Source organism: Vulpes vulpes, chromosome 12 (genome assembly GCF_048418805.1).
Source record: "Vulpes vulpes isolate BD-2025 chromosome 12, VulVul3, whole genome shotgun sequence".
Taxonomy (NCBI): Eukaryota; Metazoa; Chordata; class Mammalia; order Carnivora; family Canidae; genus Vulpes; species Vulpes vulpes.
Genome location: NC_132791.1, coordinates 167,021,816 through 167,082,763, shown reverse-complemented (window position 1 = coordinate 167,082,763; position 60,948 = coordinate 167,021,816). Strand labels below are relative to the sequence as shown.

The window sequence follows — 60,948 nt, the reverse complement described above, 5'->3', positions numbered from 1 at the left end:
TTTAAAACCATGTATCTCTTGTCAAATTGAGAAGGCATGGACGCCTGGGTGGCTCAGCGGTTGAGTGCCTGCCTTCAGCCCAGGACGTGATCCTGGAGTCCCAGGATCAAGTCCCATGTCGGGCTCCCCGCATGGAGCCTACTTCTCCCTCTGCCTGTGTCTCTGCCTCTCTCTCTCTCATGAATAAATAAATCTTCAAAAAAAAGTTGAGAAGGCAGAAAAGTGACTCCCCTAGTGTGCAGACCCAAGAGTTGCAATTTATTTGAAAAGATGTGTGCTTCATATTCTATGAGACAAAGACATAGTAAAATGAAAGTTTTTTTTAATTTTTATTTTCAGTACATTAAATTTACTCATAAAAACATTCTAAAAATGTACAATTTTTCTTTTTTAACAAAGTATAATAAAACATAAAAACTTCAAAAACAATACTTAACATTTACAATTCAAAATCAAATTAGCAGAATATTAAATATTTACAAAACTATATCTTTTAAAAATATTTATAAAGTTACATGCAATTTTGTAGAATTGACATAAAAGAATGGCTCAAAAATGGGAGAATTTTCCTTCATTCCTAAAAAGAAAATCTGTCCAATATAAGCTGTGAAGATTCTTGAGTACACAAGGGTCTTCGGTTTCGGTACCAAAGCCTTCATCTTTGTGCATGTAAAAACTTAATGCATGTGAGGGGCTTGTTACAATACCTGGGACTGACTTGACAGAGATGCACTGAGCTCCCCTCCCCCCAGAACAGTGTAGTAAAATTGACCTTTGGCCTCAACCAGCAAGTATGTGGTTTCCAGAGTGTTGATTTTTTTTTTTTTTTCATTCAGAACCTAGGGACTTTGCAAATTGAGCCTCCTCAGAGCCCATGGCTTTAAACTGTTACCTGACTCATCCTTTGGGAGTCATCTGCGCTTTGGAAAGGACATCCGCCCCTTTGGGTTCCACAAGCCCATCCTCTGGGAAGGACACGGTTTCCCTTAACATCCTTAAGACTCCATGTATACGCCATTGGTAACCAGTTAACCAGTATGTAAAACTAGCAAGGCATCAAATAACCCACCACAGAAGCAGGAAGAGTACAAGATGCTAGGGAGTGAGGAGGGGTGCAACCTGATTCCTCCGGGCCAGCACGCTCCAGGGATACTGGAGTGAGCCCAGAGCAAACCTCCATCAGATCTGGATGGGTCCGATCAGTCGGTGCTCCAACTGGGAGGCGCGGCAGTTGCTGCTGAGGCTGGGCAGCATTGCTGCCGCTGCACCGCACCTACACAGTGAAGTGCAAACTAGCTACGGTGACTCCTAAATAGTGAATTAAAACACTGAACCTATTAACTACTATATTCACAAGCTGACTCCTGTAATCTTCTAGAGATTATTCTAGATGATGCTGGTTGCTTTTTTTTTTTTTAATACCCAATCGCATACGTGCTTTGAAGAAAATGTTATTTAAGTGCTAGCTCCCATTTCCTCAGTGCTCTTTAGCAATTACGAGTTTTAACATTTAAACACTTTCCAATTTTCAATATTACCATGACATAAAAATTAGAAAGTAGAAAACTGAGTGCTTGCTTTAAAAAAAAAAAAAGGATTAAATAGTTGTTTTATCCCAACGTTGTATTCTACTTCAATCTGTACATTCCACTTCCCCCATTCTTGGAGACAAAAAAAGATGGGGAAACTCTGATAATATAACAGACCACACAGAGCAAAGTGGCTGTGCCACAACCTACCTGGCTGCTACAGCATTTGGAAACTGAGCCCATGATTTCTGGAAAATGACTACATAGTTGAAAGGGTCAGTCAGATCCATGTTTCTGAGAAGATGAGGACATCTGAGGAAATGCAAAATGCTCTTCAGGCTTACTGACTTTGGTTGCTTTTGGAGAGAAATTCACCAGAGATTACACTGCCAGCAAATATTCCCAAGTCCAAGTAGTCACTCAGGAAGAGATCTCACCGATCGGCAGCTGGATGCTTTGTGTCCCGTGTGGCTCACATTGATGTTTTACAATTCTCACCTTGGTATGGCCTCACTGGAGACATCACAGCGCACATGCACTTTCAAAGACAAGTGGGAATTTTTCTAAGACCTTTGATGACTGGAACACAGCCGCACAATGTCTGGACTTATTTACCTCAATTTGAATGTCCTACTTCGAATCGAAACTCCTATTTTAATTTTTTGTTGTATGGAACACACTAGCCTCTAATATTTGTCAAAATAGTTGTAAGGGTAACAACAGACACTTTCAATCCCCAATACTGACCACTAAAACAAAAACCCTAAATATGATTTTTTTCTTTTATGAGACAGTTTTCAACAATTTCACTGTGTTGAAATAGGATTTATTTAAAATATTTCTTTGTTTAAAAAAAACCAAAAATTTTAAAAGTTTGGCTTTCAGCACATGTCCAGGCCACCATAACGGCCTTCAGAAATATTAAAATCGTAAACATCAGCGGACACCCCCAAGTCTTCCTTTAACATCGTATGACAAGTTCCAGGCTCCTACTCTTTAAGGCAAAGTTGTGTCAGTTCTCGTTATTTTGACATTTTGTTTATAATTAAGAGATCAATGTAACATTCCCCAAAAAAGTTGTTGTAAGCATCACCATCACTTCAAAACTGTATATAATACTGTGTACCAGGAAGAGAGATAAGCATACAGAGGTCTGTCAATTCTGCATTGCATAGAAATGAAACTCTACTAAAATAAAACTCTAAAAAACTCTACTAAAAGCCTTTCATAAAAAAATGTAACAACTCTGCTAGTTTCCCTCCAGCCAGGAAACTGATCATAAAATTTGAAGCCTCACATCACAACGCCTCAAATTCTAGGATATTCTTTTACACCAATTGGGCATGAGGCTGATTGTCCCATTTTAAGAAAGGTCTGAATATTATGATTTTCTTTTTTTTTTTTTTTAATATTCATCTGCAGAATCCCTGGGCAAGGCCTTACCAAATATTTTAATATTGAAGGCTTTAGACAATATTTGAGCAGAAAATTCCCTTTTAGCTTTAAAGATTTATAAGTCCCTCAATTTCAGACCAAGAAGCTTTCATGGTAATGGGGTGACACAGAGCTATACGGTGAGGATTTCTTTCCTACTTTGGATAAAACTAGATTCCTGCAGGTCTTGTAGCTCTGTCCTGTTGGTGTGGTCTCTTTCAGAGTCTTACCACTTTCTATTGTAGTTTTTGGGTCATTTTTAGCAGAACTAACCATTAATACACAGCCTAATACAAAAGAAGTTGACAGGAGAACATTTCAAATCTTTTGCTCATGAATTATAGGACTGTATTGTTGAAATGTCTGTCTCAAGTGTGAATCCGTTAGCAGTAAGCCTTGGGGTCCTTGGGAGATCCGTGTGAGATAAAAGAACTTGCCAACTTTGCCAAGGACGTGGAGCATCCCTCAGAGCCAGCTCACGAAGGCTGTGCGGTCACCATGTCTCTGCAAGAGCTCCGTCGAGGTGGAAAATGACAGGACTTCAAGCTATTGATGGGCCGAGAAGGAAGGGATTCTCTGGGACTTGGACCCTTAGATATTAAGTTGTTGCGAGTAACTATTTCTATTTAATAACATAGTTTAAATTTATTCGCAGAAAAAAAAATTAAAAACTTGAGACTGCTACAAGTGTTTTAAAGAGGGAAGGAAATGCTAAAATCTCTGCTGTGTACCAAGTCACATAGCCTGCTGGTGCCAACTCCTTAAAAACGGATGTCTTGCACTGACTGGTCTCAGGGAGTCTGTCTCCCAGAACGGCAGAGATTGACATCAGTGTACATTCTTCTGTAGTGCAATCCTTAAAAAGCCCAGAGAGATTAGTGTCTAACCACTGGAGGAACAAAACAAAACCAAACGAAACAAAACAAAGGCGACATGTCCCCTCACCCAGGGTATCAAGAGTCCGTCTGGCGGAACTCCACGTGGAGAACTCCAACCTGCAGTTCTGATTCCGATCTTGCGTAGCTGCCCTGGAATTACATGTGACCTGGTAGAACCGATGACGGCAATGCTCCTCGGGAGACGGAGGTCTCCACATCACAACCGTGGTGGAGGCGCCAACCAGGCGAGTCCTGACGTCAAGCTCCAATCTAGGATTTTGGCAATAAAACTGAGTTTGATGCACTCCTACGCTAGGTTTTCTATCCAGTCTAGTAAAGTAAAGCACCTTTGGATTAAAAATAGTAAGCTCAACAGCAACTAGACTTCTCAGTTTTGGATTTAATTTTCCTTCTGTTTCCATGGCTTAATAGTGTTCTGTTGCCAGAGAAAAATGTCAGTCTGTGGAGTCCAGACTTTCTGCTGGAGGGGCATATTTCAACCTAAAAGTACCTATAGAGAGGGAGGAGGAAAGAGATCAAATTTAAATCACCGTGCAATTACTGCCAACAACTGAGCTGTCCCAAGTTCTTTCAAGAGTCACTGCTCAAGAGGTGGGTGCTGGAAATCTGGGCTACCTATTGGACCCACCTCCAGCTCCCCACTCACAGTCCCAGAATTAGACACTACCCATAGATCCACACAGAAGAGGAGTGACCTGGCAGTCCCTGGTCCCATTCTCTCTAGTCTTTGGGCAATCAGCCGGGCCAGGGAGGCCTGACCATCACCATGGGCCGAGGCTCCCAGCTTCAGAAGATACAGCCCCACCTCTGGCCACAGAGTGAACACTGCCCACGGTCACCCCCATCTGCCCCCAGAGTTGTCACTAAACGCTCTCCAAGTGACCAAGATGCACAGGTGTGTTTCAGGATCCCAGGTCTGGGGCAACCATCAGAAGTGTACAGAGACCAAGTGACAGACTTTTCAAGGCTGCACAGTGAGTATCCCAGAGCTGGGAGAGACCCTCGGGCCTAGTTTAACCTCCTTCCCAGAGCCAACAGCAAGAGCCTGTGTCCCCACATCGGATACACACCTGAAGTGGACTAGAGACCAAAGAGCAAGTGGGAAAGGGGCGGGGGCACGTGGCAGTATGGGTGCCATCATACAGCCACACACCTCCAGCCCGGCTACCTAGAGGCAAAGAAGACGGGGACAGTCCGACCTACCGGCAGCACCCGCGCTCACATGCCACGCCCCTGGCTTTCAGCTGAATGTGGGGTGAGGGTGTCAAGTCACCCCCACATGCGACCAGGGCCACACAACCCCCTCCCCAGCTCGCTAGTCCCTGGAACGAGGAGCAGGCTGAAATCAACGGCCAGCGTAGGGACAATGTAACCCTTTGAGGGGCGGGGGGGCTGTAGAGCCTATCAAGAATTCACGCTTTACCAAAAAGCATTCAAAAAACTGGTTTCTGCTTTAAAAAGAACATTTCCTACTGTTTCCATAAAGAGTAAAGCTCTGTGAGTGTGTCTCCTTGGGGGTGACGCTGCACCACTAACCAGGGCAGCCTGCTCTGTGGCCGCCCACCTTTACCTTGCCGATTGAAGTCCATGGACGGCTGCTTGCAATCCTGAGCGCGGTGCCCGGTGGCCCCACAGTTGTAACACGACAGATTGCCACTCTTCTTGTGGCCGGCGCCGTTGCTGCTGCCCACCAGTCCTGGGGCCTGGTACACACCCGCCGCGCCTGCCATGAAGCTCTGCATGGGTGGCACGGTGAATGCAGACTGGCCGCCCAGCACGGGCTCGGGAGGCACACTGCCACCGTAGGGCGAATGCACCACGGGGAAGGCGCCGCCACCATACTGCTGGGCACCCACGTAGCCGCTGCCACACACGGGGCTAAAGGGCAGGAAGGGGAAGGGGAACACAGACGGCCCCGAGAACGGGTGCTGGAAGTAGTTGGCATAGCTGACGGTCAGGCCACTCGAGCCACAGCTGCCGCTGCATCCACAGGACGTGCACACGACGCAGCCAGGCGGTGGGGCCGGTGTGGGCTGCTGGGGCGCCGATGGCTGCTGATGGTGGTGGTGGTGGTGGTGGTTCTGGGTGGAGGCAGGAATGTTCCCGGGGGAGCCGCCGCCACCTCCGCCGCCGCTACTGCTGTAGAAACTGCTTTCGGGGGCCGAGGAGAGCGCGGGGCTGGAGCTGGGAGCTGGGCAGCTGGGCACAGTGGCCATGCTGGCGAAGGACGTGGAAGGGTGGCTGCTGGAGGAGGCAGTGTTGCTGTTCGCACAGAAGCTGCCCTGCAGGGGCCCCACGGGCACACTGCTCATCGCAGAGAAGGCAGCTTTGGTGTTGGCGGTGTACAGAGCAGTCCGGGGGTTTATTATTGCAGGGGGCACGCTTATTTGCACGTTATTAGAACAGGGAGTTTGCCCAGAAATGGCAGAGTCCGCGGGGACAGATGAAGACACCAGAAGTTTGATGGGGGGCCGAGCCACGTGGAAGACCGTGCTCGACGTCCCTGCGGCGGCCGTGCTGCTCTCCGCCGCCAGGGCTGACTGCGGGGCCGGCTTCATCACCCGGTCCAGCGCAGACGTGTGTACGACTTTGGCACGGGGACCGAAGGAGACGCTAGGTGACACGGAGCTGCTCTCGGCAAGGGCGGAGAGGACCTGCAGGGGCTGCTGGGGGGTGGGTGCGGGTGCTGCGTCGATCACTGCATGGCCGAAGTTCTTGTCCACTTTGATGCCGCCTCTTGGTCCCGAGAGTTTACTCCTTTCTTCTAGAGACAGCAGCGAGTGCACGGAAGGCGGGAGGAGCTTCATGTCCGCACCCCCTCTTTCTGACTTGTGCACGGAATTCAGCATCCGGATGGGTGCTAGGTGAGAGGCTGCAGCCATCATCTGGGGGGGCAGGGGGTGGTGGCCCGATGGACTGGAGCCTGCCTCATTCTGCACGGGGAGAACCTGGGCCGTGGGTCTGGCAGAACTGGAAGTGAAATGATTCAGTAGCATGACGGGCTTCTCCTTATCCGAGCCCTCCAAGTGAATCTCCACACCTAGGGATGGAAACAGGGCGGTCAGCACAGCCTCACAGGCCAGGGCAGGAACAGTGCAGTGCTCACCAGGCCACATGTCCTTACGTCTGTCGTTCTCCTCGGCGCTGTCCGAGCTCTCTTCCCGGCCCTGCACCCCCATCGGGCTGGGCGAAGAGCTGGAGCATTCTGAGGAGCTGCCTTCCCGGGCCGTCTGGTGAGGGGCCTGCTCCACTTCTACCCGCAGCGCTGTGGAAAAGGGGCACCCACGTGGGTTGTGCTGGCCAACACCTCTTTGCGCCCTCCCTGCCCACCTGACCTGGATGCCAGCCCCAGGGGGGGCAGATGCTGTCACTCCCACTGCAGACGGACAGGATCCAGAGGTTCAGAGAAAGCAAGCTGCCCAAGTCCCCACAGCTGGTCATCAGCAGGTGTGAGCACGGCCAGGCTCTTGGCCAGGTGCCACCATGCCTCCCTACTCATGCTGGAGAAGGGACGAGGGTCCCCAGCCACCATGGTGTGACAAAAGTCAGCTCCTCACACTGACAGACACCCCTATTCTACGAGGCTAAGGGATGGATATAAGACCTCTTATTCAAATAACCACTGAAAAGAGAACACTAGCATGTTTTCCTCCCTGGCTCCGTTACTCTGGTCCTTCAATGCCTTCTGCCCCATCTGTGGAGGCGAAGGCAGGGAACACAGGGGAGTGGCTCCCCGGGACCCACAACAGGGAGGATGCACTAGGCACACTGGGGAGTTTCAAGATGGGCCTCCAGGGCAAGGACCTACACATGACCTGTCTGCACCTCCTGGGGGAGAGTATATTCATCTGTTTGGGGTACTTCCTTCTCTTCTCATCATGTAGCTTCTAGATCTAATTCTTTTGCCCAAACAACTTCAGGCGAGTCACCGGTCTCCAGCTTCTAATCCAAATGTCCCTTCTGTTTTCTAAGGTAGACATGATAAAAGCTAAACTAATGAGCAATAACTGTAAATTCTAAAAACAGGCAAATGGCCAAAAGTGTGGGTATCGTCTATGGTCTTAACTATTCTCAAAAGGAAGAGCCAGAGATCCATTGAGGCCGCCCGCCCTCACCCACCTGCAGCGTGGGTGCCTCGCACTGTCTGCACAGGCCCGACATGGCTGGTGGGTGGGACTCGGGCCACTCCGCTGCTGGTGACTGGGGGTGGGGCTGCGGGGTTCAGGCACCGTTTTTCTGACTTCTCCCTGTGTGGCAAGAGAGCATGTGAACAAGAGAGCGTTCAGGTCTTCTGCCAAAGAACCTTTTGACATTTCCCAAGCTCTGCTTTAGTGCACAGATTCCATACAAGGGTGACTGCCCCACAAATATCTTCATAGATGGAAAACAATTCATTCTGACTTGTTGGATTCTCTGCAAAGGTCCTTCCCTAGCACACCAAAACCACATCTGTAGATTTGTAAAAGCATTAATGAAGCTTTGCTAAGCAATCAAAGTGATCAATCAATGGCATTCAGCTGTAACTGCTAGCACCTGTTCCGTGCCAAGGTGCTTTCAAGCAAACAGGCCAGAGCAACCCGCTGGCTGAACACAGGCCCACCTCAGAATATCCATAGGCCCCAACTGACCACTGGGCTACTTACAACCAGCACAGTTACTAAGAAAGGGAAGATTCCACACCTCCTCACCTTCCCTTTTTAAATACAGCCCCCACACCCACTGCCTCTAGCTAACAGCCTCTGCTCAATAAACTTCTGTCTCCTTTGTTCTGCCTCAGGAGAATTCTTTTGCCTCCCAGGGCACCCTATTGTCATCCCACATTCAGAGGTCCCTATCCAGTCCAAGACACCCCATTTAGATACCACATTCAGTATATTAGGAACAAAAAGGAACCGATGTTTCACACTTACTTCTCCAGCTCCAGCTGAGTCTTGAGTTTTTTCTTTGCTCCCATTGTGAGGGATTCAAATTTATTTAGATCTTCCTCAGTAAGGCTCAGAAACTTCCACAGAAGAAACACATTACAGAGTTATTGAGAATCAATTAAGACTCAGAAAACAAAGAACTTGGAGTATCATTTAATAAATGTATCCTACCATTAGGACATGCAAACAGATCAAACCTAACTGGATAATAAAAGGCAAATAAAAAGCTTGGAAACACCAAAATAGCTTGTTGCTAAATGATATCATGTCCCTTGTTCAAAATATGAAATGTTCACTTTGCATAGAAGGCTCACAGACCATGTCCACTGGGCCTTCCCCACAGCCAGAGAAGATGGGGCACCTGCAAGGTCTGCACTATGGGGCAGGCAACTGAAGAAAATGTCTTTAGTTACCACTTCTAGAGAGACTGGATCTGTTCAAGTGTTCCCCTCCTATCCATGGAAGTGTCTGAGGGATCCACCTCCTTGGATACAAGCCATTTATCCTCCTGCAGACAGGAGAACTCTTAACAGCTCTTTTTTCTCAAAACTCACTGTCATTTTAGGGGCAAAGCAACTTTGTTGAGAAGCAAGTGTTCCAGAAAAGATGATGCCATCTGAATTAAATGGCTAACTAACTGGTGGCTTTATACCGAGCAGGCACAACACGCTGGTTCTCACAACAGTCTATAATGCGATTTGTGATTTTTATGGCTAAAATTCAACTCCTACATTATGTTGAAACTTTTTAAATTGACCATGAGACAAGGTTGGCAAAATCTGTGGTTTTTAGGATTTATGTATCCTAAGCCAAGAATATTACAAATATACTTAAAAGCTGTTTTTTTTTTTTTTTTTAAATGTACTTAAAGCGGGATCCCTGGGTGGCGCAGCGGTTTGGCGCCTGCCTTTGGCCCAGGGCGCGATCCGGGAGACCGGGGATTGAATCCCACATCGGGCTCCCGGTGCATGGAGCCTGCTTCTCCCTCTGCCTGTGTCTCTGCCTCTCTCTCTCTGTGACTATCATAAATAAAAATTTAAAAAAAAATTAAAAAAAAATGTACTTAAAGCTTGATTTCTAGGTTCACTTGCAGATTTTTGGACAAATGAGATTTTTTACATAGATAAAAGTGCCAAGTGATTGTATCCAGCAGGGGGCATCAGAGCTCAAACACGGCCATGGGTCAAATTTAGTTTTTCTCAGTGATGCCACTAGTTCAGAAATTTCAAATTTTAACAACGAAAAAATGCTCATCAGAACTCTCTGTTGTAAAAAATAATTTTCAAGGCTCCTTGGCTCAGTTGGTTAAGCGTCCCGACTCTTGACTTCAAGCTCTGGCTGCGATCTCAAAGTCCCGAGATCAGCCATTTCACAGGCTCTGTGCTCATTTTGCAGTCTGAGATTCTCTCCCTCTCCCTCCGCTCCTCCCACCACCCCTCCCTTTCTCTTAAAAAAATTTCTATGTAGGACTGCTCGAAAGACATAAAATTCATCTATTCTTTTCAGCTGTATGACCCTCAATCAAGCCAGATCATCAGCGGGTTATTTCCTCGGATCCAAGTATCTGGGCACCTTGTAAAACAGGCCCTTAGGCACTGACCTCCTGCGTGTGCACAGCCTAAGCTGAAGGGCACCTAACAAAGTGGGCGTGCACACCCCAATTCACCGTTTCTACTGAAATGGCTGCTGGAGATACAATGTCCTTCGTATCACACAGTGTATCTAACACATGAAGACCCCAAACTATCTTTAAAAAAAAAAAATTTGTTCATAACTGTGTTCCAGTTTTTGCTTCGGCTGCAGGGAGCCTTCAAATCCAAATGCACTGCCACTCCTCCTCTGGTGTGTGTGGGACTTAGGGCATATACATATAGGTGTCAGATACCGGGCTGTGTGATTTCCACATCATGGACAGTCTAGACACCCAACTCAAGCCCACGAGGAATGAGAGCAGAGGAAGACTGTGTCACCTGCCCAGTCATCCACATACCTTCTCCATTGTGAGCTGTTTGAAGACTGGGTAGTACTTGTGCAAGCGCAGTTTCCTAAGCCAGTCTAAGATCCCATTCTGCTCCTGGGTCTGAGGGGTTTGCAGACTGGAGGGCATCAGGATGGCAGGCGAGGTGTCCATCTGGGCCCGGTAGGCCAGTGCTGAGCCTGTACCCCCTGTGTGGGAGCAGTGGGGCAAGGTGGCTGCACTGGCCGAGTGCTGCATGTGGTGCTGGGCGCCGCTCTGAGAGGATGGGATGCCAGCCACACCACACACAGGCCTGTGGGGATAGCAGACAGGTGGTTTTCACAAGACTGCAGCCTCCACCACAACTGGGTGGGAAGCGTGCAGTAGACAGCTCTCAGGTGCTGGATGGCATCAGAGGCCATGCCTATTGTCAGCACCAAAGCCCTTTCCTGCTGCTGTGCCTCTGTGATGCCACCCGCCTGAAGGTGTCTGTAGGCATGCTTCAGAGTATGCACATCTGTGTGTGTGCGTGCATGCGTGTGTCACCGACTCCTGGCTGAGCGGCCTAGTTTGTTACTCTATCATAGCATGATACTGAAAATCTTAAATTAAAACGGACTCCTTAAATCTTTTATTTGAATGGACTTTTTTTTGAAAGGGAGTCTTGGTAGCAGGCAGGAATGCTCAGCATTCTGCTTTCTGCCCTGCCCCTTCCACCCAAGACTGTAAACCCAGAAAGTCAGCACTTTCAAAGACCTCGTGACCTGACTGCATCTTCACATAACTATATACGTGTGTGTCACTGTCCATGATACTGACCCATTTTAATGACAGCCTGTTTGCCACCCGAGCACTGCTATAATCACTGTCAACCCGAGGCTGACAGAGGACTCTTGGAGCAGTGCCTCTGCCACCTCATGGGCAGTCGTTCCCTGGGAGCTCGTAAAAATGAATATTCTCTGAAATTCCAGGATGCACAGGGCCCAGAAACTGGCACTTGCAGTAACAATCCTTAGGAATTACAAGTGCAATGGCTCAGAGAACCACTTCTGTTTTTACATGGAGAAATCATAAACTGGAGTATCTCTACCCAGTTCCCCTCACAATATTATTCAAGACTAAAACCAAAAATGACTTCACTCTACAAACAATTATTTACACACAGTCAGAAGTAAGCTCTATGCTGATCTGAAACACGCTGCTTACACAGGACGCCTCACCTTCCAGACACGCCCATCATGGTACCCACTTTAGAGAGGGAGGGGGTGCCAGGACCTGTAAGTTAAGATAGATGTCATAAAGTTTACACATAATAAAGATGTTTCTAACTTTATGTAATTACATTTCATAAACTCACTTGGACTTTGAAGCTGTTGGGTGGGAGATGAAGTGCTGAAAAATCTCTTAACGTGGTCATTTTTTAATAAGTGAGAAGGTAATGAGGCCAAATACCTACAAATTAAACAATGCAGGTTTATCAGCATTAAAATGGTTATTACCAAAAACTAATGGGGAGAGAAATTGTAATTTTCTGTTAAGAGAAATACAAGAGAGAAAAAAGTAAACAGAAGTGCCACAACCTATGTTCTCCCTGCCTCAATTCGACTCCTGTCTGAGTCCTTTCATTCCCCTGAGCCCCTTTCCCTACGCCCATCGCATCTCACAGTGGGAGGTCGGCAGCAGGCTGGCACAAGAGCTGTGCCCGCTGTGCTGCCTCTAGTTGCTGGTGCTGGGATGCTGGGCCCAGGCAGCAGGCCTGCCCCGTCAGCCATGGACTTGGCTTGGAGACACCAGCTTTCGGGTGTTTTATTGGGTCCTAGTCCCCTCCTGCAAATCTCAACTTCCCACTATGGGACAGAAACAGTACTTGGATTTTATTTGGTCAGAATGTCAAAATCACATTAAGTGGTGGCATGTACCGTGAAACTCCTTTACTCACATCCTCAAAATCATGCCTACGTTACTAGCTCCACCAAATTCTCTGTAACAGATGAAAATCCCCAGGGACAGACAGAGACCCGGACCTCTGGGAGCAGCGTGTGCCCTCAGAGCTGCTGGGATGACCAGGCAGCCCAGGTGTGCACCCGCCCCACTCTGGCTATGTCCCACATCACCAACGGGTGGGCCTATGGGCCCACTGCCAGAACTGCATCCTTGGCCCGCAGGTGCAGGATAGCATTACCTCAGGTCTGCTTCCAGATCCATGTGATTTCGCTCTACATAAAAGGAATCTGGGCCAGCTAAGCAAGGAATGAACTTCTCCAGATTTTCTTCAGGGTACAGCTGGGGTAACTGAAAGAGATGGAAAAGCATCGGATGTCTGTCAAAATTCACCTGACACTGGCCTCCCCCAGTTGAGAAGTGGGAGGGTACTAGATGCTGACACCTGCAGGACACTATGACCCACCCTGCTCTCAGCTCCTTGGGGTTCTACTTCCACTTAGGATGTGGAAAGCCACAAAAGAACATTGCTCCCACCCATAAAAACCTCGATAACCTACACGATTGTACCTTCCATGAGCCCATCGGGAATTCATTTGCAAGGTCACCAAGGAACTGAATTTCAAGAAGGACCTGTCCCTCCAAGGAGAGACAAGACACACAACCCGTTTCTGTTGCAGCAGAACACAAGGAAGAGGTGGCCACCATGCCAGCAGCCAGAAGAGGTCAGAAGATGGACACTTCCCACGGGCTGAGTGTGGGCCACACAGTGGTCAGCCAAGAGCCCAGACACAAGGGGGAGTGTCCTCCCGTCCCAAGCTTGCTTCCAAAGGAGACTGGAGAGAGCCTCCAAGGCAGCGGAGGTGTGGGCTGGCTGCCCCTGGGGGCCTGGCAGGAACTTCTATGCCTTTCCCTGGAGCTTTCGCTAAATCTGAAGCAAAATCCTTAAGCCGCTGGGGGAGGGACAAGACAGCTCCTGCTCCCAGAGCCCAAGCAGACCCTCTGTTTCTGGGGATGAAGCAGAAGCACTACTTTTCTGCCTCTACGGGAGGGGAGGGAGTCCTCCTTGCACCAGGCCATGGGCAAAGATGCCCTGCTCCCAGGAGAAGGGACAAGCACACCCCTCTGGCCCTGAAGAAAGGGCAAAAGCCTCACGGGCTGAGGATATACTCCACCAGTACAAAGAGGAGGTCAGTGGCTGCTGGGGAAGACAGGGGCGGGGATGCCGGGGAAGCCCCCCAAAGACCCTGTGCCTGGGACTGGGCTGGACCAGGAGTTTGGAGAACACTTCACCCCCACAAGTCTGTCATCAGGCTGTTAAAACAAGCAACGGTACTCTCCCCGGGGCTGAGGAGGGTGTTCAGCAGAGCAGGGACAGCCCCTCCAGGCCATGGGCATCCAGGACTGCTGAGGGCCAAGGGTGAAGCCAGACCCCTGACAGAACTTCTGACACTGCAGGCTCCTCTCCCGGGGCTCAAGGTATTAGCTGCCCTCCCCCAGAGGAACCTGAAGCCCACGGGGTAGCAGCAACAAAACCCAAACCCGGCCCAACTCCTGATTAGGTCAAATCGAGGACCCCACCGAGGGCTTGAGAGAAGCAGCAACATGCCCATTTCCAAGCAGACATACTGCTTCCTTCAGTCTCCTACATTTTCTAAACATGATGTTTAATACTCAATAAAAAATTACAAGACATAGAAAAAAAAAAGAATGAATGAAACCTGTTATCAAGATAATCATCAGAGCGAGACTCAGAGATAACTGGATGTTGGAACTATGAGATAGGGATTATAAAACAACTAGGTTTAACATACTAAAAGATTGAGAAAAAACAGACAACGTGCATGAACAAATGGGAAATCTCAGCAGAGAGAAGGAAACTTTATTAAAAGTCGTGTCAAGATGGAAAAGCCAGGAACAATAGGAAACCACGGTCCCAGAGATGAACTCAGCACATAAACCGGGCTCAGCGGCAGCCTGGGCAGAGCTGCAGACTGAACATCAGGGAGCCTGAAAACAGGACAAAGAAATCGTCCGACTCAAACACACAGCAAGAGGAGCAAGAAAACAGAAGGTGCCCCCAAGAGCTATGGATGATGTAAAAGGTCCAGGTGCATGGAGTTCAAGGCCCGGGGCAAGAGAGAGACGGGGCAGAAGAAATATCTGAAGAGATAACAGGGAAGAATTCTCCAAAATTAACAGGAGACGACAAACCAGACGTCCAGGAAGGTCAGAGAACCCACAGCCAGGCGAACATGAAGCACTCTCAGCACCCAGTGGGGTCAGAATTCCTGCCAGCATCAGCGCAGTCCAGAGCAACAGATGTTCTTGGCACGCAGGAGAGGAAATGTAGCGCTCTCAGGGTTACAGAGGAAAACGTGAATCCCAAGGGGCATCAGTAACCCCGGAAAGCCTGGCTTACAGGCCAACAGGAGAAGCATGAGCAAACAACTTCTACCCAAGCTTTGAAAATATGATCCATCCCCTGGATTTCCTCCTATAGGATTACAGCCTTGGTTTTATAGTGAAAACCTCAGACTCATTTTGGAGACACACTTTAGCTCTGTCAGTTCATGAAACAAAGGGGATGCACCACTTTGTCACAGCTACGGCCCGGGCCAGTGGACTAGAAACACATACTGACTGTGGAGGTGGGTATGTATGTATGTATGTATGTATGTATGTATGTATGTGTGGACACACGTCTATGTAGGGAAAGTGGTTATTTATCTAGTAGTGGGACCTTCTGTTTGGACGACATTTGTTTAAGCCAGCAGAAAAGGACCAGGAAGCCCTGCAGATATGACAGACCAAGCTGGGACCATGTGGACTCTCCCTCAGTCTCCGCTGCAGAGTAACCAAAGCAGACACCCCTCTGCCGCGTGCGCAGGCCACAGCGTCCTGCCTCTTCTCGTTCTCAACAACTGCAAGCAGCGCAGATCAGGGCGTCGAGGACCATGCTTTCACGGCCATGCACGAGCTACTTGCTCTGCCAGCTGAAGGAAGCAATCCACTGGGATCACTCTGCAATATTATTGAGAGCCTTTTCATTCTTGTAAGAGCCCTTAATCACCTTACCTTTGAAATAAATTCAGTCACTTCAGAGGAAGATTTGGTTACTGATGTTACTGAAGAATCAGACCACAAGACCTTAAAAACAAACAAACAAACAAACCTTAAAAACAGACGCCACATACGCCCCTCACAGCACACCTGCCCAGGTGCCGTGAGCATGCTGAGCCCTGAGTGTGATGCGCCTTCTGAATGGGGTGGTTCCACAGCCCTTGACTCGTGAGAGAGAAGTTCACACAAATCAGGTCCTTTAAGGCTTAACTTCCTGTTTTGTGCAATTATTCAAATATCCCCAAATTATTCAAGCATGGAGTCTGAGGCTTGCTCCACCACATTGTAAGCAGTCACTGACAATCACGATTGCTTATGTGTGCCAGTGCACACCATCCTCCAGGGGACCTCCTCTCAGTTGAACATGAGACAAGAGCCCCTGCCCTCGGGCACCTGACACATGGGGGTAGGGCAGTCAGCAGCAGGGGAACGGCAAGGGTGCAGACAGTTTCAGGAGAAAGCAGTCAGAAAGGGCTCTCTGCAAGCAGCTCCACAGCACCAGGGGCGCCGGACACCCGAGCACACAGCCAGTGTGTCCTCGCTGCAGGTGGCAGGCAGGCAGGCAGCCTTATTTCATCACCGTGTCCCAGCCAGTCCTCCCTGATGGACAGCAGGTGCTCCGGGGGGAAGTCTCCTTCCTCATCTTCCCAGTGCTCCTCCAGTGTTTCCTGATCACACCAGGGGCACTGGGGACACTGAGGACTCAGACACGGGAGCAGGGCAGGAGCTGGGCTGGGAAGCAGGGGCGAGGTGGGGGGGCCATAAGAAAGGTGAGGTTGTGAAGCGGGAACTTTGCTCTCAGATCCAGAAGCCACCGGTTTCAAATCAGGAAGTAAAATGACCAAAAAAGACAGCATTATATTCGCAGCAATGGAGCAAATGGAGCATGGTGCTTGGGAAGACCCCTCTGCTCCCGCCACCCATCTGCACCTTCTGAGAGGCAACCCACCATGGTCGCACACAGACCTCGTGTCCCCTCCTCTGCTGAAACCCACACGAACTCCATCCCCACAGCTGCCGCAGCACGAAACCACCGCGAAGGTGGCTGTCTCCTAGAGCAACCAGGACACACGAGCCAACTGAGGAAAGGGGCTCCTCCTTCCCTCTGATCTTGGGGCTCCCGGTACCCAGGACTCACCCATGGCAGGCGCTGGCACTCCTTGAATGAATGTGCCTTGCCGCCCAAAGGGACCTGCACCAGATACGGACCCCAACCTGCCTCTGTCGGAGACAAATCTCACAACAGCATTGAACACAAGTGCAGGCAAGCTGCTACTCAATGAAATACCAGTACCATCTATGGCCAAAATCAGAAACTTTCTGGTCCTTAGATGTTGGACCCAAAGCACTGCTGACATTTTCCATTTGTCAAAGTGCAATACGTGGTGGAGGATTTCTCTTTTCCTTATGATGCATACAGCAGGATAAGAACCTGATTCCAGCTGGAGTCCTTCTCTTTTTGTCCACATTCACATGGCATGAATGCTCTTCAACCCCACAAAAAATAAAATCCAACGCCCAAGCAACAAGTGCAGCACAGACAAATCATGTTATGTTGAAACAGACAATCTGTTTCCCCAACAATGATGTGCTTTAAACAGGCACAATTACTACCGTAGGCTGTCAGCTCCTGAGCTGTTTGACACTTTTACTTCTAAACGAAGCTGATACCTCAGTCTAAGGCAGGCAGAACTAAGGGCTCACTTCTGGGCTGACCTCAGCACCCCCATGCTCTGTAGCTGATGCAGGCTTCACAATCACCCTAGGTCTCACCAGCCAGGCCATGTCCCTGCACCAGAAGAGGGGCATGGACACAGAACAGCCTCATGGCATGCCACATGTTACACACACATTCCGTCAAATCTGAGGTGGCACCAACTGAAGCTACCCCATCATCTTACGTACCACCAGGAAAAGAGTTGCCAAATAAATTATGATGTCACTTGGACCTATGTCACTTTGCATAGCAAAGAGCTATGCAGCCCAAGACAGACCATAAAATACCCTAAGCTTATGCCAAAAGCAAAACATGCACAAACCAGATACTTAGGACTACATCACACTACATCTCAGCTCCATCCCCAATGTCCTTGAGTCACACACAGCACTCTGGAGTGCGTGGAGCAGTGAGCCAGAGGCCTGGCCCATGGCTCATGCTACGCCACAGATGCGAGTGGGCGGCCCAGCACCAGAACATCTAGCATGGAGCCTTCAAGATCTCAAGGCAGCCAGGTGGAAACACAGACCACGTATGGAAAAGAAAACAGTATTAAAAAACTAAAAACTATCATTAATATTCTCCGTGATCTAAGAGAAGAAAAGCATAGCCAAGAACAGGACGCCATGAAAAAAGAATCATCAGAGAACAAGCATTCTTTAAAATTAAAAACAGGACAGGAGTGAAAAATCCCACTGATGAAGAGGGGAGATGACGCAGTCCTCCATAAAGTTTAGATCAAAATACCAAAGGGAAAGAAAACAGAGAAAAAAATAAAACAAAGGACCAGTCATGAGGTCCAACAGGCAGACAGCAGGAGTTCCAAAGCAAGGAAACAGAGAAAAACAGAGCAGAAGACACTAAAAGGGAGGAATTAGGACGAGGCCCTCAAATTACAGACATGTGCTTTCAGTTTAAAAAGGCCCACCGAGTCCCAGCACAATGATGAAAATAGACCCACAGCCAAGCACGGGTGAGGGGTGTGCAGACACCCAGGACTGAGGAAACCTTCAAAAATGCCAGAGCTCAGGATCAGGAGGCGGTCAGTTAGCAGTGCTGATTCCTGAGAAAGAGTGATGCCCAGCCTCCACCTGTGTTCTCAGTCACATGTTGGGGGGTCAGAGAGGGGGCATTTCCAGACACCTCCCGGGTGCCCTTTCTAAGAAGTTATCAGACAGAAAAGGACATAAGAACAGGAGGTAGCGCCTGCAAGGAGGGAGGGGGCCCCGGGCACGCGGGAATAAACGGGGAGAGCTTGGCCCATCGAGGGCCATCAGGTCCACGTGGGTGCAGAACCACAGCTCTGAGATGGAACAAACAGTGCTGGGCATGTCTGAGCACAATGGGGGGACTTTCAGGAAATCATAGGACTTTCAGGGTGAAATCATTTTGAAGCACTTTCCCTAAGCAAAAACACACCAGCAAACAAAAAGAGACGACCCTAGGGAAAGCCCTCAGCATGCCCCACGTGGCTCCTGGATCAGCACCCCTCATGCTGTTGCACTAATGCCACAGAACCACTGAGATAGACGTCAAAACAAACCATTCCCCACTGCTCCTGTACATGTTCACAGAATTACTGGGCTCTAAAGTCTGCACAAATCACTGATGAAAAAAACTAAAAAAAAAAAAAAAAGTTGTCAAGACTCCTCCTTGCTAACAGCAATAACATATTCAAAGCAGTTCAGATTATCTTGAAATGTAAAAATAAAACTTTCAAGGAAAAGATTTAGCACTAAAGTAAATGTAATACCTGGGTTAAGAAAGAACCACAGCTCTTTCTAAGCCACTAAAATTCTACAGTCTAGGGGGTGCTTCAAGGGTTTGGGTCATCTGCTATTTTCTCTATCCTTCACTTTTAACAAAAAAAAAAAAAGAAATCTTTTTGTTAAAACAAAGTTTTATTTATTGCAGTTTCTCAACAGTGAGTCTGGAAAAACAAGTAAAATCCAGACACTTCGTATGTATGTAGTTACATGCTGATGTTACATTTGCAGTCGCTTGCTTCCTGCACACCAATCTGATCCCCTCGGTAGCCAGTGAGGAGCAGCCATGACTCCAGCAAAAACATGATCAGCCCCATGGAAAAGAACAGGAAGTGCAGGCTCCTATTTGCAGTACATGTTTACATACTGAAAGCATCTCAATCCAGCTACATAGGCCTTCCTATAAAAGAAGCCTTTCATTTGTATCCTGGAAAATACCGATCCACAAAGAGTGAAACTAGAGACAAACAGGACTGAGGAAACAGTGGGCAGAGTCCACAGATCCTCCGGAGCCAGGGAGGCTGGCAGGAGAGAGCCTTCTCTGTGGCCAGCATGGCCGTCCCATCAAATCCCAGGAAGCAGTTTGACGGCTCTGGTCCCTGATGCGTAGCTGTTAACTTACACATAAAAAAGACTCCTTACTTAAAGGGCAATTAATTTAAGCTTCATTATTTAGAGTTCTGTGGACAAAGGGAGAGGCTTAATCCTCAGGTGACTTTCCTTTTCTTTTTTTTTTTTTTTAAAAGCTTTACTGAGTTGTAATGGGCGGTTAGCTGCGCCTATATAAAGGGCATGATGTGAGAAGTCTGGGCATATGTGCATGTTCAGGATACTATACCACCCCCAAGAGTTTCTTCCTCCTCTCCCCAAGAAGCCACTCTGTGGCTTCTGTCACTGTAGACAGTTGGCATTTCTTACAATTTCATGTAAACAGGCTCATATCGTATCTACTCTTTGGCAGAGGTTTTTTTTCCTACGTTTTTTTCCTAAACTCAAGGACTTGAATTTTCTCCACATGCTAGTATAAGAACAGCTCAGTCCTTTCCACTCTGGCCGGTGTTCCACGGTGTTTACGGTACCATGTGTGTCTCTCCATTCTCCTCTGGACAGACATTTAGAGGTTGTGCTACATATAAGCCATATATTTCTTACATAAATTTTGAGCATTCACATAAATATTTGTGTGAACAAATGTTTTCATTTCCCATGGATTGATACGTGGGAGAGAACTGATGGGTCATACTTTAGAGAAAAGTTTAAGCTTTTGTAAAACTGCCAGACGGCCTTGCAAAGAGGCTGTAGCTCTGAGCATACACACACCATGTGCGCGCACCCTTGCCAGCAGCTGGCCTGCTCAGGGTCTCCCCGGGTGCGGCCATCCTGCGGCCACACAGCACCACTTCCCTGTGGCTCTACCTGCCATTCTCCTAACGACTAGTGAGGCCAAACATCTGCTCACATGGGATATTGGCCCTCTTAACTCTTTTCTCTGCTAAAGTGTTTCAAATCTTGGGCTCGCTTCTTAATGGGGTTTTTTTTTTATTGCTGAGTGTTGAGAGAGTTCTTTGTATATTTTGAATGAAAACTGTTTATCAAATATGCATTTCCTAATCTGCATCCTGTCCTCCCATCTCCTCAGGGTGCTTTCGAGGAGAAGTTCAACCCTCTGATTACGTCTCACATACTCACTTTTTCTTTTAAAGATCATGTTCTTTGTGGTGTAGCAAAGAAATCGTTGCCTAGCCATACAGTCTCACATGCTTTCTTCAAGCACTTTTGTCGTTTTAGGTTGTATGTTTAGGACTATGATCAGTTTTTTTTTTTTTTTTAAAGATTGTATTTATTTATTCATGAGAGACAAAGACTGAGAGAGAAAGGCAGAGACACAGGCAGAGGGGAGAAGCAGGCTCCATGCAGGGAGCCCAATGCAGGACTCGATCCCAGAACTCCAGGATCACGCCCTGGGCGGAAGGCAGAAGCTCAACCGCTGAGCCACCCAGGGTCCCCTAGGACTATGATCAGTTTTGAGTTAACTAGGTGAGGTTTGGTCAAGGGTTCTGGAGCCATTTGTTGAAAAGACCATCCTTTCTTCATTGAACTGCCCGCCTGTCAATTGGCTGTCTACCTGCAAGTCGATCTCTAGACTCTCTGTTGGCCTGCTGAAAGGTGCCCCATGCTCACGGCAATCCCATGGACCAGCGTCCCCCATAGGTTAACAGTGAGTCTCCAAAAAAAAAAAAAAAAACAAAAAACAGTGAGTCTCCAAGACAGGCTGCGCACAGCTTCCAACTTCCTTCTTCTCATAATTATTTTGACTACTCTGTTCTTTCCACACACATTTTAGGGCTAGTTTGTTGATTTCTAAGGCAGAAAAATCCTACCGGGGCTTATTTTTGAGAGGAGTCCCCTCAGATGCCAGAAGGTGGGTAAGTTTAGGTGGGCTTGCTGCTATCCTCAGGCTGCCCACCCTCAGTTCTGTCATTGGAGTGTGGCGCTGGTAGGAGCTAGCTGGAGCCCTTGTGCTCGCCTGCCCTCAGGCACACGGCCTTGAGGCCGCCTCCTTTCCTGGGTGACAGAAGTCCCCAACCTGACACAGGAACGACAGCCATCAGCAGCAACCTATGCAAGCCCCGCATAAAACAAGCATGCAGTTTAAGCGGCGCAAATGAACAGAGTGTTTTGCAGTAACAAAGTAAGATTTCTTTTTAACGTTGATCATATCTTTCCTTTATGCCTCGAGTAACCATTCAACACACACAGTTTAGGCTATGGTTCCCTCAGGCCATTATCAAGTTAGTACCCCAAGGGTCACCCGAATGGCTCAGTCGGTTAAGCATCTGACTCTTGATTTTGGCTCAGGTCAAGATCTCAGGGATTGGGCTCCGTGCTGAGTCCACATGAGATTCGATCTCTCTCTCCTTCTGTCCCTCCCTCTACTCACCCATCCTCTCAAATAAATAAATAAAATCTTAAAAAAGAAAAGTTAGTACTCCAAAAGGAAAAAACTACTTTGGACTTCCAGGTGAGAGATGGATTCTCAATTTCCTAAACACAAGAATATTTTTGTCACTTATCACATCAGGAAAAGTAAGATCCGCAGATAAGTGAAGCTTTTGCTTTAACTGTTAAAACCTTCAGCTCACCCACTGGGGTACAAATGTCTTCAACTACATACCTCACCCGTGTGACACTGTCAACATCAAGTGACACTTTGGAGTCTAGGGCCGCAAGCTCAGAGCTCCAGGACCCTTCTGGAGTTGTGTGGCTTGCTTGCAGAGGACCCCGGACACCGTGTTCCTGTCGTCACCAGCCAGTTACCTCCTGACTCCTGACCATAACTCCCATCTCCTCCACGAGGCCACATATCTATTTTGCTAAAGCTCATTTCTTCAGAGAGAAGCTGCAGGCAGTCACACTGGCCAGAGTCACCATATCTCACACTGTACAAGCCCGCAGATAAGGGTGGATCAAGGCTTAGCACAACCAGACAGTGAGTGGGGCCCACCACCTGAGGATGGCTCAGCCCAGTGGAGGCAGATGAGCCTGAGGGGAGGTCCAGCCACGAGACAGAGCATGCTGGAGGGGGAAACAACACCCTCAGGATTCCAGGGACCTGCTAGGCTCCCACCCTTATGAGGTCCTGAAGATTTTGTGACTCCAAGGTTCTCCAGTAACTGAGACCTGGGTGCTGGTTCCAAGTTTAAAGAGCCTGAAAACTTTAGGTGAGTCTTTCCTGTATATTCTGAAGACACACGCATAGCTTATTGAGGGATTCTCACAATGCTGTACACCTCCTGAATCAAATGAAGATTTCATCCTTTTAGTGATAAAACTAAGTCTCTGGATGCAGCTACACTTTGAAAACTTAGTGAACCACACAGAGCATCACAGCATACATACTAGATACAAACCAGAGGCTTCTATTCCTGAGAATACTCCCTAGTAATGCAGGAAGCAGATTTTCCTTGTCAATCAGTGTTTAGGCACATGGTCAAAGGAGAACCTCACACAACATAATGAGCAAGTAACAAGACCCTGGAGACATGGCCAGCCAGAATACATTCCCCAGCCTCCTCCGAAGCCAAGTGGGGCCAAGAAACCCAATTTTGGCCAGCAAAACATATGTGGAAGTATCTAGCGGCTGCTTTCAGAATGTTCCTTAAAAAAAGAGAAATGTAAAAAACAAACAAAAAAAAAAAAAAAAAAAGAGAGAGAAAAGTAAACTTTTCTCTTGTCTTCATCCTGTGTCTTGCTACCTGGAATGAAAACGTGAGGACTAGTGCCCTGGCTGCCACCCTGGACCATGAGGCTGAGAGCCACACCCCAGGGTTATCAAAGCGGTCAACTAGGGGTCACCTAGGCCCCCAAGGACCTCATGGAACACAGCCGCTGGGACACTCTGAGGCCTCCAATCCTACTGCCCAGCACATGTCTTTGCTTCAGCCAACTCTGGTGACCAACCAGCCGCAGCTGAGCACACCAGTCTAGACAACAGTCGGCACATAGGCTGGAGGTGGCCGCCCCATGGCCCATCTTCCATTTAGATCAATCTCAGTATCTACTCAAGGCAAATGTTTCCTTCCTACCCCACAGAGGAGAAAAGGGAGAAAAAACTTGGCATCTTACCTCAAAGGAACATTCAACATGTCTTTCATTTTTTTTGTGTGATAATCCCTTCAGGTCTATCTTTTCAACACTCACTGTAAAAGCAAAAAACAACAACAACAACAAACAAAATTATAAAAATGAAATAAAACCTTGAAGTACATATTAGTTAGCATTTGATATTTTAGCAATTTTCAAAACAAAGCTTTCGACGCTGGCGTGGCTGACTCTTTTGCAGTGTGCTCGCCTGGGAAGAGGGGCCGGAGAGGAACGCAGAAATCTGTCACACTCAGGAGTGGAGGCGAATGCAAAAGTAGAACAGAATAGGCCAAACATAAAAACAAATCCTAGAAGAGGAAGAAACGGCACTTGGAAAGAGAACAGGAGTGATGTGGATGCACGAGGGCACAGACCCGGTTATTATCGCAGAGCGGGCAGGATCTGTTCTGGCTCCTGAGAAACTAGTGCTCCACATTCTCGGCTGTGATGGTGCCAGACACCAGCAGTCAGCCAGTGGTGGCGCTCACGGCGGGTGATGGAAGCAGCACCAAAGCCTTCCAGCACCGCCTCTGAAGGACATGACGGGCTGTCAGGGGCCACAGCAGCACAGCAGAGGAGACAAAGCTCCGCCGGAGGCCTCTGCATGCAGCAGGCTCGCTCCACCCTCCTCCTGACACGGGTACCTCCTCTGTCTCCTCAAAACTAAAAGGGCACAATGAAGTTCTTATGCACTCAAACTTGAGTTTGAAAATCCGAATATCTGAGCAAACATTATGTCAAAGATAAAATAGCCACTTACAAACGTGATGCAGTTCCCAGGCCACACTGAGGTGTGCGCGTTCTATTTCCGATTCAAATGTGAATGTTTCCCAAGCACTAACTGAAGCATCTGTGCTGTTTGCAGACACCAGCAGTCTAGTAACTCCTCTTTGTGGCTAAGAAAGTCCACGACCAACAAGGAGCTTTAATACGTGCGTATTACACACGTCCTCCTCCATGCTAGCATTCACTGTCCCAGACAGCCCTTGGCCATGGACTACGGGGACTTCCAGACCTGAAAACCTAACTGTCCAGTAGGAAGCACTTAACATAACCTCAGAAACTATTAAGCTCCAAGCCCTGCGGATGCCCAGCGTTCTGGCCTGCCACACAGGAGCCTCCCAAGGTCTTCTCCAAGAACGCCAGTGCCCTAAGGTGTTCAAGGGCACCTGCAGAAAGCTTCATGGTCAAACAGCTCAGGAAAAAAAAAACTAAGACTCTGGTAGGCTGTCTGTGTACATTAGCACATTAAAGGCTCTAAGCAGTCCTGAAATGAACAAATATGTTCTTATTAACAATTCCTCAGTTTTTTGAGCCACAGAACTTTCTTCCCCTACTGTGTACAGACCTCCAGAGAACAACAAATCGCTCTGTGCAACATGCTTCAGGGAAGGTTCTAACCCTGCAACACCCAACACTGTAGCCACTAACCACATGTGACTACTTAAATTTGTATTAATTACAACCAAACAGAATTAAAAATCCAATTCTTTGGTTGCACTAATCTCATTCTAAGTGCTCAACAGCCAGATGTGGCTAGTAGCTGCCATGCTGTACAGCACAGACACAGAACACTCGCTCATCACAGAGTTCTACTGGACAGTACAATCCTAAGTGGGCCTGGCAAACTAGAGGCTGCCCTCCGCCTGTTTGTGTACATGGCTTTGTTGGCACACAGCCATGCCATTTGTTTACATATCGTCGATGGCTGCTTTCCACCCCAAGGCAGCAGAGCCCAGTCGTCTCGCCAGAAACCCTATGCCTCCCAAAGCCAAAAATATTTACTATCTGGATCTGTGCAGAAAAAATGTGTGATCTTGTAAAACCAACAATTGTTCACCCACCAACACGTCCTATCAGATTCCTGCTGGGCGCAAGGTCAAATTCTAGGCGCTGGGAACAGAGCGGCAAATATGACAAATGGGTCCTCACACTCTCAGAGGTCATTGACTGTGGCGGAAAAGACCCTTCACTGGTTAAACTGTTCTCTCCTAGGCCTCCCTAATTTTGTAAAGTGGCATCAGGGTCGATGTGCATCTTGAGAGATACGAGAACCTATTTGGTTTGAAGTATTTTAAGCTTAAAATAGTATCTTACAGGAAGGAATTACTAAAAACAAAACAAAACAAAACAGTCAAGTGTTTCCTTTCTGGCGAAACAAAGGACACACCACATTTTGAGGCTGCACACCTCCCTATTTTCACTAAGTGAAGCCGCTCGCTGTTCCTGCCTGGCTTCCCTCTGTCAAACTGTCAGCAAACAAATAGCTTTTATGTTTTCCCAATCAGTATTTTTTAAAACTGACCCACAATGACATCTTCCCCTTTCTTAAACAATAGAACATACTAAGTCAATGAACACAGAAAAATGTAGTCAGCATTTTCCCTGGCCACAGAACAGCAACGTGCACCTAAATGTTCCAGGACTGAGTAATATTAGAATTTACAAAAAAATGTAAAGAGAGAAAACCCCATCTGGACTGATAACGAAGTGACTCATCCTTGGACAGGAGAATATGAAAAGCAGACGAACATTATCCAGCTGTTTGCAAGTAACAGGCATCTAGAAGTCTAGGGCTGCAGTCTGAGATGCCTGTCTAGGAGCAAACTATGCCACCACCCCACCTGTGGGCAGCGTGGACAGCTTGGGCACCAGTACCTAGGGACGACTCTGCTACTTTGCCTGTAGTGGTACTGTCCCCGTGGAGCACCTGTGGTCACAGGGGGCCCCCTGAAGTGGGTGTGGGGGCAACAGTGGCTGACATGGAGTGGGGCTGTGGGACCTTTTTTTTTTTAAAGATTTTGTTTATTTATGCATAGAGACACACACACACACACACACACACACACACACACACACACACACAGAGGTAGAGACACAGGCAGAGGGAGAAACGGGCCCCATACAGGAAGCCGGACGTGGGACTCGATCCCGGGTCTCCAGGATCACAACCCAGGCTGCAGGCGGCGCTAAACCGCTGTGCCACCGGGGCTGCCCTGTGGGACCTTTAATTAGGCTTCAACGATGGTGAAACATGTTCTTGATTTTGGAACTTAGGTTAAAGACCATGATTAGAAAAACAAAAACATGAAAACAGCTTGTAATATTAACTAAAAAATTACAAACTGTATAGTTGTTTTTTTTTTAAATTAATTAATTTATTTATTCATTCATGAGAGACACACAGAGAGAGAGAGAGAGAGGCAGAGACACAGGCAGAGGGAGAAACAGGCTCCATGCAGGGAGCCCGACATGGGACTCGATCCCAGGTCTCCAGGATCATGCCCCGGGCTGAAGGCGGCGCTAAACCGCTGAGCCACTGGGGCTGCCCCTAGTTGTTAAGAATAGGAAAGAAAGACGAAAAGTTATCAAAACTGACAAGGATCATTGTGCTTGCTGGTGGAATTATGAGCACTTTCCCCCAAATTTCCATAATGTAGTTTCATGATTTTAAAGAGTATTCGTTCCTATATGCACATGAACTTCTATTTATGATCCACTTCTTTCCTGGCTCATACAGTGACCCCTGTCCCATATACCACCCCAGTCAGTCCTGCAGGCAGTTATCTGGTATATAGAAGCCTCACAATTTTCTGAAGAGTGCAAACAAACACAGCTAAGTCTGAGGGGCTAGAAATCAATCCACCATGAAGGGATGGGATTTGCACTGCCCACAAAGACTCCAAGACAAAAAGGCCACAGCCAGAGGGGTAGTCGGAAGGTAGACCGGGTAGGGAGGGCTCCTATGTGGGGAGAAATGGGCACCTGAGTCTAAGCCAGCCTGCTCACTCATGCTGAGCTGAGAAAGCAAAGTGGGATGTGTTATCCTTTTAAAATTGTAACTTTCCTTTTCTCATTCAAGATGCACATGAGGTATCTGCCTCCAGTCCTGCAAGTCAGACCACATGGCCTTCAATAAAACATCTAATTGCACTGAACTATCACTTTTATAATTGGATCCATACCTAATTTCAAAAGCCAATACACGAATGTAATTGGAAAAGGCAGGAAGGAATTCCTGTGGAAGGCATTGCTCTAGCAGTACAGGCAGGGGTTCCAAACATCCTGAAGCAGGACTGGACATCCGAAGGGGGGAGGGGCTAGCAAAAAGTCATAGAGAGTTTAGGACTGAGCTGAACCCAAAGGCCTCTCAGCCAGCAGTGACAAACCCAGGACCATGAACACATTCTCACCATCAAGTCCTGGGAGCTCCCAGTTAAAACTGCCACACTCTAAAGTCATCTTCACTGCCATGCATCTTCAAGTGACTCACAAGAGTGGACTGTCATGTCATACTTATATATCAGACACCTGTAGAAAACAGCTTAGTGTGTTCCACAAATGAGTCACTCCTTTGAAACTTCTTCCCTTTCTATTCTAAACTCTTCTGGGAAAAAACCAGGTAGTTGGTACTTTTCTGCCTCAGAACTTTTACTTGATTTCGACGTCTCTCCAGTCAAATAGTTTAATTTCTATGTGCCCCACATAGGAGACTGCTTCAAAACTTAGCAGAACTATGCACAAGCCATCGCAGTCAGGAGGGTATCATTTATGACTTTGGGAAAGGACACAAGATCATCCTCTGGCATGAACACTTCCTTTTCCCAAGTCCTGTACAATAGAACTCAATGCTTCCTACTTCAAGAAACCGAAGCAGAATAACATTTAAGATGTTTCCTGCTTAAATTTTTATTACTGAAATCTAGCTTTCACTTACAATTTAAAAAAGTGTATCTTAAACATCTCAGCTGAATAATAACGTTCCTCAAATATTGACTCACTTTCTCCCTTTCTCTTGGTCGTTCGCATTAGTGGGGATCATTTTTAGGAGCAGTTCTTCAGCTGTTGTTAAAATCTGAGCATTCACAACTACAATGATTAACCTGAGCTTCCTCTCTGACAACTTTCTAGGATAGAACATATTATATTTAAGAATTCCCTAATTTGTTTTTCTTTGATTTTTTTTTAGCATCTAGCTACCTTGCATTAATTTGTTAGTTCTACAGAAATAGAAACAAGAGTAGTACATGGCATGATCTAGAAAACATAAAGCTGATAAAATGTATTTCTCAAGTAGCAAAAACAGGAAATGAACATACACACATTCCATTTGAATGGTTAATGATACAGCACTAGAATCTAAGAGCCCAAGGATTCTCATTTATTTATATATTAAGGCAAGCATTTTATTCGGCATTGGTATGTACCAATATAACCTTAAGTTACAGACTAACCATAAGTGACACAAAATTTACAAAGTTCACAGAGCTGTGACATGTGAGCTCAACTTCAAAGCGAAAAGCCTATCTGGGCAGAGGGATGTGAGGATCGAGGTCCAGGCAGGACAGCACACGGTGTCTACCAAGTATGCTCTCAGCTGGAGCCAGAAACTCAGAATTATGAGAGACCAGAGTAGGGACATGAGGACAAGTCACAAGGAGGGGAGGGCATAGATGAGGCTGGCCCACAAACCCCACAGCAGGCTTCCTCCAAGCAAGTCAAGGTAAGCCCATGGGCTCTGCTTTCAGATGGGCTCAGTTTGAAATGTGACACTTTTCAGCTTGGTGACTGTGGGCAGTCACTGAACCCCTGAAAAAGAGGAATACAGGTTCCCACTTCACGGGACTGTGACATCAATGAGGTGCACACACACTGTCAGGGTGGACCTGGGGCTGATCAGTGCTGTGACAGCAGCTGCAGCCATGAGCACCGTGACAAGCTTCCTAAGTAAAGGCTACTGTGGTCCAGCTGCAGGTAGGTCCCTGCTTGGGGATGGACTGTACAGAAGAATCCACAGACAGCAGGGGGACAGAGGCCTGATCCAGGATGGTGGCCTCAGTGAGGGGAAGAAGAATCTGGGACGGCCCCACAGCGCCACAGCCACCAGGGCTGTGAGGCTGAGCCTGCTCGTGTGGACCTGCAGGCGTGGCTCCAAATGCCTGAAGGCTGGCACCAACCACATACACTGGAGACTTATTTCAAGGGCGGCCATAGAAGTGATGGGTCCACTCTGGGCACACGGGCAGAAGCACCAGCATGCCACCTCAGTGGAAATATTCACATGGATTCTGGGTCCCAGGCAAGGGTCTCAGCTGAATTCTCAGATATGAAAGTCATCAACAGATGAAGAGAAGACACTCAAAGTGGGAGTAGATGCCAGAGAGGAGTGCAGACAGCACTAGCATCTCAGGGGCAGGGATTTCATAGGATACGAGCAGACAGAGAGGCAAGAGGAGAACTGGGAAGTGTGTTACCAGGAGACCAAGGGAACAAGCCACGGCAACACTTCTCTATGTAGGATGGTCCAAAGTGTAAGAACAGAAAGAAAAAATAAAATTAAATAAAATAAAATAAATAAAATAAAATAAAAATAAAATAAAATAATAAAATAAAATAAATAAAATAAATAAAATAAAATAAAATAAATAAAATAAATAAAATAAATAAAATAAATAAAATAAAATAAAATAAAATAAAATAAAATAAAATAAAATAAAATAAAGAAAGGAACCAAGGGAGGACAGAATGGTGGTAGGGAGTCAGATATGTCAAGGGAAGATAAAAGCAGATAGATCTGTCGTGATCCCTCACAACAGCTTCAGAGAGGAGGATGCTGAAGTCAGGATGCAGGGAGTCCCAGGTCACACAGAACCACCTGCTCTTCCTGGAGCTGGGCTGCGGGCACACAGCATGTGTCACGTGATGGACAGAGATGCGTGCAGCAGACAGGACAGGTTGGGGGCTCCTACAGTGGCACTTTGCAAAATGTGTCATAGCTGGCTTGGGGGACAGCCCCACATCTATGGCATGTACGGACTTCCACGGTGTAAGTACTTCTGACCATGGCTGGTTTCCAGCCATCAATAGGACACTGAGAGGCTAAAAATCTCCCTGCACTTTTAACAACTGGCCTTGCGGGCCAGCACGTGCTGGCTCAGTACACCACCGAATATACTGCAAGACACTCCTGCTCCACAGGAAGTGGTTTGATAGTAATTCGAGGTAAGGCCTGACAAGTTACAGACGTTCACTGTAAGCCCTGTAGCTTCTCTCCATGGGGACTGAGAGACAGCTGAGCCCTGCTATCTGAAAGATGCCACTGCGGGATGGACCAACCCAACTCTTACCTCTCCAAGTCCCTCCTTCTTTAGGGGATGACGAACAGTCACTCAGACAACTCTGTTCTGTGGTTGAAACGAGAATCATTGGCTGAGGAAGGCTGCAACAACCAGCTTTCAAAAAATAATAATGCATGAAAGCAGCAAAAAAAAGTGAAAAGAACAACTTACTTTGAAATGTACCCCAAAATGCAATGTCTTCATGGATGGAGAGGCAGACAGAGAAGGACAGTTAGAGAATAAGCAGGTAAAATAAAATGCAACTATGGAATCTGGAAGGTAGGTATTCACTGTAAAATTCTCTGAACTGTGTTTTATTTTTTATTATTTTTTAAATACTTATTTATTATTTATGATAGACAGAGAGAGAGAGAGAGAGGCAGAGACACAGGAGGAGGGAGAAGCAGGCTCCATGCCAGGAGCCTGATGTGGGACTTGATCCCGGGACTCCAGGATCACACCCTGGGCCGAAGGCAGGCGCTAAACCGCTGAGCCACCCAGAGATCCCTGAACTGTGTTTTAAAGTCTTAATGAAATGTTAAAAGAGCCAAGAGAAAAGTTAAAATGATCAAAATGCCTCAATTCCAAATGTACCTTCAAAGCCCCAGTGCAGCCCCAGAAAGGCAGCCAGATTCTGGGTTTTACTGTCATGCTTCTTATCAGAATTCCTACTTTAATTCTCTGCAGTGGGTTCTGCATCACCAAAAGGACAAGACTTTTGGAGCTTGACCTTGACAAGACTTTTGGAGCTTGACCCTGTGTCATAACGCTGCTGCACGAGAAATACAAACACCGCAGCGGCACACGACAAAAAGCATTCATTTAGGTTAAAAAAAATAATCCCAGTTTTAAGTTCTAATATGATAAATATCTATAGTTATAACCTCCATTTAACAGAAGCTCTTTGGAATCGTTCCATTTTAAGAATGCAAGGAGGACTGGAGAGCAGGTTTTTGGACACTGGTAAGTGGTCTGCTGTGCTACCAGGCTTACTGCAATTCTCGGTCTCACACAAGGAGAATTCTGAAAGATAACTAATCCAACCCAGAAAACCAAATTACAGAACTCCTTTCACTGAGAGCATCACTAAAAGTAATTTCAACCTTACCTTGTATATTATACGTGTTTCCTCAGTAACACAAGTCTGGACGTGTGGGTTTGGGGAAAACTGAGCTCTCTCAGAGCGAGCACAGCTGTGCTGCTCGGCAGTCCTGAGGACAAGGCCTACTACCCGCTCCCAAAGCCAGATGCTAGGAACTGCAGTCCCCTTTCCTCTTTCACACTTGAAAATCTTCACATGAAAGAGCAGAGGAAAAGAGGACACTATCACTTTCACCATGTTCTTTGCAGACCACCACCTTGATTGTCATCTGTTGGGAACAGTCAGTTTCTGGCTGTCCTCAACACTGCCCTCTGAAGTTTTTATACAGAACAAACATAAGTCTGATGTCTTATTGCTGAAGACTTCCAAGGAAGCAGAGAAAAATCAAAACACAAGTAGAATACAGAAAAGACACCGAGAAAACTCTATAGTAGTAACACTCGCGGTGACTTTAGGCTTTGCCAAGAGCAACCACCCAGGCCTGACAGAGCATCACGAGAAGCGTGACTAAGAAAACCAACTTCACTTGCTTGCCAAGTTCTAGGCAGAAGAAACTTATTACTTAGAACCACTGAGTGGAGACTGTGGTAGACAGCTAATAATTCCTAGGCCACTATGCTTTGCTATATCTGATGCTAAAGCCCGCTGGTCCGTGGGCTCTCTGCCCCACAGCACACGGACAGGGAAGCAGAGTGAGATTAGTCCTATATCTTGCAATTATATTGAAAACATAAGAACAAGGGGTCTTGATGATTATGTGTCAAGGAAAAAGCAGTATGGGAAAGAGGATGCTGTCCTCCCACTTTAGGAGGGTGCAGGGCACAGGTCACATTCTGGACACAACACCTCCTCCGAAGGCACTCCTCCCAGGATGACGGGTATCAGGAGAAAGGGCAGGGGCAGCTTCAGGGTAGAAAAGTCTCTATGCCTGAGTGACAACTATCCATCCCGGGAGGGGAGGCCTTGCCATGTCTTCTAAACAACAGCCCCATCCAGGAGCTCGGTGCTCCCAGGGTCACTATGAGGGTTCACGGTTTTAGTACCAGCACGTATTTATATACATAAACACGGTACGGCAGTCAGGATATAGCTATCTCTAGCACATGATTTAAGTCAGGCATGGCTGCCTCTGCGATATTGTCAGAATGGGGCTTTATTTTAAAAACAAAGTATTTATTAAACATCTGTGAAGTACAATGGGCCTGAGACACAAATAAAAGGGAAACAAAGGACAGGGAGGGAGGGGGTGGTGGCCGTCAGTGCCCTGGGGCTCTGAATCAACCTGGCCCTCACTAGAGCTACACATCACCTGCACTGGCCTCCTGGGAAGTCCCCACACCACCACTCCGCCCACCAACTGTACATTAAGTGCCACTCTGTCACTGCCCATTGGTGCAAGAACCAAGAGACTCAGCTTCATCTAAGATGTGCCCTCTGTCATCTCCAAAGCTACGCTGTGCAGTATAGTGGCCACTCTCCACACTGAACTATTACAGTTTCAAGTGAAAGGAAATAAACTAAAATTTCAGGTCCTTGGTTGCATGAGGCATGTTTCAAGTGATCAAAGGCACATGTGGCTGATGAGGGCATTAGTGCACAGAGAGAACATCCCATTATCTCCATAGAAAGTTCTACAAGACAGTGCTGCTCTAGAATTTAGGACTTGCAGTGGTGTGAGGCAGGGAAGAGTGTAACAACTGTCATTTTCCCCCTTAACAGTGTTTGAGATTCTTACAGCCAAGATACGCTCATGTATTACTTACAGAATTTAGAAACAATGTACCTTACTAAAGACTATAGGTGATGAAAGATCTGAAAAGTATATAACCCAATAGCATCACAAAGATCTGCTTTCCACTGGTGTGCACCTCTTCCTCTCTGAGTCCTCGCACAGACTCACCTTTGGAGTGTTTCCCCACAGTCCTCTTGGGCAGCGACTCCTCTGTGGAATGTGCTGATGTATGTAGTGCATTCTCCAAACTATTACTCACACTGCTGACGGGGGCCTCGGTTCTTGGAGTCACCTGGGAGGACAAAAAAAAAAAAAAAAATCTTATCTTCTTCCATTTGGTTCATGTGAAATGATTTTTTGTTGTTATCAGAAAGTCACTGATGTTTATGGTAGTTTCAAGTTTTATATAAAATATAAATTTTCTATAAAAAATTTACATAAGGATCCCTGGGTGGCGCAGCGGTTTGGCGCCTGCCTTTGGCCCAGGGCGCGATCCTGGAGACCCGGGATCGAATCCCACATCGGGTTCCCGGTGCATGGAGCCTGCTTCTCCCTCTGCCTGTGTCTCTGCCTCTCTCTCTCTCTGTGTGTGTGTGACTATCATAAATAAATAAAAATTGTTTAAAAAAATTTACATAAAATATAAATTTTATATAAATTCTTAAAAATCTTTATATAAATTATAAAAATTTATATAGGGATCCCTGGGTGGCGCAGCGGTTTGGTGCCTGCCTTTGGCCCAGGGCGCGATCCTGGAGACCCGGGATCGAATCCCACATCGGGCTTCCGGTGCATGGAGCCTGCTTCTCCCTCTGCCTGTGTCTCTGCCTCTCTTTCTCTCTCTCTCTCTGTGTGTGTGACTATCATAAATAAATAAAAATTAAAAAATAAAAATAAAAATTTATATAAAATTTTTATATAAAAATTTTTAAACACTACACAGTAGTGTAACAATTAGTACTTCCCACAAAAGAGAAAGACATCACCAATTTCCTAGGCATCATGGAAACTTGAAAACAGCCAGGTGAGCATAAGCACATGTGGGAGCTGGTATCTGCACCCGTGCCCCACTCGCCAGCGTGGGAGCTGTGTCAGCCAGCCTTCCGTGAACTACATACCTCTCTCTGAGGTAAAAACTTGTATTTTATTTCTTCAAATTGTGTTATTCCCTATAAAATTAATTACATAGCTGGACCTGACACTGTCCTATAAATCTTAAAGAAGTCATAAAATGCTCTAAACAGAACAGCCAGGGAGAGAGCACGACTGGATCCACGCGGGGTACATGTTCTAACATGACATTACCATCCCACTTCTAGGACTTCACTGCACAAAGTACCCAGGCAGGGAGGGCTGACGCGACAGCTGTGACAGAGCTGTGGCAGACGCTGGTGGGTGCAGGCGGCTGCGGCACCGCGGGCACCGGACATAGCAGCCGTGCGGCGCGCAGCTGGTTCGCACGCCCAGTCAGAGCGGGGCTGCGGCTCCTGCGGCTCCTGCAGCTCCCGGCAACACGCAGATGGAGGCCAGCGGGCAGCAACCCGGGAAGCACAGGGGACCTCGGAGGAGCCCCCCGGGGGTGCCTGGGTCGGGGGCAAGAGCTTTCACTTTCCCCCCTCAACACGGATCAGTACCTGAAATGCTTACAGCCAACATTCATTTAGAGCTTGCAGGATTCAGAAGAATGAACGTGACCTATAGTTTTACCTCCTCAGAATCACAACTTAATGTACGTCAAAATTTCAAAGAATGGTAAAGTTAGGATTTCATTTTATTTAAAAAAAATTTTTTTTTTATTTATGATAGTCACAGAGAGAGAGAGAGAGACAGAGACACAGGCAGAGGGAGAGGGAGAGGGAGAGGGAGAGGGAGAGGGAGAAGCAGGCTCCATGCACCAGGAGCCCGACGTGGGATTTGATCCCGGGTCTCCAGGATCACGCCCTGGGCCAAAGGCAGGCGCCAAAACGCTGCGCCACCCAGGGATCCCAAGTTAGGATTTTAAAGGTTATCAAGAGAGGGGTGAGTTTTAAGAAGCGAGAAACACTACGCTCCACACACAAGGAAGGGGACAGGTTTGGGGGAGGAGGGGAACTGCTGACCTCCATCCTCATGTGGAGACAGTCATGAGAGATGCACACCTCACCAGCCCTCAGTTTTCCAGCCCGTTAGTTGGCTTCCTTACCTGGAAGGCAGAGGACAGCCCACGGAAGGCACAAGAGGGGGCAGGGGGATGGGGGGCATGATGGTAGAGGCACAGAGCCACCAGGAGAGGACAGAGACGCCGCTGTGCCTGCAGCACAGCAACAGTCAGTTCCAGCCAAAGAGCATCTGCTGGGTACCTGACAAGCCCTCTCTTCTTCAGGCTGCATCAAAGCCACAGCGGGGAGGCCTCCCCCAACACACAGCACAGGACCTACATACAGGTCCTACACCACACGAGAGTTGCCACTCAAGAAAAGCCAGCCAGCACAGTCTAGTTAAATGTGCAAGTTCACATAACTCAAGGAAATAAATCCTAACCACCCAATACTCCTCCAAAAAGTCAGTTTTTTGGACATTACCAAGATTTTATTAAGACAGTTTAAATTTTAAGTTACTTTTATTTGTAATTTAACTAATTTGGATTATTTCCCTCAGATTTGGCAAAGTTTCATCTAATGATCTGAATATTCCAGAAATGAACTTCTTTCTTATTAAATAAGATAACACAAGCAATAGTTGAAGTAATTCCTGAAAGAGCAAGATTTTTAGTTCCAAATAATAAGGATTACTTGGGAAGGAACTCAGAAGGTTAACTTTTTTTTTTTAAGATTTTTTATTTATTTATTCATGATAGACATAGAGAGAGAGGCAGAGACACAGGCAGAGGGAAAAGCAGGCTCCATGCAGGGAACCTGATGCGGGACTCGATCCAGGGACTCCAGGATCACTCCCTGGGCCAAAGGCAGGAGCTAAACCGCCGAGCCACCCAGGGATCCCAACATTTTTAACTCTCGTAATAAACTTAACCACAGCAGATACCACCAGGTCTGGCCTGACTCACGGGAGCCTCCATGCTCCCAGGCCACCTTGGTCAGTACATCTAAGTCCTCGTCTGAAGAATGAGGCTGAACTGTCAGGACCACCAACCAGAGAAGTGCTAACCTTGCTAACGACAAACCTCTTCGGCACAAACAGATGCCAGCACAACCATGAGGTCCTGCACATATACCAGTGCCCACCCTAAAGCATCCTAAAAGACACAAGCATAAAACCAGCCTCCTGACTCCACCTCTGGGATGCAGAAGCAGGGGTGGGGAGGAGAACGCACCACGGCCAGGACACTTCCAGTGAGCACAGCCTGTAAAGTACCAGCAGCTGGACTGGATGGGTGGTCCTCAACCCGGATGCATGCGGAACCTCCAGGGCCCGGCAATAACAGTGTCACCCAGCCCTACCCAATCAGAATTTCCAGAGTGGGGCCAGAACACTGGTCACTGTGTTCTTTTGTTTTGTGCCCGGTGCACTTCAGCCAGGGTGTGAAGCACAGGAGGCTCGTGGTCTGGTCCACCCTGTAAGGACCAGGTGTCACCTGAGGGGACAGAAAGCTTCTTTCATGGGCTGACAGGAAAGCTAACAGGTATTAGGTCCACATGCCACAGCTTCCAGAAGGGGAAAGCCTAGGAGTTACCCTATGGAAGCACATGCCATGCTAACAATATAAACATGCGAAAGAAAACTCTAAAATTATAACCAGCAGAAAAGAAATATCTATTTGGCTCACTGTTCTTTACCAGAGTGTCTCTTCCTGGTTTTCCAGATGCTCACTTTTTCCAACCGAGCCTTTATCTTGACTTTGCTCCTTTGTTTACATTGAAAGCTCTCTTCCCCTGCATTTCCCAGAAATGCTGTGTTTGGGGTTATTTTTGGTTAAGTTAATTTGCCCCATGTGACCTCCACAGTTCAACTCAGATGCTCTCTGACTCACGCTCACAAGCAGAGCTCCAGTCATGAGCCTGATGGACACAAGAATAAAGACCTGATCAGTTCCAAATGTCGCCTCCTGCTACGGCTAGAAGGGCAACAAGAAGATGCTCTCCAACAATGAGCCTGACTCTGCTGTTTCCCTGAAGTTCAACGTCCTCTGTCCTGTGAGTACCACACCTTCTCACTCAATGGACACTCACTCTGCCCGCTGGACCAGCTTGTCACTGCCCCACCTCTACACAGAATCTGCCATGACCTATGGGGGCCCTGCCATCTCTCACTTCTCCCCTCTGCCCAACCCACTGCAGCCACTAGGCCTGGAGCCAGGATCTTCCTGGGGTGCCTCCAGGGGTCCTGTATCTATCTACATGGCCCCCTCAGGGATGTCACGCTACACTCGTGCAACCTTAGTATAAGGACCTCTCAAAGCTCAATGAAGTGGGGACTTCAAAAATGTCTGTTTCATTTGCTGCTGTACCCTCTGCACTTCAAACAGTACCTGATGGGTATCTGTAAAATCTGATCATTTTACCAAGTTTTAATGAAATCAGGATTAACCTGACAAAAACAGTTCTCCTTCAAAGAAAACCGTCTGCGTTCTCATTTATACACAACACTGCCAGCATCTCACCAGATCTAACACAGGACCAACAGAGCTGTGAGTATGAATGAAATCGGATTCTGGAGTATGTTTCTAGCCATGAGGCACATACTCCAGTCCAGTGCCCCTCGGGGAAAGCAATGTGGTCCAACACGTGCCGCACACCCAGGGACATGGTGACAGGCCAAAGCGCCCGGCCCTGGGCGCAAGCAGCTGGTGTCACAGCTCTGAGCGCTAGCCCTCTGGCTGGCACAGCTGTGTGAATGGAGATGAGCTCTTGGCCTCCAAACCCATAGTCTTCTGGTTTCTAAAGTGCAGGTCCTGACGTCGAGGGTCAGATAGGACCCAAGACACTGCATTCCTCTCAGGTGCTGCAGGCGCTGCAAGACTGTTTCAAGATGAAGAGGCTCACCACGGTCAGAAGCCCAAAAAACAACCTCGCCTCGGGTGGGATGCAAAACGAGAACTCCAGCACTGCCCAGAAAATGAGATCAGATGAACTCTGAGTCCCCTCCCAAGGGTAAGGGTTGAAGGTGCCAAAGTGTCACACATCAGCCCTGGAGATTTGAGGCCGGCTAGCACTAGTGAGGCTCCAACAGATGCTTTCCTAAGTGCTGGCCTCTGACCAGAGAGACCAGAGGGACACAAGCTGCCCAAGGCTCTGTGCTGAAAATTCACTTTTATACTCATGGACCAGAACTACAACTGTTAGAAGAGCGGTTTCACTTTTAAAAGTCGATTTCATTAAAGATTATTCAAAGTCATCGGATGGGACAAAGGTGGGCAGAGGGCAAGGCATGTGGCATGTGTGCAACATTCAACATCTACGTGATAACAGGGAACTTTTAAGAAAAACCTGGTAAAAACAATAGTGAATATGCTGAAAAACCAAAGCCCTAGTATTCAAACTATGCTGGGATGCAAACTGATGTTTAGTAATCGAGGTAAGAAACTGAAGGGGCTCAGCAGGCAACAGGAGAGCCCCATGTGTGCGTAAGGCCATGGTTCTCAATGGGGAGCCTCCCCGAATCTCCTGAGGAACCTACAAAAAGACAGCCTTTCCCAGACCATGAAGTCATAAGTTCCCAATTCTACCCTCAGATACACCCAAACACATTCAACACGACATCTCTAGGTTTTCCTCTGCACTGAGACATGCAGTAACAACAATAAAGTGCTGGTCCTGACGGCTGTAAATAAGACAACGGCTGTGCACGGGGCTGGGAATGAGATGGTGAGCCAGGCTGTGCCACCAAGAGGCAGTTAAAACAGCATTTCAACTTCAAAGGCAGATGCACATGGAATGCCCAAGATGTGAACACATGGGAAGATGCCATGGAGAATAAAAAAAAAAATGCAAGCGACTAGAATTATGAACATACTTTACACCATTCTTATCATGGATGCAATCTGCTTGTAACCACACCAACCTACTCAACCCCTGTAATCCTCTCCACTTGAACAGTAGGAGCAACTGGCCTTCCATCAGGAATTTCCCTAAGGTCACCAGACCAGTAGGGGCAGTCCTGCAGCTACCAAGCTTCACTAGTTGGTTGTGCAGGTCAGCTCCCAGCACAGCAGAGTCTGCCTACAGAAGCCACAGCGCTGGCTGAAGCAGCCCATGCTTGCTGCAACGATGGCCAGGATCATTGAGACCTCACTCAGGTCCAGTCTTCCCCAATGCAAAGTGGGGATAACGGTGCCTGCCTCCTCAGGGCTTTGTGACAAGTATAAAAAATACATTGAAAGTAATGTGCTGGGATGCCTGGGTGGCTCAGCGATTGAGTGTCTGCCTTCAGCTCAGGGTGTGATCCCAGGTCTGAGGATCAAGTCCCACATCTGGCTCTCTGCGAGGAGCCCGTTTCTCTCTCTGCCTAGGTCTCTGCCTCCCTCTGTGTCTCTCATGAATAAATAAATAAAATCTTTAAAAAAAGAAAAAAGAAAAAAAGAAAGAAAAGTAATCTGCTGGGCAAACAGTCAACATTCAATATAAGGTCAACTGCTATTGCTCCTGTGGCTGCAAGTCTGGTTGGGATCCAGTGGAAGAGGCGCAAGCCCCCTGGCAGACACCAGCTCTGCAAGAACACCTGGAAGAGACACACACCTCTGACGTCCTGGCAGAGAACCTCTTCCAAGAGGCTGACTCTCCCTAAGGGCAAATCAACTCAACAGTCTATGCCTGCAGCAGGGCAGACAGGCATAGACATGCTGGCGACACACACCCTGGGATGAGCTCCAGACAGCCAGCCACCTGTATCTATGGCCCCTTTGCCAGAAGCTGGAGGCTCCCTTCTCCAAATAGACATGCCACTTAAAAATGGACTCTACCATGACAAGTGATCACCTATTCTAAAACTAGCACATAACAGCTAAAAAGATCATTTATCATTTTTGAAGTACAATTCGACAGAACATTCTTAAGAGTTACTGTTCCTACTGTTGCAATGGGAGCAATCTCAGCCCCAACTACCAAGTGCAAAATGGGTCAACTGTCTTCACAAAAATTAGGTGTATGTAGTAATCTTTAATGACACCAATACAGCAACTCTGGATCTACTAATCCCTCTGGGAATAATAACCTATCCTAAGCCCAGCAAATGATACAGTCACAGCTTTGTGCACAAAGATGTTCATCGTAGCTTTATATACCCAGCAAGATTAATATCTAAATATGTAAATAAATTCACATCCAGAGGATTGAATATTATGCAGCCTTGAAAAGGTAATTTTAGAAACAAAAGGCATGGGAATGCTCACGCTCAGTTCCCGGGAATGAGGCAGAATGTAGAACATGTCAACAGCACATATCCAAAGGCAATGAAGACAGAAGAAAATGTACCACAATACTGACAGAGTTTATGATCTTTGGGTGATTTTCTACAAATATTTTTCTATTTTCCAATTTTTCCACAAGGAACAGTTACTGTTACAACTAGAAACAAGAGTTAGACGCTATTAAGTCTCAGCCTAAGTAACTTCCTAGGATACAGGAACACAACACAGTAAAACAGAAGCAGCTTCTAAAACCAAAGGGCTCACCCTGAGGCTCTCAGATGTGCTCAGGGCTAGGACAGGTAGGGTAGACGCTGCCAGGGGACCGGACATGCAAGGCAGACAAGGGAATAACTAAGACAATTCGAAGGGTTGGGGCATGGACACTGGGTCCAGGGACAGCACCACTAAGGCCCTAGGACCTTCCAGGCACGGAACGGATGGTGTGGAGCGCCAAGGCAGAAGGTCTCCCTGCCTCCCTGCTTGAAGCTTATGAAAGCCAAGGGGCAGCAGGGGCCAGGGCCCTCAGGCACAGACATGAGCTCCAGAGTGCTGACAGACACACTCATTTATTTTCAGTTTGTTTTCCAAGTAACCCACCTCCATACAGGAAAGAGTATCATCTGTTAAATACTTTTAACTCAGTGGGAAAAAATACATAAAATCAAAAAGAAAAGTGATTTGTAAGCATTTTACTAAAATAGTAATTATGTGTCTCTAAAAACCAGAGAAGGAAAATAGATAGTTTAGTAGTGAAAGCTATTTGCTGACTTAGGCCAAGTGAAAGCCAATGCTAACCAGAAACCGTTCTCTATGTAAAAATATTCCTTTTAAAAATCTCTTACCCTAGAGCTGTACTCATTACAAAAGACAGAAAAAAGATCGCTGCTCAAAATCTCGGCAAAAGGTACCAAGTACTTGGCCAATTAAGTCCTGGCAAAGTGACTATAAAACCAAATCCTTCCACCAGCAGCCTTCAGAGCAGAGCAGCCTCTACCAGGAGCTCCCAGCCCTCAATGTGCACACTTGAGAAGCCCTCGTAAATTATGACTCCAGGGCACCCCCAACAGGCCAATTAAACTAGAATGAGGCGGGGAGGGGGCAGACACAAACAGCTCTACAAACCCAGAGACTCTACAGTGCAGACTCAGCATGGATTCAAAGTCAGGAGCCCTAATTGGCTAAAGACGAGACTTCCAGCTACACAAACCTATAGATGGGCATCAAAGCTGCAGCCTAAGCCACTTCCTTGGCTTGTGCAGGACCAGAGCAGCTAGTACCTAGAAAGTGGCTCTTCTGGAACCCATCACATAGCAGGTGCTCAGCAAACAGAGGTGCAGCCGAGGAGCAGGTGTAGCACAGAGGCTTCCATCCCAACAGCCACACTGCCAGCGTCTCAGTCAGATATGCACTTTAAATACAATGCCAGCAGGCTTGCTGTATTCTACAGAGAAGAGGCAGCAAATTTAAGGTGTGAGGAGGGGAGTAAAAGAAACTGCCGGTTGCTAGAGAAAGGTACAAGGTTAGCAGCAAAGAGTGACGAGTGACAGGAATTTAAAAGGCGCCGTCACACGAGAACAACCCAATCTTAATAAATTCAAGGGCAACACTGCATGTAAATATAAAACAATACATTCAGGAAGACAATCCCTCCGCCTTCCAGGAAAACTTGAATCCCGTGACCAGGGTGGTATGGAAGATGGTGAGGAGTGGCCACGGCTTCAGGAGGACGGGCCACAGCCTGCATCTGTCCCAGGCCAGCTCAGGCAGGGCTCCACTCATGCACCCCACCTCCAAAAGGTCAGCCTCAGGCACCCATTGCGGGCTGTGTCTACCTTCAGGACTTCAGATGTTAAGTGCATATATACCCAGGACTGTTATTCTACATATTTTGGCCAAAAGTAGTTTAAATATTGGGGTTTTCTTGAAGAAACTGGCTCAGTGTCTAACAGAAGTAAGTAAACTGTGCTATAATGACCATTTTGGTTCCCCATGTAATATTCAACTGCTAAGATGAACCATTCAGAGCTGTTAGCACATTAAAATGGTTGCTTTATGACCCCCAAGAGATACTGGCCATGATAGTTCAGTTACAGAGCATTCAGACATCCAGGATGGGAAAGGATAAGCACTAAAACCAGCTAGAAATGAGCAGGAAGCATCTGGAGGAGAACAGACTGTATCAAAGGTCCAGAAAGTCAGTAAAACATGCCCCTGGGTTTTAGGTCCTTAGAAGCCACAAATTCTATTTAATGAGTCTTGACTGGACGCCTATTAGGAGCAAGGCAAAGCTGCTCAGGGAGTCAGAGACCAGGCCCCTATGGTTAGCCATGCAGGGAAAGGTCAGGCCAGAAAGGGCTCAACTGGACTGAAAAGAAAAGACACTGAGGTCAAGAAATTAAAAATTTACCTCCTACAGCAGTTATAACCAGACCCTGCATCCAACAGGGAAATGGTATTTGCCTACAGGAGCCCCAGCTGCCCTTCTACATTCCCTAGCCCAGGTCACTCTCAGCTCCTCAGCACCTACTCAGGACCAGAACACCTAATAATCACCCCACTTATGTTTTCAAACGGCACCAGGCCAGCTCCTTTCTCCTCCACACAGAGCCTCATTCTTTGTAAGGACAAATGTCACGGTTACTGTAAAACACTCCTTCAAGCTACATACACTTCCTTAGAGAGAGTTAATCCCTTCTACAACACATGGCCCGTATTTACAACACGTGCATTACCAAAAGCAGGTGGTTGTACTTTTGATCATGGCTGATTATTTGGACCAACTTTCTTGCAGATAACCATAAGCTCTGGACAAAGTATAAAAAACAATAAACTGAACATGACCCAAAGCAGGCAGAAACTAAAAGAAGGTCTACATTTGGAAAAAAGAGATTTGCACTGGTGGAGTGTTATGTGCTGCAGACCCAGTCCTCACCAGAAAAAGCAGCAGATGAAGCTCAGATCCAACTTGAGGAGCCAGAGATCAGAATCTGGTAAATTCTGCTACCAGAATCTGGTAGCAAAGTGAGGGACAAAGGAGTGCTTCAGAAGCAGAACATGTCTGGGGTGTCTGGGTGGCTCAGTTGGTTAAGCATCTCAGGTCATGATCCCAGGGTCCTGGGGTTGAGCCCCACAGGGGGCTCCCTGCTTAGTAGGGCATCTGCTTCTCCTTCTCCCTTTGCCAACCCCTGCTCCCCTGCTCATGCTGTCTAATAATAAAATCTTTAAAAAAAAAAAAAAAGAGGATAAAAAAGGATGGACCCAACAAAATCCAGATAAAAATCCAAGAAGCAATCTATAATTCCTAGACATGTAGAGAAACAAGAACATGACCCATACAAAGAAGAAAAGGAGACCAGGCAGAAGATGAATCATATGCTGGAATCAGAGGCAAGCAGCATTAAGCGGCCATTATAATCAAGCTCAACAACATAAAAGAAAATGTTTGTGATACATAAACAAAAAGACATCTCAGGATAGAAAGGGAAATCCTTAAAATATGAAAATTCAGGAAGCAATCAAGATGTTCCACAGTAGGTAAACACAAATGAACACATGGACACGTGTGTTCACCCACACAATGGATTATTATTCAGCAATAAAAAAAAAAAAAAAAGCAGCTGTCAAGTCATGAAAAGGCATGGAGGAAAATAAAATGCATACCTGAAAATGCCTACACCCAGCACGACCCCAAATGGATGGTACTCTGCAAAAGCCAGAACTATGGAGAGGGTGAGAAAGATCAGGGGCTAGAGAAGTGTGAACAGGCTCAGACTAAGGACTATAAGGACAGTGAAAATACTCCATGGGATATCACAGAGGTGGACACCTGTCATACATTTGTCCAAACCCACAACTTCTACCACACCAAGAGTGAACCCTGATATAAACCACAGACTTTGGGTGGTTATGATGTTCAATTTTTCTGTGCACTTAAAACTGCTCTAAATAAATAATAAAGCCTTAAAATCATAAAGAAGAGTTAAAATAGAAATCCTAAAATGAAAAAAAAAAAAGCTATTCCTGAACTAAAAAAATCCATTAGATAAGCTTAACAGCAGTTTGGAAATTAACAGAAGACTTGAAGAATTTTTTTTTTTTTTAAAGATTTTATTTATTTATGCATGGGAGACACACAGAGAGAGAGAGAGAGAGAAGCAGAGACACAGGCAGAGGGAGAAGCAGGCTCCATGCAGGGAGCCCGAGGCGGGACTCGATCCCCAGTCTCCAGGATCAGGCCCTGGGCCAAAGGCAGGCACTAAACTGCTGAGCCACCAGGGCTGCCCCAAGACTTGAAGAATTTCAAGACAGATCAAGTCAAAGTGTCCAATCTGAAAAAAGAGACAACAACAAAATTGAAAAAGAAAAGAAAAAGGTTCTGGGATTTGTGGGATAACATCAGAAGGCCTAATATTTCTACAGCGGGAGTCCCAAAAGGAAGGAGACACTGAGGCAGGAAAAACCACAGAGAAATCTGAATGAAAATCTTCCAAAATTAGTAAAAGACATGAACTTACAGATCCAATAATTTCAGAGAACACCAAACAAGAGCGATTCAAGCAAATGGCACTGGGCCACATCATAGCCAGGCCACCCCACACTGACAGTGCAGGTGGGCACACACACTGAGCCTCGGCAGAAGCCAGGAAGACATGCCAGTGGGCCTCCCTTCTTCTAAATGCTGGAGGAGGGCTGTCAACAAAGACACCTACATCCAGTGAAAATGCCCTGTCATGACACAGGTAGAAGCAAAACATTCTTGGATGAAAGAAATCTAAGGGAGGGATCCCTGGGTGGCGCAGCGGTTTAGCGCCTGCCTTTGGCCCAGGGCACAATCCTGGAGACCCGGGATCGAATCCCACTTCCGGCTCCCGGTGCATGGAGCCTGCTTCTCCCTCTGCCTGTGTCTCTGCCTCTCTCTCTCTGTGACTATCATAAATAAATAAAAATAAATCTTTAAAAAAAAAGAAATCTAAGGGAATTTGTAATCCACAGACCCAGACTCCAAAAAATGCTGGAGGAAAGTTTTCTAGACTGAAGGGACATAGTAACAAACTGGCTCTTCAGTGAGGAACGGAAAGCACTGGGATTAGCAAATATGTGGGTAAACATAGGACTGTATTTTCTTAATTTTTAAGAATACATCTGTATTAAAGCAAAAGTGCTGGGATACCTGGCTGCCTCAGTGATTAAGTGTCTGCCTTTGGCTCAGGTCTACATTTGGGATCCTGGAATCAAGGCCAACATCGGGCTCCCTGCAGGGAGCCTGCTTCCGCTTATGCCTGTGTCTCTGCCTCTCTCTCTGTGTCTCTCATGAATAAATAAATAAAATCTTCAAAAAATAAAAAAATAAATAAAGCGAAAGGGCTGTGGTATCTGTTGCTGGGATGTCCAGCACATGTAGAAGTGCAACATATGATGGCCACAGCACGAAGGGCCAAAAAGGTAAGTGGTCACGATTTAGGTCAAGAGTCTTACATTTCACGACAAGCAAGGCAGCTCTTGCTCCATTGAGGTGGGTCATGGAAAGTTAAAAATACGTGCCATGACCCCCACCCAGACAAACCATAAAAAGAATGCAATGTGGCATGCCGAGAGCCAAGAGCTAAAATGGAATTCTAGGATTCCACTTAAAATGAAGTTCTAGCACAGGCAACAATGATCAATGCTGGGACATCATGGAACAGAAGAAACCACCATTAAAGGTGGGAGGGAGGAGGAGGCCCGAGAACTGACTTGGGAAAGGTGGTGACAGGAACCTTCACCTCAAAAGGGCTGGGATACAGAGTTGCACACGTTTACGGAAGCTCAGGAGATTGAAAAAAAAAACCCTGAAAAGGCACAGTGAAGGGTGTGTGTCTCACCAAGCACCGGCTGCGAGGAGCTGGGGTGCTGAGGATCCCCCTGCGGCAGCTGGAAGAGCAGAAGTGAAGACCGTAGGTGGTGTGGGTAGGACTGTGCTCTCACGACAGCACACGGGGAGTCCACACATACCACGTGCACTGCCAGTGCCAGGCCATCAGGGCCACCACACACCCCAGAAGCCCTCTTCTCCTATCACCATCTTTGCTTCTCCCGCTCACTTTTAATGATAAAGTGAAAACATTGTTAAATATACTTTTGGCTTCTCATAATAAAAATAGCCACTTACTAATGTCACCTTTGGCAAAATTACTTACACTTAACCTCTTGGTGTCTGCCTTCTCACTGCTAAAATGAGGACAAAGACAGATGGGGACTCAGAGTTGTTCTGAGGACTAAAGAAATACGTGGGAAGCTCGCAGAGCAGCGCCTGCGCATGGCAAACACTGGCATCATTCCCTCCCACTACCTGTTCTCTCCTTCCTCTATTGATAATTCTGAAAGAAGAAATCGGTTTGATCGGCAAATCAGCCTCCTCAACACAAACGTCAATAGTACACCAGCTTATGAACCTCATACCTCATCTTTCAAATAAAGAGAATCACCCCCACAGCCAGTGTTCTCAGAAGTCCCACACCGTGCAGAAGTGCCCACCCAAGAAAACTCACCTGCCAGGAAGCTGCAGTGAGGAGAACCCCATACTCAAATCGTGTGTGGGCTCCGGATTGCAGCTGAGCATGAATGGTGTCCAGGTCTGGCACACACACCACTCAGTGCCACCACACCACTCCTAGACCAGGGACTTTCAAAGTGTCTCACTGATTTCACTAACTCTACTAGGGCTAGATTGGTAGCATTATTCCCAAGATTTTATATTTTGTTGAAATGCCCAAAAGAGATGGGAGAAGGGAGCCTCTTACCCATAAATTAATTCTCCTCCTTTCACAAAGTTATTTTTTCTAGTCTAGACTGTATTTCCAGAAGTAGTTCCTACATATACATGTTTTAATTAGATTCACTGTGACTCAGTAAGAAACCTGAGGATACAATTTCTTTCTAGTAATTCTACTGAAGCTTTTACATAAAAGTCCCAAATAATTAGGACATGACTCTGTAACACTCCCTTCTAATTAATCTATGTTCCTATTGAAAGCATAGAAAAATAAAAACTACACTTTAATTGGCATGATGAACAGTTGTTTGGTTTATTGTCATTCCTTAGCAAACTATAATACCAAGCCTTAACATGATCTATACTTCTGTAAACCCGAGAGAACTATAATCACAACAGCCTTACTGCTAAGGCTGCCAACACCACTCCAACAGCAAAGTCACAGGACTCAGGTCTACGAAGCACCAGGGAGGTAATGTCTTTCCATCACCCAGCAGACTAATCCATACACTTGATTCTGTCATGGGGTAATACCATTCAAACTATCATTCACAGAGAGTTGCTCCTAGGGGAAGCTTTTACATGCCAGCTTTTGAAAAATAATAAAGTAGGATACTGATATTAAAAAAATTTCACTAGAATTCACAACTATGCAATGCATATGAGAAACAGCCACAAAAGCAATTAAGGAAGAGTGTGATTTGGTAACATGCGTTACTGACAGGACCACAGAAAATCAAAGCAGGAAGGAAAAAAATTTTTCACTAGAGTGGCCTTTCATAAACACCAACACCTCCCTCCCATTTGGCTCTCACAGATGTTCAGGACACATCCCCTGTTGGGTAGCAGGGATCACAGGGCTCTGGACTGAGAGATACAGTCTCTGTCCTCCAGTAAGTCAAAGTCTGGTGATAGAAATTTAATGAAACCCACTTCAGTATAGTGGAGGCCACAAAAGGCTTATAAATGTGAGCCAAGAACTGCGGGTTGGGGAGCCCCAGGTACCAGGTGTCCTATCTGAGAAAACAGTATCTACAAAGGCTCAGAGGAAAGAGAGACTGCAGTAAACATAAAGAACCTCAAGTACAGACAAAGGTGAGTATAGAAAAGTGGCATGCCATGCTAAGATCTGCATATAAGAGAGCAAGAATTCTGTAGGCATCTTACCAAGAGCATTTCAGGGACACCTTGGGACCCATTGTAAGAGGCTAAGAGTGGAGCCAGGGGGCCGGGTTGTCATTGTAGACTAGAACCAGGCCAAGGGTGGACAGGTTATCATAGTAGACTAAAATCAGGCCAGAGGGATAGGTTATCACAGTAGACTAGAAACAGGCAAGGGGGATGGGTTATCATAGTAGATTAGACCTGGGCCAGGGGACAGGTTGTCATAGCAGACTAGATCCAGGCCAGGGAGGTCGGGTTGTCATAACAGACTATAGGCCAGGGGGATGAGCTGTCATAGTAGCTTAGCCTTAGGTCAGGGGGACAGGTTGTCATAATAGACTAGACCCAGAGCAGGGGAACAGGTTGTCAAAGTAGACTAGACACAGGCCAGGAGGATGGTTTTTCAGAGTAAAGTAGGCCCAGGCCACGGGTGATAGGTTGTCATAGTAGACTACACCCAGACCAGGGGGTCGGGTTGTCATAGTAGACTAGACACAGACCAAAGGCACAGGTTATCATAGTAGATTAGACCCAGGCCAGGGGGGACGGGTTGTCACAGCAGACAAGACCCAGGTCAGGTGACTGATTGTCATAGTAGACGAGACCCTGCTCAAGGTGAGAAGGTGGACATGTCAATGTTATTTTTAAGAGTTAAGGTACTAAAATTTCTAGATAATATAATTAAAAAACAAAACAGCAGCGACAAGTTGTTTCTTGTAAACTTAAAACAATGACATCAGCTTAATTCTAAAAGGAGGTGATCACTCACTTGCATGCCAGTGTGCGTTCTTGACTCAGGGGAAGGAATGGAGTTACACGAGGCTAGAGTTGTGCTTGTTCCCTGAAGACTATTTTAATCTACGCCCTGGCTCTCTGGCAAATGGCCCAAAATCTAAGTCCGCCTCCACAGAAGTGTGCCATATATGGGACCATCATGTCAAATGTGATGGGATAAAGAGACAGACAAGAACAGACAAGGGAAACACTGACTTGGGCAGTGGTGGTATCAGCAGAAAAGAAACCTGCAAAGACGTGGAGGGCCTGGTAACTGACTGGGGGACCAGGAGAGAAGGCAACTATAGGAGAGGCATGCGCTTCTGGCTGAGGGACTGGGGTGCAGCAGTCAAGGAGAGTTAGATGGAAGTATGCCTTTGGACATACTGAGCTACCCAGAACCTCCAGCTGGAGCTCAGATCTAGTTGAGCATGCAGATTTTAGATTCATCAGTGAGAACATCAGCATGAAAAGGGCAGGAGAGCTGAGAGAAACTGAGAACACTCAGAGAAATGAGAGGAAAATCAGCAGTGTGGGGGAATGAATGGGGCAGGAGACTCTCGGCAGGGTGCTCAGGGCGCGCCCAGACTCCTGAAAGCTAGCATCTGGGGGAAGCACCTCCACAACCATACTTGCTTAAAACACACACACACACACACACACACACACACACACACACACACACAAAACACCCACCCTCCCTGGGGTATTCCACTGTATGGGGAGATAAAGATAAGGACTGAAAAGCATGCAATGAACCCGGCAAATCAAAGGCCATCCAGATAAAGACATCGGTGAAACCAAATACACACTGTCTAGAGGTAAACCCACATCAACAAGGGGATGGCAGGCAGCATGCAAGCAAAGGTAGCACTTCAAATGTGAGAGGGAAAAGATGGATTATTCAACAAATGGCACTGGGACAACTGGGTTTTCATTCGGAAAATATAAAACTAGCTCCCTACCTTACACCAAATAAATTCCAGATGGATCTGTGAAATGTAAGATGAGAAGCCACACAAGTTCTGTACCAGAAGACACCACAGGGAATGCTTTCACAATATACATTGCATAATGCGTGCGTGACCATAATCCATCATGCATATCATGATCTGTGCAATGCATAAAGTAGAATACATGTCTAATTATGACACAAAACCCAGAAGCCGTATGAGATGGGTAAAAGGGACACAAAAGAGGAGCTTCATGTTAAAGTGAACAGGCAAGAAAAAAACCAGGAAAACAGATTCTGGCCCACTTCTACTAAAGATAAAAAGATCTTTTCCTTGAAACTTAAAGTGATCCTAACAAACAATAAAGAAAAGACCAACAACTCAACAGAAACAGGCAAAGGATACAGAGAGCTTGCCAAAAAAAAAAAGCTCACTTGAAGAAACGTTCAACCTCACAGTAAAACACAAACCTGGAGCACCCTTAGCACCCCAACAGGTTCTTCCCCGCAGCCACGGGCAGGACATGCACCCCATGGTGTTCAGAGGCATAGGCACAGGCACTCACGTTCACACTGCTGTGGGGGTACCAGAGGTGGGTTACCCCAGGATCTAAAATCACTAGAGGCACACACTCTTTGGCCTGCCATCAATCCCATTTCCAGGATTCTAGTCCACAGATACACTCGCCAAAACGTGAAAGGCCACCCATCCTGTTTGTCATGTGACATGTACATGATCCGTAGATGACGAGTTGTTTGTGACAGTAACGTGGGAACCAAATGTCCACCAGCAGGGATTCACTAAAGTAGCTTGCCCTAAACCAGAATGAAGATGCTCCCAGCCTGATGTGGACTGTACATCTAGAACAGCTGCCAGGAGAAGAAAGCAAGGCAAAGACCCGTGTAGGTACCTACAACAGGTACCTACTTCTAAGTACAGAGCAAGTTTCTCTGGAAGGTTCTATAAGGAACAAAGAGGAGCAGAGAACCAGATGACTGGGAAAAGGGTACGAAATCTTGTTTTTTAAAATGTGAAATAACAGGCATCAGCATCAAGGTAAAGAAACAGAAAACTGCCCACACCTCAAAAGGTCCTTCTCTGATGTGTGTGCCCTTCTCTGATGTGTGTGTGTGTGGAGAAGGGAGATGTTTCACTGAATATCCTTTTGTATTTTTTCAATATTTACCTCTGATCATATTATAATTTTTCTTTTAATTTAAGAGATTACTGAGTTCCCTTTACTAAAAATAGATTTAACCAAAGAAGTTGGGGGTAAAATCCAGGTTCTAGGAGGCCACGGCATAAGCTGAAGGTGAACTGGCTCTAGTCTATCACTTGGAGGGTGGGGTGGGGAGCATGCAGAACAGCAGCTGTTGGAAGATTCTGTATTTAAATATGGACGCAGAACGTTTTACAAGAACATGTGTATGTTTACATGTACATTAACATGTCAGAAGGAGACACACCGAATTGTTAAAATGGGTCTAGCCCTGGCAAGTAGGAACGAGGTCAGCTGGTAGAGGACTTGGCGAGGAAGGGAGACAGAAGAGCGGCTGACGGATGCGGACAACCTGGGAGGAAGGAGCCACAACCACAGTGCTGCACCCAGTGGAAAAATGGAGGTCGGAGACTGACGTGGGGGGAGGCAGGAAGGTCAAGAAATGACCAAGTTCAGACACCTGAGCTAACAATATCCCCGAGGAAACCGAAAGATGTGACCAGAACAGAGTCTGAGGGACCAGCCTATGACAGAAGGCCCAGAGAGCTCATCGCTGTTTCAGAGATAGAGCCACACACAGGTCTGCGCCAGTCCTGTGGGCCTGGTGGCAAGTCCAGGCCCACTTCATTACGCCCAGATCACAGATTACAAGTGGCCGATAGAGCATCAGTTTATGGGAAAGATATTCAGTCGTCTTCACTCTAAATAGCCTCAGGCTTCGTAACTCAGAACAAAACAAACTGCCTAAGAATGAACCTATTTTATGCCCATCCATTTAATAGAAGAGTGCCTGAACAAACTCTGGCTGTAACAACAAAAAGAACAAAACAAAAAGAATTAACATATCTCATGAAGCTCTTGATGATGGCTTTCCACCATGACAGGAGGCAGCTCTAGAACGTGGCAGGTCTCTGCACACGCGAAGCTCTGTGGAGAGGGGAGAGGAGCCAGCTTGCTGATACTACTCTGAACGTCAGGGCTAGAGTCCAAAATCAGAAACCCTCAATGATCTCTAAACTCACTGGAGAGTTTGTGGCAACAGTTCTCAAAGTCATGAGAGAACTGGTGTCCTGAATGGTGGTTTCTCAAAAAAAAAAAAAAAAAAAAAAAAAGACACATCCAAAGGACCTTTTTTCTGAAATACAATCTAAGATTGAAAAAAAAAAAAAAAAAAACACTTACATAGAAACTATTTTCCTTAAACATCATAGGAATTCTTTGTTACTAACAGTCTCTGGGAGGTCAGCAGCCACCAAATGAACAAACAGAAATGTTCTACTAGCTTGCTTCTGAGGTCAAAAGACGCCTCTGTTGATTTGCCGGGAAAAAAATATATGAATCCCAAATGTCCTCAGTCCAAAAGAAAGATAAATGAGGTCTGGGTGAAATGAAGCCAAGCCCAGGGAACTGGTGGATGCCCAACACTGCAGAAACAAGGCCGACGTGGATGTTTATGTGTGATCACCTGCTAACCACATAAGGAACACCACATCATTCTCCCTAGTAGAAGCTAACAGGAGATGTGCAGTTTCCACAGCTGCACTGCACAACGCCAGCTAGAGCAAGAGCCCTAGCGGTAGCAAGGTTGGACACAGCAAACGGGCACTAGCCCACACAACGGTTCGCAGCCTGGATGCCGCCGGAGGCCGAGGGGCAGAAATGGAGGGCCCTGTGGGCGGCTCAGCCTACGGTGCAGCCCCAGGTGGATGTGACCAGGGGCACAATTCCATGGAGGGGCAACACTGCCACCGCCAAACAATCCTGCATCCCAGCTCATCTCAATGACCCTATCATGGACCTCAGCAGAAAGAGGGCAGTCTGTGGGCCTACAAAAACTGGCCAAAACCAGGCTAGGACATCATCCCCCGTAGGGTCATAAACAGAGCAGGGCAAGCCAAGGCAGCCAGACTGGGCTCAGAGGGCAGGCCTGAGTCTACGCGCCCAGTCCTCCCAGGCTCCCTGCTGTCCAGGGAGCCCGGAGCATAGGCACTGAAGGCAGAGCCACCGCAATGCCTCGAGATCACAGCTCCTCAGGCAACCATCAGCGAGAACAAGGGCTGCCCGGCCAAAGTCCCTTCCTGTGGCCTGCTACATCACTCTTGGGGCACCAGACAGAGTTTCGGGGAGAGGCCAGGAGGGGCCACCAGAGCACAAACTCCCAAGATGCCACCTTTGAACCTCCAAGATTTTCAACAGCTTGTGGGAAGCAATGCGACAGAGCCAGCTTGGCGCCTCGTTAGCAACTGCACTCACAGGATTTGCGTGCCACCCCACCCCCACCCATGGCACTTACCCTAGAGCACACCAGGTGGAAGCCACAGGAGCACACCCCATGGAGGACCACCATCCCCACGGCGGGCGCTTTCAAAAGGTGCAGCACCCACTCAAAACAATCAACCTCATCGAGTTACCCGGTTGTGACCCTGTCATGAGATTCCGAAAACACCGCGGTGGGAGCCGCTTCCCGCCACCCTGGCTCCCCCAGCATTGCACCAAGCCCATGGCACCGCACCTCCCTCTCAGAACAGCATGCCCTCTGCCACCATCAGCCATGGTCCTGGGGAGCCACGTTGTGCCCAGTGTCCCCCATGGTCTCTCACCACCACAGGGGAGTCCCTCAGCATGGCCACACATGGATGATATTCCCAAGGTGACTCGGTAACTGTCAGATGTAAGGGATGAAAACAAGAGCCTACTAGCCACAGGGGTAAAAAATGCCTAAACATAAGCACATGCAACAAGCCCACTGTCCATCAACAAACAGATAAATGAAACAGGGTCCATCCATATCGTGAATGCTATATGACCCTAAAAAAGCAGAGAAGCACTGATACATGCTAAAATAGAAATAAACTTGAGAATGTGACCCTGAGTGAAAGAAGCCAGACTTGAAAGACCACACACCATGTGGTTCCACCTCCATAAAATGTCCAGGACAAGCAGACACACAAAGCAGAGAACTGGCTGCCAAGGGTCTGGGCACAGAGAATGAAGAGTGACTGCAAACAGGTACGGGGGTTTGTTTGGGGAGTGATGAAAATGTTCTGGAAGTAGGTAGCGGTAATGGTTACACAACTCTGTCAGTACATTTAAAACTAAATTTTTAAATAATATACTTAAATATATTAAAAACTATGCTTCAAAATAGTGAATTTTATGATTTTTTAAAAAATTAACTCTCAAAAACTTAAAAAAACAAGCATTTACCTATAGCACATTATCATTTACATAAAAGACTACAAAGAGTAAAATTAAACTTCTTCCAAACTACAGCTTTTCACTTAAAAAGGAAGAGTGAGAGTCCCAGGTGACTTTTATCACTAACTCACAGGGAACCCCGAGGAGCAGCATACCTATGGCACCTGTCAGGGGCTGAGTGCACCACAACCCATCACCTTTGCTGCTCCCAACTGTTTCCTTTCTGGACACGAAAATGTCTATTTTACCTCACTCACGCTCTTAAACACCTGCTTGTCCTCCAAGGAGGAAGGATTATCAAATAACAGTGAAGGTGTCGAGATGCCATTGCAAATCATGACTCTTGTCAGAAAACATCATTGTAAGAACCATCGCTTTTAACAAAGAAAAAAACCAAACTCAAGTCTCTATCCCTAAAGGATAAACACAAAGCCTCTAAGCTCAAAAAGTTCAAAACAAAATACAACAGCTTACAAAAGAAATGCAAGCAGAACTTGAAGGGGGCTGCTTTCCAGAATCACAGTAAATGTCAGATTCAGAGATGCTAAGGCAAACGCTCAAAGTTAGATTCCACCAGAGGAGCCGCCTCCAAGCAGCAAAGGGTGCGTCAGACCTAAAAGTTACATGAATGGGGAAAGCTAGACGCCATGGCTGCTCTGAAATATGGAAGCAACAGCCCTTAAGGTAACTTACTATAATGTCATAATTAAGGGTCAGAACTCTCGAATTTCCCACGGACAAGGAGAAAAAACTGTCAGCTCCAAGTAACTACTTAAAAATCAATTTAGAACACAGGAACTTTCTGAGACGTAAATATTTCACTCTCTAACAACGTGCCTTGCCTAAGGCAGCACTCCTCTATAAAAACCCAGAGAGGACAGACCAGGCAGAGAACGGAGGACTCCCTGCGCATCTGCTGGGCATGTCACACGTGACCTCACATAGCGCTCCAACACACCCAGGAGGCAGGTAACCTGCCCTCTGCTCCACAGACAAACACACCAAGAGGAGGCAGGATTCTGGCCAAGGTCACACAGCTGGCTGGTTCAGAGTGTGTGGGCAGGGGGGAGGGGGAGGCCAGCCTTTGGTGTCATTCAGAGGGATTTCAGACTAGACAGAAAGGCTCTCTTATAAAGCCTATTTTCATTCTAGGGCTAGCGTCTGCCCCATCAAAATAATAATGGCCATCTTTCCCTTTTGTAACAGGATAAATCTGTATACACAAAAGAATCCCCTTCAAGAGCTGACTAGAACAGGAGAAAGCGCCCCAGCCGTGAGTGCTCGGCATCTAAACAGAGGCTGGTGGCACATGGACCAGGCCATCGGAGACTGAGATCCCACAAACAGGTGATGTACCCACTAGCACCCCAAAGCTGACTGAGCCCCCTGCAGACAAGCACATTTCCTGGGACACCACTTCCCCTTTGTTGTAGCTAGAACACCATTTTTCTGGGCACACCATGAGATTCATAGCAGGACTCGAACACACATTTAAAGAGAAACCACAGTCTCGGAGCTCAACATCACCAAAAAGAGATATGACAGAGATTAAAACCAATGTAGGTGCCACAGCCACATCTTAGAGACCTTAGAGGAAACAAAACCACAAGCCGGGGTTGAGAGACAGCTTGAAAACCACAGCAGCAAACCAGAGGAGCCAAGTGTCCACTGCAAGCAGCTGAGACGTGGGAGAAAGGCCTGCAGAGCTGCTGGTCCTGACTGCAACCTTTTCCCCTAGAGCCCCAGCGTCATCCAAGCACCCGCCACACTGGGTGAAAGACAAACCCTTTTCCTTGGAGCACCATCTTGGCACTGGGTCCCAGAGGGCTGTGAAAAATGAGTTTGAGCCCTGATCGGTTGATGTTTATGTAGTTTTGAAACATTGGGACAAAGTTCACATGGCCAAGTGGATGACCACAATGCCCTTCCTGTTTAGTTTGGAGACAAGAGCCGTGAAGCTAACATTCCTGAGAAGCCCAGCATCCTGGGACCCGGGCAGCCCCGGGATCTGCTCCCACAAAGGCGGGCAGACTCCATGCATCCCAGGCTCCAAACGTGTGTTCGCACCCGTCATGGGGGCAGGGACCCCCACCCCAGGAAAGGGCACAGGCCACAGACGCCAACGTCCGCTAAGGTTCCCGCCCCCACCTGGACAGCGGCTTCCCTTCCTGCTCATAAAGCGATCTGGAGAAGCCGGGCACGCGGTGGCTAACTCCTCTGCCGCCCCAGGGCCCGAATAGGGGGGCAAGAAGGCACAAGGGGGCGGCGAACTCTGACCAGGCAGAGCGTCCCCGTGCCCGAGCGCCCCGCGACGGCCCCCGGAGGCGCGCACCTTGTGGCAGGCCGGGCAGGTGGGCAGCGCGCTCTTGCCGCCGCTGTGGCCCCCGCCGCCGTGGCCCCCGCCGCCGCCGCCGCTCAGGCTGCTCTGGATCTGCGTGAGCTCCTGCCGCAGCACCTGCTTCTGGTGGAAGCTGAAGGCCGGGTGGTTGGAGGCCATGGTGAAGAGCAGCAGGAACTCATCGCCAGTGCGGCCCTCGTTGAGCTGCAGCCCGTAGTTGTGGATGATGGAGTCGATGTGCGTGAGCGTGCGGTACAGCACGCCCGCCGCCTCGCGCTGCTCCGAGCCCAGCAGCGCCAGCGACACCAGCAGCTTGCTGCGCACCACCTCGTCCGTCAGGTTGGTGAGGCTGCCCAGGTCGGCGGGGTTGTTGGCCTTGATCTCCGAGTCGCGCAGCGAGTGGTAGTCCTTGCGGGCCAGGTCCTCGAGGCACGAGCCGAGGAAGCGCAGCTCGAGCGGGATGCACAGGTCCAGCAGGCCGCACAGGAACTCCACGCGCTGCGGCGACGGCAGCTCCGAGAACCAGCGGTACACGCCGTCCCTCTGCAGCGGGCAGCGCTTCTCCACCATGCTGCCGCCCGCGCCGCGCCGCGCCCCGGGGCCGGAGGCCGCCGGCCGGGGCCGGGGGCGCGGGCGGGCGCGGGCGCGGGCGGGGGGCGCGGGGGGCCGGGGCGCGCCGGGGACGGGGGCGCGCGGGCCGGGGCCGGGGCCGGGCGAGGGCGGGCGGGCGCCGCGGGCCGCGCCGGGGCCGGGGCCGGGGCCGGGGGCGCGCGGCGCGGGCGGGACCCCCGCCAGGGGCCGGCGGGTGGGCGCGCGCGGGGCGCCGGGGGGGCCCGGGGCGGCCGGGGCGGCCGGGGGCGGCGAGCGGCCGCGGGCCCCCCGCTCACGGGCGGGCTCCTGGCCCGCGCCCGTCCCCAGCGGCGGCCGGTGCGCGGCGGCGGCGGCGGCCGCTCCTCGTCGTCGTCGTCGTCGTCGCCCGGGAGGCGGCCGCCCCCATCTCCCCCCGCGCCGCAGGGTCTGTCACTGCGGGCCGCCCCCCGCCGGAGCCGCCCGGGCCATGCCTCCTCCTCCTCCTGCTGCTGGGGCTGCTGCTGCTCCTCCTCCCCCGCCTCCGCCTCCGCCTCCGCCGCCTCCGCCTCCGCCGCCGCCGCCGCGCCTGGGCCGGCCGGCCGTTGCCGGGTCGGAGGCCGCGGGCGGCGGGCGGGCGCGTCGGGAGCGGCGGGCGGGCGCGGGGCGCGCAGGGACTGGCGGGCGCGGCGGCGACGGCGGCGGCGACGGCGACGGCGGCAGCGGCGGCGGAGCGGCGGCGGCGGCGGCGGCGGAGGGATCTGCGCCGGCACTCGCGCGGCCTCGCGCTTCGGCCTCTCCCCGCGCCGCGGACGGATCCGGGCCGAGCGCGGCCGCGTTCGCTGCTGACAGGCGCCGGGACGAGGCGCAAGTGGGCGGGGTGGCCGCCTCTCGCGACAGCCGCGCCGGCCAGGCCCGCCCCCCTCGCTGATTGGCTCGCACTGCCCCCTCTCGGCCCGTGATGGTTCCGCGTGCCCAATGGGACTCGCCGCCGCTGAGGCCACGCCTCCGAGGAGCTGCCGATCACGCCGGGACCGCCCCGTCCCGCCCCTCGGCTGCCGGCGGGGCCGGGAAGGCGGAAAACCTGGGGCGGATTCCCTCTCGCTTTTGTTCCCGCAGATTTGCGCCGAGCATTGTTTGAGGCGAGAGCCGGCGTCCGGCCTTCCCGTGTGGCTCCCGGGCGTCCCCGAAGGCCGGCGGCGGGCGTCTCCGGACACCTTCGGGAGCGGGGCTCCTACCCCGAGCCGCGCGACCCGGCGCTCCTTCGGCGAAGCTGTGTGACCTTGGCCGAGTTGCTCGGCCTCTCTGAGCCCTGGGCGCCTCCCCGAACCTGAGGGTGACCCTAACTGCTGGGGGGGCGGGGGGCTCCCCGGAAGGTCGTGAGCTCCCAGGGGCCGCGCCCGCCCCTGCGGCCCGGCGGCCTACGCTGGGGTGCGCAGGGAACCCCGTCCTCCGCAGACCTCGCCCAGATGGAGCCATTGTTAAGCCAGCCTCCCGTCCGCGCCCCGGGAGCCGAGAGCTCAGGGGCGCCGCGCGGCCTGGCGGCCTGCGGGCCTGGGGCCTGGGGGCTTGGGGCCTGGGGCCCGAGCATCCCCCCCCCCCCCCCCCCCCCGCCCGGGCCTGTGCGTGGCCCCTGGCTGCGGGCCGGGCCCCATCCCCCTGGACACCCTACCCTGCAGGCCGTGGGTGCGGGAGCCACCGCCCCACCCTCCCGATCCTGCCGCAGGGTCCCGTCTGTGGGTGTCCTGTGCAGGTTCGTTGGTTCGGCCCCCATGTGTGCCAGGTTCCGAGGCCTGGGGCCCGGGTTGCGCGCCGCCCTTCCCTCCTCGCCCTGCGGAGCTCCCAGCCTGCTCCTCTGGCCTTGCACGAGAGAGCACGGACGGACCCATGCTCGGATTTCTGCAGGATGTGGTTCAAGGGGCTGGAATCGACCTAGCAAGACCTTCTCCCGCCCTGGGACTTCAAGGTTGGACAGATTTTGCAGAGCCACATCAGCGACAAAAAAATCTGCTTCCCACTCCCTGACTCCTCTCTGCTCCTTGAGCAAAATTTCCCAGAGCCACTCTGGGGTTCTTGGCCAGGGACAGGAGAAGTAGGCATCCAAGTGACAGTCCCAGACATCTCAGCATCCAAGTGACAATCCCAGACATCCCAGCATCCAGGTGACAGTCCTAGGCAACCCAGTAACTGGTGACAGTCCCAGGCATCCTAGCATCCAGTGACAGTCCCAGACATCCCAGCATCCAGGTGACAGTCCCAGACATCCCAGCATCCAGGGACAGTCCCAGGCATCCCAGCATCCAGGTAACACTCCTAGGCAACCCAGTAACTGGTGACAGTCCCAGGCATCCCAGCAACCAGTGGCAGTCCCAGACATCCGGGCAACTGATGACAGTCCCAGACATCTGAGCAACCAAGTGACAGTCCCAGACATCCTAGAAGCCAACTGACAGTCCCAGATCTCCCAACAACTAGGTGACAGTCCCGGGCATCCCAGCATCCAGGTAACAATCCTAGGCAGTGTAAAATTCACATAGGAAGCAGGGGAGTAAGACTGGCCCCCTTGGGTCTCCCTGCCTCAATTCCCCAGTACAGGCTAATTTCTATAAATAATTAAATTAATCTTTGTTCTCTTTAACCTCATCTTTTCAAGTGATTCTGGGAAAGTAGCCACATTCCAAAATCTGTGATATGAGGAAGTAAAGCAATGTGAGAATCAAGGCAAGTCAACACTTTTGCTTTCTCTTGGTTAATT

The 60,948-nt window shown here is 48.4% G+C and overlaps 1 protein-coding gene and 1 long non-coding RNA gene across 3 annotated transcripts in view; one reads left to right on the top strand and one right to left on the bottom strand.

The window, feature by feature from the left end:
• Positions 1 to 305: 305 nt before the first annotated feature.
• On the bottom strand, positions 306 to 58,254 carry ZCCHC14 (zinc finger CCHC-type containing 14). Of its 2 annotated transcripts, XM_026004953.2 has the most exons (13): positions 57,621 to 58,254; positions 34,056 to 34,179; positions 23,918 to 23,991; positions 15,764 to 15,835; positions 12,927 to 13,036; positions 12,102 to 12,196; positions 11,965 to 12,019; positions 10,778 to 11,057; positions 8,773 to 8,864; positions 7,982 to 8,109; positions 6,987 to 7,127; positions 5,433 to 6,902; positions 306 to 4,352 (listed from the first exon to the last, which is right to left on the bottom strand). In XM_026004953.2, exons 1-13 carry the CDS (start codon positions 58,194 to 58,196, stop codon positions 4,297 to 4,299), a joined length of 3,273 nt encoding a protein of 1,090 aa, XP_025860738.2. In that variant the 5' UTR covers positions 58,197 to 58,254; the 3' UTR covers positions 306 to 4,296. The 2 variants fall into 2 exon arrangements, with proteins under 2 accessions (XP_025860738.2, XP_025860739.2); XM_026004954.2 differs by lacking the exon at positions 15,764 to 15,835 and having other exon boundaries at positions 57,621 to 58,247.
• Positions 58,255 to 60,020: 1,766 nt separating this feature from the next.
• The window catches only part of LOC140594784 (uncharacterized), an 8,242-nt gene continuing 7,314 nt past the window's right edge, over positions 60,021 to 60,948 (top strand). The window contains exons 1-2 of the long non-coding RNA XR_011996095.1: positions 60,021 to 60,159; positions 60,847 to 60,914. This is a non-coding gene — a long non-coding RNA (uncharacterized lncRNA). The remainder of the gene's footprint in view (positions 60,160 to 60,846; positions 60,915 to 60,948) is intronic.

Excerpts from the sequence above, each read along its gene's own strand:
- ZCCHC14 (XM_026004953.2), bottom strand. The coding sequence starts at position 58,196 with ATGGTGGAGAAGCGCTGCCCGCTGCAGAGGGACGGCGTGTACCGCTGG. Across the intron at positions 13,037-15,763 it reads TGACTGAATTTATTTCAAAG|TTACCCCAGCTGTACCCTGA; the intron begins GTAAGGTGATTA and ends CATCTCTTTCAG. Across the intron at positions 6,903-6,986 it reads CGCCGAGGAGAACGACAGAC|GTGTGGAGATTCACTTGGAG; the intron begins GTAAGGACATGT and ends TTCCATCCCTAG.